Raw genomic sequence first — 72,089 nt, 5'->3', positions numbered from 1 at the left:
CTTCCAGCTCCTCAAGCGAGGGCACAGCTTCCAGAGCAAATCCATTCTGACTAGGGGAGCAGAAATCATAGATATTTCTAATGAGGCCTTTACTGAATGGATGAACTCTGTCAGGGACTCCCCTGCAAGTGAGAACCAACGTTTCACTTCTGCCATTATCTCAAGTAAAAGAAAATATATAGACCACAAACAGGAAACTGAGTTGCTCCTATAATTCGATACCTTAAGTAGAATATCCGCTTCCTTCTGGCAACTTCATAAGTGGTTTGATTTGTAAGAGCAATGTACCTGCAGAAGAAATCAGGCCGACATGCATTATACACAAAGTGTTATTGATTTGAGGTTCTTAAGCTATATACCATGCTGTACAAAAGTAAAATAACTGTAAGCTTCTAGCTTTTAAGATGTGTAAGTTTGATGCCCTGAAAGATAACGGTTATCCAGGACAAAGCAGAATCGTGCATGGTAGTTTTCTTGCTTCCTTCTAAATTCTAAAGCCCCACATTTTTCCTTTTTGCTTCTCTTCTTTTGTTTTTAGCCTTTTTTGTCTTTTGATTTTATTTCCCTCTGTGTTGTCACTTTTACTCCTACAATGAAAATTTGGTAGAGCTTGATGCTTTCTTTTAAATGGAAAAAGGAAAATGATTATGCAAAAATTAGCCTACTGCAATGATATTTCAGAAATGTTTCATTAAACTTTAAATTCGCATCTTTTTCATTTTTTTCTGACAAAGGATTGGCAGCCCTTCTCAGCCTATCGATTCAAGGAAAATATTTAAAATGGAGCTGTATTTGACATTTTATTTCGACAATTAAAAGCCCTTTTACTGCCAGACACACCAAACATGGAGAAAGCTTACGAATGGAACAGCCACAATAGCAGTAGGAATATGAGGATAAAGATCAATACTGCCAACATAATTACACCAACAAAATCCTTCCACCTGTCATGGTGATGAAAATAATGGTCAGCCAAGATAGCAGGAAAGCCAACGGCCAAATTGAAAGCATAAAATTCACAACATATGAATAACTGTGAAGATTTCAAAGAGAATAACATGTCATACCAGGCCTTGTCAATAGATAACCGCAGTGATTCAATGTAGAGAGCAACAGTCCAGATACAAAGGACTGTTTCTTCAAATATGTACCACCTAGGAAAGGTTTGTTATAGAGCCGTAATAACAAAAGGCTCAACAATAGTGCCATAGCACAGTGCAAGGAACAACAATATGACCATTTCAATGTGTAGTCACAATAAGTTAGTAGTTACATTATGTCCACAGATCAGTAGATAGCACAGCACATCGACCAAAATCTTCTGACAAGGTTCACATGCCACAGGGTTTCACATTCTTAAGGGATCACACACAAAAAAGGGAGAAATTGAAAAATATCACAAGAAGTAGGGGTGTGGATTATCTAATACACCAGCTAGCAACTTCTGATACTTCCCATCCTAGAAATTTGACTCGTACTACTGAATAGAATAGCTCACTCAACAAAGTTAAGGCTATATCATGTTTCGTTTTACTTCATGGAAACTAGAATATTACTCCCTTCAGTCATAACTATTGTCACTGTGCAAAACATGCAGTCAAATTTTATAAACTTTGACATTATATTTTCAGGTATTTAAAAAAAATCATGCAGAAATAATATAAGCAGAGTATTAGTAAAAAAAAACGTTCATAATGTTACACTGTCTTTTATGAATATACTGTGTGAATTGTGATAAAGAAATAAGATGTCAAAGTTGCATCGTGGAGGTCATGAAAATTCAAAAACATACAAAAATGTGACCGGATATAGTGTTATCTGTCTATTGGTATAAATACTCCAGAGCATTGGTTTGATTGATATGTACTTCCAATCTCAAAAGTTACATTGTAGGCAATATTAGGGAATACAATAGGCTCCTCAGAATGTTTATGTGCCCCCATGCCCCCAATCAAACCAGTAAGCATACATGCAGATTTCTACAGAATGTATGGTAGTGTATATAACATGCACAAAGCACCCCACGACTGATGTGCAAGACAAAAAATATACAACAAACAATATACATACAAAACTCACCAAAAACGGCAATGGTTCTTTTTGCCAATGCATGTTCCAAGCCATATGCAATGATGATCGAACTGGAGGACACATTTATCACAGTCATGACAGTGCCTGGTACGAGGTGGCTGCAAAAGGATGTTGGTAGCAAAATTATAACTTTGACCATTAGCAGCAACATAACATGGAAAAATAGTTCAAACAAGCATGACACAATGACATTTGGGAAGAAGAATTCTGAACAAATAAGACGGCAGATGTTCACTCTGTAAAAATAGTTCAAATAAGTGTCCATGCCCACCACATTGCTAATCAGTTGGGAATAGGTAAAACCTCAATGAAGTGTCAGGTTTAAGAAATCCTTAAGTACAATGGTCTTAGGGATCATAGACGGATATTTGACTGGAATAAACTGATAAAGAAACAACTATTCAAGCAAGGATGCGAAGAGCAAAGTGTTAATAGAAATCTTCGACTCTATCAACAAATATAACCAAACCTCCACAATTTCATTTCCTCGCAAACATTTTCTGAATAGACTTGGTAAATTTTGAAGCAAGGTTGAAAGGAACTCATACTATTCTGTAATTTTTGTCAGGCATATTCGGCCATACCTAAAAAATAAACGCCTCATGTAACCAACTCACTTCGTGCAAAGCACGACTACACTAATAACCATTTGCATGTCAAAACTATAGAATCTTTAACACTTCAAATTTTAGGATAAAGAATACCTGAATGATCCTGCAATAAGTGCAAGTCCAATCCCTGAAAGACAATGAAACGATATAGACATATAACTGTGAGCAAATACAACAAAGAGAAGATGAAAAATACCATAAAAATACGTCACTTCTCAGGACATTGTTGCCTCAAAAAGAAAAAAGAAAAAATCCTAATAACCATAGCTGCACCTGCTGCTTGACCCTAGAGGATATAGATCCATAACCAGCTGCGGCCATGAAGATGTAGCAGTCATCACGCTAAGTTTCTGTAGTTGAGCACGGCTCGTCGGGGAATTTATGCTTGCATTTCTTGAACTGGATTGCCTTTTCTTAATCATCAAAAGAGAGCAGAAGAAAGCATAAATATCAATGCATACCTCCCACATGTTTTCCCACTGCCAAAGAGATCAAATTACCCGGTGCAATGCTATGGAGCTAAAGACATTACTTTGAAAGAGCGGCAGTATTGACGAAGGTTGCATGCATCGTGGAATCAGCTCTCATCATGTCGATAACATACCTAATAACACAGGAGCCCCCAATGAACAGATTCAAAAACTTTCCAGACTCAATGCACAATGCCATGAGAACTAATTCAAAAAGGCAATGCCAATTACCCTGGAGATGAGCCAGCTGTGTAAAAGTACTGCACTAGTGTGAGCAGAACAAGCATTCCATACACCCCAATATACCTGGAATCAAAAGTGATCTGTAAGATGAAACAACATAGAAACCCTCACCTCTAAAGAAGAGTAGATAGATCAACTACACATTTGGTCAGAACTCAGGAATCAGAACATGACTCGCAGACATGACAAAGGAGCGGTACATACTGCATACTGCACAGTGATGGAAAACTACTGTTCCTGAACAATCAGGCGGGAATGTTTAGCATAAATGACATTACGAGAGTCCCACGAGATGCAATTATTCAATCGAGATGCTTCTCAGAAGGGCATCGTTTCCTCGGCAAGTAGATTTACGTGAGTTCAGCTACATCAATGATCAGATTCGGAGGCATTTGCTTGCGCAAGCACCCAAAAAACTATTTTATCCTCGAATCAGAAAAAAAAAATAGAATCTACTAGAAGTAAAACGTTGCTGCAACTTAAGAGCTAGAACCAAGCTTCTCCACACCAAGTATAACCGCAAGACACTCTAAATCGGAGTCGAGCAGAGCAAACATGGAAATTGCAGAAGAAATCAGGTGGGAATCGTACCAAGGCTCCTCGTGGATTCGCCTGTCGACGGTCGGATCGAGGATGAAGACGGCGCCGACGAACACCACGTGCATCAGGAACACCATGACCCTCAAGCCCAGCGACGACCTCCTCGCTGCGGAGAAGAAGCCCCCAAACGTCACATCAAATACCCTCGTGAACAAAACCACGAACCGAATCGAGCCTAATAGCTGAATTTTCAACCAACAAAAATGACCCAGCCCTAGCTGAATGAAATCCAGGCGGCGTACTTCGATCGGAGAGGCGGGTGCCGGGCTCGGCAGCTGAGGAGGACGCCATTGACGCTGTCTCCGTCGCCGTCGCATCCGACGGTGGGGTTGATTAAGTAGAAGGAGCGGGGAAGGTTACCGCCGCCGCGACTCTGGTGCGTCGGAGACGACGATTTCGGTAGAAGAAGCGGGGGATCCGTCCCGGCGGGGCCTACCTGGCAGCCAGAGCATGATCGCCATATTGTGGTGGATGGGCGGGCCCATCTGTAAGTAATGTAGGACAAGAGGTGGCCGTGGGAGGTCCAAAACCTCTTGGATTCTGGACTTTATCTATGGGTGCGAGTTCATAGGAGAATAATTTACGGGCTAAGTGGAAAGCGTGTTTGGAAGTTCAGTTGATCGGTTTATGTGATCCGACTCATGTTGTTTTCACATGGAATTTATGCCCCCACCTATACAATTGGGAAACTCCTCCTTGTCTCGCAACTCGCTCGTTCGTTCGACTCACCGCTGATGTCTTTGTCGCCACTGTTACCACCTCTGTGGTTGGTCCTCTCCACCTCAGTCTCTGCTACCACCGCCATCGTCACCACCTCCGTTGTCACCCTCTCTCCACCTCATCACCGATGGTGGGATCGAGCAGCATATTGGTGGAGATGGTGGCAAGATCGATGGAGATGGCAGCCGGGTTAGCGAGATTGAGCACCAGATCGACAGAGATGGCGGCGAATTCGGTGAGATCGAGCTCCAATTTGGCTCTCCGTCTCGCCGGTCGGTTGGCGTCGTACACGAGTGAACGCAGCACGACAATGACACCTTCCTAAGCCTGGTAGCTAAGCTCGTCTCGCTCTCTTGGTTGTCTTTGCACTGATGATGCCGCGATGGGAACTGATTTGCCTTGTTGATTGTGTTTTTTTGGTTGTAAAAGGAGACGACAGACTGCTAGAGTCGCTGCTTCTCGGCAACGACCAGAGCAACCAGAAGCAGGGGATGCGGCAGCTTCATTTCGCCAAGCAACAGGCGTCGCAGCTGGTGTTTCTTTCAATTTCTAAATAACACCATAGGTATGCCTGTCAATTTTTGAATAATTTGATTGCCTACTTTACTTCTAGTATAACCTATGATTTATGACCATCAACACTTACTTTCTGTAAGAATTTTATTTGACAGCTATTCCTCAACGACTACTCAATGTTTACATAATCTCTTTTAACCAAGTCTGTTAATTTGTACAAGCTAGTTAATAATGAGAACGAGGAGTGAACTGATATTGAAGGTATCTATTCAATTCCTGTCCAATATTGCTGAATGCCCTCATTTGAAACTGGGAAAAAACAATAGTTAAATAGCTAAATCCTAAGAATAGATTCAGATTTTAAGCTCATTGTACAATAATAGTCCATGTGCTGCCACCTTCTCCTATAAACAATTGTATATACGGCACCAACATCGATTAAAGCTGCTTTATTGTTAGATGCAAAGTACCAACACAAGTTTACACATGATTTTTGGCTATTTGTGTAATCATGTACTACACCCACTTTGTGTGTACTTCTTGCAGAGATCTTTGTCTTACTTATTCCCTTGTGATTTCAGCTGTCGAGAAGTTGCGACACCCATATCATACATATGTGATATGCTGATGTGTGATATGCCATAATGTTACTTGAAGAATCTATGATGAACTAACGTCTGAACTGCCTATGAACAAGACTTCGAATAATATGTGATGTGTGGATAACATATATTTGCTTGCCTGGATGTAAGAGATTATATTTTAATTAACTATGTTGGTGGAGAAACCTAATCTGATAGTTGTGCAGATTTTAGCTACCATTTTCTTGAATTTTTATGGATGGAGAGAATCATAATTTAAATTTATGGATGATCTTGTTATGTTGGTGAAGGTTTCTGAATTTTTAGTGATCTTGCACTGAACTTCTCATGTTGCGGAATTTTTCTTTGTTTCCATCGTTTTTTTCTGATTTATTCGAGCCTTTTTTTCGTTCCTCGGTATTTTATCCCCCTGGCTTCTAAACAGGGGCAAGGAATAAACCCAGGGAAATGAGGGGTTTCTAAAGTGCACTCAAAATCCCCCTCAAGGGGTTTCCTTCCATGGGTACCCTCCCCCTTGCACCCAAACAAGCACTTATGGATGACATTCAGACCTATAAGTTTGGATTTTCGTAGGTTCTGTATTCGGCGGGTGCGGGTTTAGATGCTAAATTTCATCTATGGGTTTGAAAGATTGGGTACCTAAACCGTGGCGGGTCGGATGCGCTTTTCTACCTACGTCCATGGGTATCCATGGGTCACCCGAATAGGCCACATGTCAGGCCCGTGTCTCGACCTCGCGCAGCCTAGCCGGTTAGGCCACGGCCTAGCCTACACTCCACTACTCCCCTACCCCACTACTGTCACTTGGGCACAACACACTCGCACCCTCGCCCAGCCTCCCTACTGAGCGCCGTCATGCACTGTCACCCCCTTCGTGCCCCCACTCCGCCTCCCTAGCTCCCCGCCGTGCCCCTGCTTGTCCTCCTCAGCTCCCCATCGTCTTCCCGATGATTGGCAGGCCCATAGCCCCCTCCATGCCCACTCCACGGCTCCCTACCACCGTCCTGCCCGGCCTCCCTGATGCTCGATAGCTCCCCTACTACACCTCCCTAGTTTTCCGTGGCCGCCCCACACGGCCGTCCCACGCTACCTCCCCGACGCTCAGCGAGGCTCCTCGACCTGACGGGCACTCGGCAATTACAGGTTCAGGTCCCATTTTTCACTAGTTTGTCATTTTGGGTATGGGTTGTGTTGAGACTGTTGGGTTTCGGGTCAGATGTGGTTTTGCTCCACTTGGCCTCGACTTGACCCGTTGCCATCCCTAACTGGATTTGTTGCACTCTGTGCACCTATGCCGTCTGATCATCTTGACCATACTAGACCTAGCCAAATGGGCGGCACGACACGGCCCAGGCCCGAGCCTGTTTACACCCAGCCCGGTTAGGCTCGTTAGCTAAGTCTTTAGTCCAAGCACGGCTCACTTAAGGCTGGGTCATGTCGTGCCAGCCCGTGGCACGATAGGGTCACTGGCCTTTTTTTGGGCTGTTAAGCCCATTAGCCCGTTAATACATAAAAAATAGAAAAAAATAAAAATCATAAAAACTCAAGAAAAATTAGAAAAAAAATATTGAAAAAATTAAACGAGCTGTGACGTGGCTCTAGCCTAAGCACATGCCATATCTTCATATCGTGCTTGGGCTGTGCCTATAGTACTAGTCCACATGCTAGCTCATTAGGCACGGCTCATTTGGATAGCTCTAGACCATACAAATCTCTCTATTATATAAAACATGAGTTGGTTTTGTATCATCTCTTCTCTTACTCTTTTCACATCTAATAAAAACACATAAAATTTGAATAATTTATCTACTGTTACCTTCTATCATCCTTTAGCCTCCCCATCTTGTTACCTGCAATGGATTGGGACCCCTTTACTAATGAAAATATATGAAGAATTTATGTATTCATTAGGTGACACTCTTATGGCACATACACATCTTTGTATTTCAAGTTTGTTCTTGATATTATCGCATCCAATGTTTATATTTTCATTATATCACACGGGCAATTACGCATGTACCTTAGGTAGTATTTGGTTGGTTGAACAAAGTTGAATGAGATGTGATCGTTCTTGATGGACGAGTACAACTAGGTTGTTTGGTTTGATGTATGGGATAGTACGATAATGTGTTTGGTTGGATGTATTGGATGATACGAGAACATGTTTAGTTGCTTAAAGTCATGTATTATATCCATGTATAACTTAATTATTTTATAGAAATAATAATTTATATATTTGTTATTATCAACAAACTATGTTAATTGGTACTAATCATTATTAATTCTAATTAATTATAACTTAAGTTGTCAATAATCATCACTAAATACCCATAATAATAATTAGTTATGATTAATAACATCTAATTGCAACTAATGTTTAACTAAAAATCCTTAATAACCACTGATAGTCACTAATCATCACTCACTGCAAGTGAGAGTTGCCAACTAGAGCAATGCTCCAGCTCGTGGAGCCCCCAAAGCCCCGACAACAGGAGTAGGGCGAGGAGGGAACCACTCAGCTGGACAGTCACGAAACTATGGACATGGTCGCGTCAACTACATCGATGCACAGGAAGCGCCGGAAGCACTAGAAGTCATACTCGGTGAGGTGCCTATCAACTCAACCCTTGCAATATTCTTACTTGATTCTGGAGCTTTGCATTCGTTTATTTCTTAAAAGTTTACTGCACTTCATAAGTTGCCAATTGTGGTTCTTAAGAATCCTAAGCTGATTCAATCCCCTGCGAGAAGTATCTTGTGTCGTCTAGGATGCTCCCGTATTAAACTTTGTTTAAGTGGGGTAGAGTTCCTAACAAACCTAGTTATTTTGAATTCAAATGGAATAGATGTCATACTGAGAATTGATTGGTTAACTGAGCACGAAGATAATATAGCTTGTGTTAGCAGAAGGGTTACCTTAGTCAACCACAAATGAGTCATAGTAGAGTTTGAGCCTAAGGGGCCTAAATTTGACCCAATGGTGTGCAACTTGACTACCTAGTCAATAGAGGATGTGCCAGTAATATGTGAATACCTAGATGTATTCCCAGAGAAATTACTTGATATGCCACCAGACCGTGACATAGAGTTCATTATTGATTTTCTACTCGAAACAGCCTCAATTGTCAAGAGACATTATAGGATGGCAGTCAAAGAACTGGAGTTATCGAAGGAGCATATCAGAGAATTATAAGCAAGTGGTTTCATTAGACCTAGTTCTTCACCCTAGAAATTACCAGTTCTGTTTATGGAGAAGAAAGATGGGAGTCAAAGTACCCACTACCCCGGATTGATGATCTGTTCGATTAGTTAAGAGAAGCCAAGTAGTTTTCTAAGATAGATTTGAGATCAGGTTATTACCAGTTAAAGATCAGGAAGAGTGATATCCAAAAGACTGCCTTTGTAACAAGGTATGGATTGTATGAGTTCACATTCGTGTCATTTGGACTAACAAATACCCTGGCAAACTTCATGAATTTGATGAATAAGGTGGTCATGGAAGAACTGGACAATTTCATGATAGTGTTTATTGATGATATTCTCGTCTACTCAAGGACTGCAAAAGAGCATGAACAACATTTGAGAGTGGTTATGGAAAGGCTAAGGGCACATCAGCTCTACACCAAATTTACCAAGTGTGAGTTCCAGCTACAAGAAGTGGCATTTCTTGGACATGTCCTCACGGTAGAAGGAGTATCGTTGGACCCTTCGAAAGTTGAAGCAGTGGTTGAATGGATTCAGCCAATCAATATCTTAGAAATCAGAAGTTTTCTTCGATTGGTGGGTTATTACCGCAACTTTATAGAGGGATTTTCGAAGTTGGCCAAGCCAATAACCAAGCTTCTCCAGAAAGACGCCAAGTTTGAATAGGATGAAGCCTGTAAGAAGAGTTTCCAAGAACTTAAAAAGAGACTGATTGTCTCCCTAGTGTTAAAATTGTCAGATATTCAGAAAGACATTGTGGTCTATTGTGAAGCCTCACGCAAAGGTTGAGGTTGTGTATTGATGCAAGAAGGCAAAGTTGTAGCTTATGCATCCAAGCAACTGAAGCCATATTGTCCCGTCCCAAACACTAATCACATGATTAAGCATTCATAATCACCATGGCATTATGTTTATGCGTATTCATTTGATAACTTGAGTTTAAACATGTTTCAAAAGTACTTGGAGATAGTTTTGAGCCCTTTTGGAAAACCCTAAATACCTTGGGGTCAAGAAAAGAAACAAAGTGTTGGGAAATTGCTTCTCGCAGTCTGACCGGGACTACCCGCGGTCTGACTGCCGGTGGCAGCCACGTAGGCTTGCCACGTGGATTTCTCACAGTCTGACCAGGACTTCTGCAGTCTGACTGCCAGAGCGCAGAGGCTTGACTTAAGTGAATCGATCACTCTCTCTTGCTCTCTCTCTCTCTCTCTCATACTCACTCCCTCACTCTGTTCCCCATTCCACCATAGAGAGAGAAGGAGACATCCACCTCAACGTCCACGACAACCAGAGATCGACGGAGGGAACCTCCCCAAGCTTTTGGAGTACTTCCTTGAGCTCCTCCCCTCTTTTCCCTCGCCGGAGGCACGTTCATCCAACCTCAAGCCCGCTTGCCACCCTGGAGCCCGATCTCCAAATCGAAGCTTCTCCAGAGTGGATTGATCTGCTAGGAAGCTACCATACACTAAGGTGAGGCATCCCCTATTGTTTCCCCATTGTTTTCAAATCACTTTAGAAGGACACCACTAGTCCCAGAGAGCATTTTGGTACACTTCGTAGTTGAAGATTTCTCCAGAGTCCTCGTCGGTGACCCCGCAATGATGTTGCCGACAAGGTCTAGCGGTCTAACCACCGATAGGACCGGTTTGACCGCCAGTTAGGACTAAAAGGTCTGGACCGAACTCCACATAAGAGTCAGACTGCTAGATAAGGCCGATCTAACTATTGGCCGGTGGTCTGACCGCTTCCATGCCTTCGGTCTGACCACCAAGGCCCAAGACTCTCTGCATGCTCACGGTCTGACCACCACCCCAACGTAGGTCTAACAGCCAGTGGTTCACATCTCTATGCACTTAGGTTACCTTATTTAAGGTTCAAACCATTTTCAACCCGAGTCTTTTGTCAATCTTTTGCAAATGTTTTCGAAACATGATACTTTATTGTTATCCAAGAAAACATCATTCACATATTTTTCCATCGTTTGTTTGTTTACACAATGCATTCTTGATTCGTTTAGAGAGCGTTACGCTGACGATCCAAATGAGGGCGAAGCCAATCTACCGAAGTTCTGTGAGTGTTGCGCCGGGAGTATCATGCAACCGCCGGAGCAGCAAGGCAAGCATCTAAGCATACTCAACCTACTACTTTGGATCTCGTATTTTATAACTTGATAAATTATGTTTTATGTATGTTTGCATTAGTAGTGAGTCTATTATTGGGTTTCGATGGGTAGAACCTATGTTGATGAATTGCATTACATCTACCTTGAGTTATTGATTATCCATATCATTGTAGCCTTGATAACATTATTGATGTCTAACATAAGAGTTATTCGAAATGCTTAGCAATACATATGTCTCTAGTAGAAATCGAGCGATGATGCAATCATTGTTCGCGAGCTTAGGGTTTACTTATTGTTTATAAACACAATGACAATGCAGTGGGTTGTATGAGAGGTGAGGATGAGACAAGATGTGGGCGGTGCTAGGGGTATCTTCTGCACTAGTGGAGTTCATCAGCGTAGTTCAGAAGAGGAGCCCAGATGCCATAGACTGCATGCATCGTTTAAGCACCGTCTATCAGTGTAGTTGACTTTAGTACTTTCTGTACTTACTACATATCACATATGAGAACGTAAGCCGAATACCTTTATAATTGTGACCTTTTGGCTTGCGAGTCGATGGTGTTGTGGGCATAATAGGCTTGTAGGGGTATCCAATTTGCTCCATAAGTAGTTTTAGATGATCCCTGCACCTATGAGCGCATGATCAAATGGTTGAGGTTTATTGGGAAAGGTTGACACGAGTACCCCCTTACGTGGGCCTCTATGGACATGTGAGCTAAATGGTCATCGAGTCGTGTAGGTAAAAAAGTACCCCCTGCAGAGTGTAAAAACAATTTGAATTATCGCGCTCTCGGTCATGAGCATGCTTCTGTCCATTTACATCGGTCGTAGAGTTTCCAAATACGCAGATATGTGATATGGAATGGTGTGCTGGGAATGGTTGGAAATATTTATTGATTACATGATATGGTTCCAGTTTTATTTATGTTCAAGTTGTTGTTTACAGGGTAGAAAGGTGCTTTTGGTTAAGTATAGAAGCTCACATGTGTATGTCAAGTTGCATTTTGCTTATAAAATTTACTTAACCATGCGGTTAATTCCTTGCTAATACCTCAATGCATTCTCCTTGGAGTCAGGCTATTATATGTACCCATTATGGATTAAGTTTTACGAGTACCTTTGTACTCACGCTGCTCTTTCAGGTTCCACCAGAGAGGAGGAGCTCATGTTTGGCTACTTCATACCGGCCGATGTAGGTGATGGGAATGGGAATGAGTAGTGCAAACTACTCGTGTGGCGTGCTTTTGGGTAGAGCCTAAGGGCATATGACTTCACTTAGCTTTTGGTGTTGATAGGTGTTACTTTTCCGCTACATAGTTTCTCTAATATTTTGTTGTAAATTGTTGTAAATGGTTGAATGCTTAAGAATTTGTAATAGAATTTAATTACTCACTCTTTTTTAAACTTTGTTGTGATGCTATATGTTGGAAAGATATGTGTTTCGATCTTGGGTACAAAACACGTGCCAAGACTACCAGGATGGTATTCCGGTTAATCATCGTGGTCGCGATTAAGAAAATGATCATCCTGGTGACTAATTAGGATACTATTTGGATGGTTCCTCACATGTATGAAGAAAATTACTCAACCTTTGACCTGGAGTTTGCAGCAGTTGTGCATGCACTTAAGATATAGAGGCACTATTTTCTTGGAAATAAGTGCGAGATCTATACGGATCACAAGAGTCTAAAGTATCTTTTTACCCAGTTATAGTTGAACCTGAGGCAACGAAGATGATTAGAGCTAATAAAGGATTATAATACGAGTATCCAGTATCACCCAGGCAAAGCTAATGTTATGAATGACGTCTTGAGCAGGAAGGCTTACTGTAGTAATCTACAAGTGCAGGAATTAAGGCCAGAACTTCTTGCATGAATGCAATATTTGAATATGCACATAACACAAGGGCAAATTCACACTCTAGTGGTACATCCAACACTAGAGGATAAAATTCGTGAGGCCTAGTTAGAAGATGAGGAGATTCTAGAAGTCAAGAAGAATCTCGGGTTAGATAAGGTACTAAGGTTCATGATAGATCCACAAGGAACTATATGGTACAATGATCGATTATGTGTGCCAGATTAGGAAAACCTTAGAGAAATGATCATGGATGAAGCTCATAACTCCCTTCTATTCTATTCATCCCAGGTGTACCAAGATGTTCACAGATCTGAGGGTCAAATACTAGTGGACATGAATGAAGGTCGACATAGCAGGGTTCGTTGCTCAGTGTAACATATGTCAAAGCAGAGTATCAAAGACCAACAGGATTATTGCAACTGTTACATGTCCTAACATGAAAATGAGATGAAATTGGTATGTATTTCATAGTCAGGTTACCCAGAACTCAGAAGGGTAACAACTCCATATGGGTCATAGTAGATTGCTTGACTAAAGTGGCTCACTTCCTACCTGTCAAGACGACCTATAGTGGAGACAAGTTAGCATACTTGTATGTTGACAATATTCTGAGGTTATACAGGGTCCCAAGCAGGATCGTGTCCAATCAAAGTTCACATCAAGGTTCTAGAAGAAATTGCATACTGCCCTAGGAACTAAATTGGACTTTAGTTCTGCTTACCACCCACAGATTGATGGTCAAACTGAAAGAGTAAACCGGATCTTAAAAGATCTTCTGAGTGCTTATGTGATAACCTATGGAAAAGACTGGGAGAAAAGTCTATCATTTGCAAAGTACTCTTACAACAATAGCTTCCAAACTAGTTTAAAGATGTCGTCTTTTGAGGTATTGTATGGAAGGAAATGTAGAACACCTCTACTGCAGTTAGAAGTAGGAGAGCATATGCTCTTCAGACTTGCGTTAATAAAAAATGTAGAATATCAAGTTACTAAGATCATAGCGAATCTAAGAGCAGCCCAGAGTAGACAGAAAGGTTATGCAGATAACCGAATAAGAGACCTGAGCTTCGAAATAGGAGACTACGTTTACCTCAAGGTGTCCCTAATAAGAGGCGCTTGAAGATTTCAAGTACACGGAAAATTAGTGCCTAGATATGTGGGACCTGATGAAATACGAAAAAGAAATGAAGCAATGGTGTATAGGTTAGCACTTCTGGAAGAGATATCCGATGTACACAGTGTGTTCCATGTATCATAATTAAAGAAATGTTTAAGAGTTCTAGAGAAACAGGTTCCCCTGAAATCATAGATCTATAGCAAGATCTTCAGTATAAGAAGAGACCCATCCGGATCTTAGATGTGTCAACTTGTCAAATCAGAAAAACAACAGTCAGGTTCTGCTGAGTACAATGGAGTAATCACACAGAAGCAGAAGCTATGTGGGAGCGTGAAGAGGATCTGATGAAAGAGTTTTCTCACCTTTTCGATGAGCTTTCCGAATCTCGAGGTCAAGATTCTGTTTAAGTGTGGTAGGTTTGTAACACCCTAAGTTTTAGCATACTAATTATAGCAAATTTCACTCCAAATTAAAATATTTTTGTGATTAAATAAACCAACTAAAATCAAGTACAAGTACATATTCAAATATATTGAATTGACTAGGTATTCCAAAATGCACCAGAATTATTTCCAAAATAATCCCTGCATTGAATTAGTGCATATGCATTGGTTTATTGATTTTATGGTTTTTTGAGAGGAGTTTTGAAATTGAATGTCTCTCAATTTCAAAACTATTCTTATATTCTATTTGGCTCAAGTCCAAATTGAATTCAAATCTTTTGATTCAAATCATCTTCAAAGTCTCAAGATCTAAATCCAAATCACAATTCAAATGCCCCATTTGAATTCGTGCCAAGACCTAACTCAAATCCAAATTAAAAAAAAAAACTCTCTTTTTAATTCATCCCAAAACCCTTTCTCCTTTTCTTTTTCCTTTTCCCTTTTCTTCTCATTGGGTTGAATTCCCTTCTCCTTCTCCCTCGCATAGCCTAGCTTGTCTGGCCATCTTCCCCCTCTCCTTCCTCTGCATTTGGCCAGCTCGTGCGTGTTGTTGGCCCAGCCTCCCTGCGTGCATAGCCCAGCTCGCATGTGTCACCTTCCTCCCCCTCTAGCGTGACACCGCACCTCGCTATCCCATGCCACCACGATGGCCAGCACGGGCCACTTGCCCTATCTCGCCCATTCCACCACACTCTCCTGCTCTTTCTCCCCCTCTTCACTCTCTCTCTCTCTTTATCTCTCTCTCTCTCTCTCTCTCTCTCTCTCTCTCTCTCTCTCTCTCTCTCTCTCTCTCTCTCTCTCCCCACAGCCCAAAAGCCTGACATCGTAAGACTTACGCATTCGCGCGTGCGTGTGGATGGTTCAGTATGCCCATGCCGCAAAAGTTAAGGTGGGCGCTACCTCGCCACCTCACTATCGCGCTGCTCGTCAACGACCGCACGATGACACGAGTCTAGCACCACCTCAAGCCGAGCCGTAAGGCTATTGGGCAACCGGCCTCTCTCATTCCCCCCTTTTCCCATTTCATTGTCGTCTCTCCACTCCTCTCCACTATAGCACCACCATCGCCGAACTGTCCCCACATGCTGCCGAGCAGCACCAGGAGTCTGTCGTTGTCCCCGTACCCCTACCCGTCCACCAGGAGCTCGACGGGAGGCCGCCCATTCCGAAGCTGAGCTATTCCGCTACCACTACATAGTCACTCCGTCGGCCGCCATCTAGCTCCTCACCATTTGTGAGTGCGGTGAGCACCCCATTCCCCTAGCGCCCCCTCCAAGGTAGCATGTCACCGCCCTAGTGCCTTCCTATCATGTGGTCACGTGTAGCCCATAAGTTTTGCTCCTTCGTCATGCAAAGGCTCGCCGACGGCATGCCTGTGCCTCTATGTGTTGTCCGGCCATTGTGTCGTGAAGTCCAGGGAAGCTAGGCCCCTTTTTCCTTGCAGGTTGTCCCCTCCCAGTGCAGGGGAGGTGCTACCCAATTTTCTTGCACTGTCGTCATCTCCTCCCATCGCCATCTGGTGCTGGCTCGGTCTTGGCCCGTTGTCAATGAGAACCTAGCTGAGTTCCCCATCGCACGTAGATAACCAGCATTAGCTTCTCGCTGTGGGATTCCGGCGAGAGAAGGGTTCCAGAGAGCTCGCTGGCACAGCTCCGCGCACTCCCCTTTGCCGTCCTGCGTGTCTGCGTGCCCACATGCGCGTGAGGATTGGCCGCAGGCTATGGCTTGGCCTGTTTGAGTGGGTTGTTGCTCAGCCCACGCGCCGTTGGCCTGCCAGGCCAGTCCAGCCGCCACGGGCCTCGCCCTAGTGGGCCGGCCTAGCTTCAACAGCCTGCAAACCAACCGGCCCAACCTGAGTGGGCCCAGTACTATGCAATCCAAGCCCGGACCAGGCCTAATTTGAGCCCATTCGGCCCAAGTACTGTTCATGTGTGCCCAAGTTACTATTTATGTGAGTCATACTCATAAATAGTGTCATTTCATATTTGTCCTAATTTAATTTTAGATTAAATCTTTCAGAAGTCATTAAATTCTAGATCTACCCATCTATCACAGTGTATTATCCATTAGGACTCATTTGGTTTTCTATTTGGTGTCATTGATTCTTCTCTAGTATAGCTCGGTTATGATCATTGTTGCAATTGCAGAACTCCCAGAGTTTTGCAAGCACTGCACAGGGAGCATCATGAGCGAGGAAGATTCTAATTACGACCAAGGTTTAGAAGAGAACTTTGGAGAAGGTAAGTCCTATTTTTCTTAAATAATCTACATGATCAATTAAAACTGGACTTATTATCGCATGTACTATGTATTGCGTTTTTACAAACTACTACTAGTAGTTAATCCTATCAAATACTTGTCATGCCTTAAATGTATCATCCAGAATACATATCACCCTAGAATTATCTATTATTATCTATATTAACGATGGACGACACCTTGATATCTAGCATGCTTAGGGTGAAATACGTCACCTCGAAGACATCGCTTTGAAATGCATCTTTTCGGAGATGACGATTTACTGTTATCAATGTTAACTCATATACCATGAATCCTTGATGGTTGTGAATTTCATGATGGTTATGAAATCCTTGATGTCGTGTGGGATATGGTGGGAAATGTGTAAAAATGGGGTGAAAACTGCTTTGGTGAGGATAGGTGGAGTAGTACTCTGGACAATGATGCTCCTAGAGGCTTGAGTTATCTCTGTTGTATTCATTGCCAGAAGATATCTACCCTGGCCACTTAAGAACTGAGTCATTTCACTGTCATACTTAAGCAACCCCCATGCAATCACACATCCTAAATGGGCAGGACTTGACTTTTCTTCACCGGACTAGGTTGGGCATAATAATAGGAGGCTGAGAGCAGCGAGAGGCCAAGTGTTCATCTGCCCCTCTATCTGAATATTTCAAGAGATGGCATAGCCAAGGACTTTGGGAATTGGGGTGTCTCGTAGAAAAGCTCAGCAGGAAAGGTGATTGAAGTGTCTCAGTATGATTCGCTTCTCCGCTTGCAATGGTAGGAGGCTGAGCATATAGTACAGTGTAAAACCTCTGCAGACTGTAAAACTATTCGAATAGCCGTGTCCACGGTCATGAACATACAAAGGCAGAACCTTTTTTATTTGACTCCAGGTGCGTGTATCTTGATGAGTGAGTGTGTGAACTAGATGTTCATGTGATGAGATTACTGGCTCAATCCATCAGGAGCTGTATGATACTAAAGGTATACCAGATGTGATGATATGGACTGCGGAGCGAGGTGTAGCCCCTCTCAGGACCGAAAACCCCCAGATATAGCTTGTTACTTTTTTGAACTATTTAAACTATTTTGAAGTTAACAATAGAGAATACAATTGAATACTCGCATAAACTACTTTACGCTTAAAACTAAACTGTAAAGCCTTATTCTTGAATTACCCTTTATGCATCTATTGACACTTTGAAGTGGTATAGGGCTTGCTGAGTACATTCCATACTCACTCTTGCTGTCATTCAGATGAAGATACCGAAGCCAACTTTGTCGGAGGTTAAGGCGAGGATGAAGAGTAGTCTTAGAAGTCGCGTTCGCACCCTAGTTACTAGTGGCTTTGGGTCGTCGTTTCCGCTATGCTTTTTGGTTGGTCGTGGCCAGGTCTGTATTATTATAGTATGGTTTGTAAGCCTTCTATACTCTAAACTTTAATATGTATGTACGGAATTTGACTATAATACTACAACTATTATATTGTGCATATCAGTTACTTGATCCAGAGACTGATACAGGAGGCATAAGAGATCATATGTTTAGAAGTCTTACACTTGTAGGTTGACAGAATGGATAATTTTAACAAGTTGGCAGTGAGATTTCACTACAATTGAGAGCTTTCAATGATGGAAATGTAGTGCGGTATCATGGAGGTTCAGAGGGTATATCGACAGAGATAAAATGTCATTGCCATAGATAAGAGGACATCTAGAAGACCACTACAAGGACATTGATGTTGTCCTTTTGAGTTGGTTGTTCCCTGGCATGGAGTTGTCAAATGGACTAAGAGTGCTTTATGATGACAAGGCATGCCAGACAATGACAGATTTCATCACCAATGGTGGTGTAGTTGACATTTATGTGTAGTCAGTGGAACCTGATGCCGATGCTAATAGAGAAGACAATTGCAGTGATTGGGAGAATGAGATGGAGGATGGTGAGGCTTTAGGAAGATAGATTGTTGAGCAACCACTAATATCACCAGAACAAACACAGAGGGATATAGCATTTCTCAAGTCATTCTATTCATCTCCATCTTGTTTAAAAGGCAAGAGTGTTATGTTTATAGACACTTGCAGAACCTCTCTGACATCTGCTGTTTAAGAAGTTGATAATGGCAGCAGTGATAGTAACTATCTTCTAGGAGATAATGACACTTCTGAGGAAGATAAAGAAGCTTTGGAGAACTTGACAAAGTATACGGAGTTCAAGAGGAAGTTCAAGGAGGGAGAATACATAATACATGTGGATCCTCAAGGTGTTGAAGCAATCACAAAAAAGGCCTTCGAGCAAATACAACTAGATGAACTAACGGATGTCTTACATGAGTGAAATGACACTTCATATTTTTCATCTAGTGAAGAAGAAGATAGTTATGATGAACAAGGTAGTGATGGTGAACTGGTGAGAAGGGAGTCGAAGTATCTAAGGTATGACAAGAAGGCATCTATTTCTACTTCCAAACTGAGCATGACTTTTAGAGGAAATGAGCAGTTTATAAAGGCAATGAGGAAGTATGGTCTAGTTGAAAGGAAGGTCATCATATTTGTTAAGAATGACCTAAAGAGGATGAGGGCCAAATGTGACTGGGCAAATTGCCCATGGTCCATCCTGTTATCAGATACAAGTAGAACTAAAGAATGACAGTTCAGTACTTTTAAGATGAGTACAATTGTCCACCAAGGAGGGATAATTCATTAGTGACAGCAAGAAGGATTGCAGAAAAGTTTGAGATGTCCATCATGGCCAATCCAGCTTTGAAGATTGAGCATATGAAGCAAACAGTGCAAGAGGGGATGCATGCTAATGTTAGCATATCAAAGTGCAAGAGAACCAAGTCCATTGTCATGCACAAGTTGTTGGACTCCATGAAAGGGTAGTATGCAAGGTTGTTTGATTACTAAGAAGAGTTGTTGAGGAGCAATCTAGGCAACACTGTGATTATTAAGCTCTATCCAGACATCACAAAGGATGTATTTCAAATAATATACATCTGTCTTGATGCCTTCAAAAAAAGTTCTCTTGCAGGATGTAGGAAAGTATTTGGACTAGATGGATATTTCTTAAAGGGTCATACCATTGGAGAATTGATTTGTACCTTGGGCAAAGATGGGAATAACCAAATGTACCCAATAGCTTGGTTGTTGTTGAGAAGGAAACCAATGATTCTTGGGATTGGTTCTATGATATTCTATTTAGAGACTTGCAACTAGGTGATGGTGAAGGATGGGTTATCATCTCAGACGAACACAAGGGTCTAATCAATGCTATAGAGAAATAGGTGCCACAAGTTGAGCATAGGATGTGTGCTAGACACATTTATGCAAATTAGATAAAGAAGTTCAAGGACAAGAAGTTGCAGAAGAAGTTATAGAAATGTGCAAAATCTCCATGTATTAATCTCTTCAATTATCTAAGGAAAAGTTGGCTGAAGACACACCTGCAAGGGCAGAGGCAATCATGAGAACTAATCCAAAGCATTGGAATAGAGCATGGTTCAGACTTAGACAAATTGTAACTTAGTTGACAACATGTGTGAGAGTTTCAACCACTCCATTGTTGAGTCAAGGTTCCTCCCTATCATTAGTGTGCTAGAGTGGACAAGAAGAAAAGTGATGATAAGGATCCAAGACAACTTGAGTAAGGCAGAGAAGTGGAGAGGAATAGTATGCCCTAATATCTTTAAGAAGCTAAAAGAATACATCAATGAGTCTGTTTTCTGCTATGCGGTGTACAATAGAACTGATGCTTTTGAGGTGACTCATAGGAAGCATAGATTTACTGTGGATTTTAGCACAAATACATGTTTTGTAGGTATTGGCAGTTGTCTGCTCTGCCTTGCCCACATGCCATTGCATGCATTCATTTGAGAACCAACAAACTTGATGACTATATTGCTCATTGCAACTCAATTGAAGAGCACAAAATGACTTATGAGTTCTGCTTACAACCAGTATAGGGAATGCATTTTTGGCTCACATATAACAGGTCTAGACCAAGGGCTCCTAAGAACCTGAAAATGTCAGGGAGGCCAAAGACTTACATAACTAGGGAGCCTCAAGAGAAGCCCAAACCTACTACTAAGATGTCCAAAGTTGGCATAGTCATAAGATGCAGGAAGTGCAAAGGGATATGACACAACAAGTCCACTTGTGAGAAGAGAAGTGGAAAGAATCAAAACACACTAGCTGCAAGTGTTGAAAAATCTGCTGCCCAAGAACAAAATATTTTGGTAATTACACTACATTAGTACATCCCTTTCATGTTGTCTAACTATCTTCATTAACAATAGGAATTCCTTAACAATACGTTGCTCTCTTAGGTTTCATTCCCTACTTCATAGCAAAATTGTTCTAACCAAAGTAAGAGGAGCTCCAGGGATCAAAGAGACACCAACCCATCAAGTAAGAGAATGTGCTATGGATTAGGGATCTTGTACTTAGAGAGGACTGGCGTAACAATTCAGAATGTAAGTATCAATACAGAATGTAAGTACTGGCACAAGAATCTATCAGTTTATGAGTTTCCATACATCCTGTTATGCAGCATGGAAAGCCAAATCAGAGGATAGTCATGACTACTACAAGGGCCAGAGTCTGCACAAACCAAGGTGGAATTGCTTCTATTAGTCTAGAGGCCAATGTGTCAGCCAGAGCAAGTTCAAGGGTGAACATTTATGTCACCTCTGGTTCTGCATCTCCTCAAGTCCATGCCCAGGAACCCAGCAAGAAACTAAGGCCAAGCCTGCCATCTTCTAGTACACCACGATCTAGTTCACTTGCTTTTATCTGTGTAATGTGCCCAATGTGACTTATCATATCCAAATGCCAAACTTTAGCTTATCTATCCAACAATAACTGAGTGCTTGTAATGTATTGAATTAGCATTCTATGGATTTATATGCTTATGTAACAAAATTGAGTGCTTACTTTCATGTTGATTGACATTCTGTGGACAAATTATGGTAATTTCAGTTTAGAAGATAGGGAGTAATTGGTTAGTTTCCTCATAGAATTTTGGCTTTATCACCAAAGTGTTACAATGTTGATAGTGAGAATTTTGTCTGGTTCAATATTATCACCAAAGTGTTGATAGTGAGATATATTCCTACCAGAACTGATAGCAAATTATCGATTCACAAATTGAACTCAGATAATATCCACTAAACATTCATTATTGATAGCAAATTACATTGATTCAAGCTGTTAGCACAACAAACAACACCACAATACATCATACAAGTGCATATATCAGAATTTTCCTTTGCCTCTCTAGCCTACTAATCATATCAACAATCTCAGTGCTAGGTTCAAATTCTTGCTTCATACAGCTTAGCAATATAGCAACCTCTTCTCTATGCCCCATCTTTCACTCCTGGACCTCTCCATTTGCAGCTGAAACAACACCTTTAACTTCATTGTTCTCCCTCGTCAAATCGAGAACCACATCATGCAAATCGACCAAAATTGTCTGAGAAATGGTGTGCTCTTCGAGTCAAACCACTCCTAGTACTGGCAACCCCCAACATGAGCAATGGTCATGAATCTAAACTCAGGACAACACAAAAACCATACAAAACTCAAGGAGTGAATCAGAAATCCAAACTTACTCGACGACGAGTGCATGTCATGTACTTCCTCGCTGGATTATCGTCGCTGCATGATAGCCACCGAGCAGTTTTCTTCCCACAAGCATAGAACATGGCTAACTTGTAGTCCAAGGGTCTTTCTCGTTAAGGTATCGACGGCTGGGACCTCACAATCGAGCTTCCCATTGACCGATCACCCCTAGAGCTCGTCGATCTGGTCATGGTGCCCACAGATCTGGAGGGCGGCGGTAGAATCAAAGAGCTAGGGCATGGCGTGGCGCCGATAATGGTGTGCGATGGCAGGATTACACAAGCGATGAGGGAAGAAAGGCAGCGCCCTAGAGGAAGAGAGATCGAAAGGGGATTGAATACTGGATTGACTTAGCCCTCCTATGTCTCCGATGGTTGACTCAGCGCTCCTATGTCACGTCAAGTCCCGGTCAGCAACAAAACCACTCAAAACAGTGCGAGGGACGAGCTCAAAACTGGTTAGCTACTTGGATGACTTAAGATTTCTGGTTTATGAGATGAGGGATGATTTTAAACCAACTTGATAGTTAAGGGACCAAAAATAAACTTTTTTATTATTGTATCGAATGAGTAGACTATCTATTAACTTGTAAGAAGCATTTTCTCTTTCTTCATTTATTATCTTCTCTGTGTAGGTTCTCTTCTTCATCTATTATCTTCCCTGTATAGGAAAAAATCTGATATTGAACATACTCGCAGCTAGCTAAGGATTTTTATTTAAATAATACTATTTTCTTGGAAATTACAAAATAATACCCAAAATAACAAAATTTCACAAATAATACACATTAGCGCTACGAAATCGCGAAAACCTATTTTCGCTGAATGTACGAAAATAGGAAAAAAAATATTTTCGCACTACGGAAACACAAAAAATATATTTTCACAGAATGAAAATGCGAAAAAATAATTTTTTGTGCCACATAAATGTGAACACATATTTTTGCAATTTGAACATGTGAAAATTAATTTATATTTTTTAATGTGTGAAAAGAATATTTAGTGCCCATGCAAGTAGTTATTTTGTTGTAGTGCACAATTATTTTCACGTGATTGGTTTGTCATTTTATTTGTTTAAATGACAAAGTCATAGGCCGAGCATTAAAAAAACACTAAATATTTTTTACATGTATTACAAATAACTCTTCACCACTCGCCTCTTTCTCTCCTTGTTGGCCGACTTCCAGAGGAGACGCGCGCGTTCGGCTAGAGAGGAAGGATTTTTTTATTCATATATTTTGAACGCATGGAATTAATTGCCCAAAGTTGTTTGATATTTATTAGTTATAGATTAGTACACAACATGAAGGATACGACTCGAGTTAGATGAATCACTGCACTTCAATAATTGACCTGTAGGCCCATATGAAAATGGCAAAGCAATTGCGTGAAAAATATTTGTGCACCACAATAAAATAACAACTTGCATGGGTATTAAATATTTTTCCATGCATTAAAAAAAATTAAAATTAAAGCATGTTCAATCTGCGAAAAGAATTTCGTTATGTGAAAATATATTTTCACATTTATGTGCGTGAAAAATTATTTTTTTCCTATTTTTATTATGTGAAAATATTTTTTGTGTTTCTATAGTGTGAAAATATATTTTCGCACTTTCATTCTTTTATTTTTTTCCTATTTTCATAGTTTCATTTAGCGAAAATAGGTTTTTGCGAATTTGCTGCGCGAATGTGTATTATTTATGAAATTTTGTTATTTTAGGTATTATTTTTGTAATTTCTATGAAAAATAGTATTATTTTAAAAATGCACTAGCTAAAATCCTGTTTGTTTTAACTAAAGATTATAGATTATAATTCACAGTCTGCAAGCTAAAATAAATAGATCTTTATTACAATCTAGCTCCTAAATTGTAGCAATCTAATAATTGAGGTTTCACCGGTTTCTACATATTATAGAATCTAATTTTTTTACTATTCAGCTTTTTGCGATATAAAATCTATGAACAAACCTGGCTACGAACTACCCAACGCTCAGACTACGAACAACCCAACCATAGGTCTCGCTTCTATCCCATATGTGTGTGTTAAGAAACCGCTACTATGGGGTATAGTTCAGCGATCTTTCTGGATCAATTGTAAAAGGAGACACAAGCGTAGAGGAAAAGCTATCTATTCTTTATTCATCTGTGTTTACAATGAGAGGTGTTGTCCCGTATATATAGTGTCAAAAACCCCTAAGAGATAGAATCGAATCTTTCAAGAGATCGAGACGGGCCCACATTCGGTTGTGAAACTCCAGGTTTCCTAATACTCCCCTTAGACACTTCTCGTGAAATGCATATGTCTCATCAAAACTCCCCAAAAATCCAATGAGAAAAATTGGGAGAAAGAGTACATAGCTCGCGATATAGTTACACGAATTGCCTCGTTAAAAACCTTAACATGAGAAACTTCAAGAAAACTCATTTAAAGGAAAAAAGAGTACAATCCACCAAAAAATGCTTTATATAATCTTCATGATTAACTTTGGACACTTAATCTTCTTGACTAAGATTTAATTCTTAATATCGGTATTATGTGAAAATTCTCCCCCTGAAATATGCAACTCTCTAAGCCTCATTATACCAATGCCACGAACGCATCTTTCAAAACTAGATGCAGTGAGAGATTTAGTGAATAAATTTGCAAGATTTTCACATGACTTGGTATGCATTACCTTTATTTCATTAATTTTATGCAATTCAAGAGCATAAAAGAACTTAGGGTTGATATGTTTCGTTAAGTTGCTTTTCACATATCCCGACTGCACTTGTGCAACACATGCAACATTATCTTCATAGATAATGGTAGGGGTGTTAGTAGTATTCAAACCACATGACTGCTGGACATGATTGATAACTCTTCTAAGCCATGCGTATTCCCGTGCGGCTTCATATAAAGCTATTATTTCTGAGTGGTCCATCGAAGTAGATACAAGACTTTGCTTCAACGATTTTCAGGATATTGCAGTTCCACCACATATGAAAACATAGCCAGTCTGTGATTTCGTTGTATGCGGATCTGACAGGTACCCAGCATCTGCATATCCAACCAGACTTAGATCCTGATTCTTTCTGTAAAACAGGCTTAGATCTTTGCTACCTTGCAAGTAGTGCAGAATATCCTTCAAGCCCTTCCAGTGCTTTTTAGTGGGCTCTGCACTGTATCATGTAGGTAAGTTTACTGCAAACGCTATATCTGGCCTAGTGCAATTAGCCAGATACATCAGCGCACCTATTGTATTTAAGTATGGGAATTCCGGTCCCAATACTTCCTCCCTCTCTTCTCTAGGTCTATAGGGATCTTGATCTGCTTGTAATGACCTTCCGACCATGGGGGTTTTAGCAGGAAATAATTTTTTAAAACCAAACCGCTCTAACACCTTCTGAGTGTAGTTTGACTGATGTACAGAGATTCTATCTGCCACATGCTCTAGCTGCAGGCCCAAACAAAATTTGGTTCTACCCAAATATTTCATTTCAAATTCAGATTTTAAGTAGTAACTTGCTTCTTCTATATCTTCTTTTGTACCAATGATATTTAGATCATCTACATATACTGATATTATGCAAAATCCATTCTGGACCTTCTTATGAATACATAGGGACAATCCGTGCTATTTGTGTAGCCTCGTTTTCCAAGAAATTTACTCAAATGATTGTACCACATTCTACCTAACTATTTCAACCCATACATCGACTTCTTCAATTGTACCCTATAAAGGTGTCTATTTCCTCTATCCTGATTCGGCAATAGTATTCATTCATGTACCTTCATATAAATGATCGAATTTAGGCTCCCATAAAGATATGCGGTCACAACATCCATCAATTTCATTTTTAACTCCAGGTTGACTGCCATTGAAATTAAATATCTAAAGGTAATGCCACCCATCACCGGGGAATAAGTTTCTTCATAATCAACGCCTGGTCGTTGAGTGAAACCTTGTGCCACTAGTTGTGCTTTGTACCTCACAATTTCATTCCTTTCATTCCTCTTACGAACAAAAACCCACTTATATCCGACTGGTTTAATGTGGGGAGGTGTGCGATATACTGGCCCGAAAACCTCTCTTTTGTTCAGGGATAACAATTCAGCTGTTATTGCCTTCTGCCAGTCTTCTTAATTTGACCTCATTCTACATTCAGCGAGCGATGCAGGCTCAGGGTCATGATCTATGACTGTGGCAATTTTATTTGCGAAGTATGTGTCAACTATTGTGGTTGTTCTATTCCAGGATTCCCTGAATTCACATAGTTTATTGCTATTTCATCATGGGTTGCACTTTCAGGTGCTTCTTCATCTTACTCTTCATAATTTCTTACTATTAGAGTAAGGTACTTTAGTTTACCAACGTCAATTTTAACGCGCGCATTTTCGCTGGTTCCTTCCTGCGTGGGAAGATTTAAATCTGGTATACCTACTTCCTGAGATTCCATACCATCGCCAAGTCTCAACTGGCTCCCCTTCTTTTTACTTTGGGGCACTTTTGCGATCGGTTGTGGTAAGCTCTCATTTCCCACCTTCGTCGAACATCTCCGGCTATTTGGGACTTGAGAAACCGAATTTTTTATCCTTTTATTATTTTTCGGAGCTCCTAGGACAAGATGAGGGGCACCTTCTTTTGGTACTTCCACCCTCTCCGGTGCATTGCGTGCAGGCACATGTGACTTAGTCACGCTCTTTAAATCACAAAAATGATCAGGCAGATTGATTTGCTAATTTCTGCAAATCGATAATTTTCTGTACTTCACCATTTGCTTCACTAGTGCGAGGATCATGTGCCGCAATTCCTTCAGCCTGCCATATAATTTCCCGATATTTTTCATCCAAGGGTATATTTCCTCCTCCAAATGACGAAAAATTATTTTCATAAAAAATGCAGTTAGCGAAGCAGGCCATATGCAAATTTCCAGTTGTTGGTTCTAAATATCAGATTATGGATGCAGTCTCATAACCGATATATATTCCAAATTTTCGCAAAGGTCTCATAGTGGTTCGCTGTGGCGGCGGTATTGGCATATAAACCATACATCCAAATTTGCGTAAATGGGAAATCTTTGGAATTACCCCTTGCATCAGTTGCATATGTGACTGGATGTTGTAGGAGGATGGTCTATAATTAGTGAGAGCTGTCGCATGTAAGACTGTGTGTCCCCAACATGTAGCAGGCAAATTACAGTGCTGCAACAAAGGTCTAGCAATGAACTTTATTCTCTTTATCAGCGCTTCCGCTAGTCCATTCTGAGTGTGGACATACGGTACAGAATATTCAACTTTAATTCACATACCAGTGCAATAATCATCGAACGCTTTAGAAGTAAATTCACCAGCACTGTCCATTCTGATGGATTTCACGCGATGATCCGGAAAATTATTCCTGATTTGTATGATCTGCGAGATCAACTTTGCAAAGGCATGGTTGCGGGTAGATAATAGACATACATGTGACCACTTCGAGGATGCGTCTATTAATACCATAAAGTACCGAAACGGGCCAGAAAGCGGCTGAATAGGACCACAAATATCCCTCTGTATTCGGTCCAGGAATGCAGGGATTTCATCTTGTACCTTCAAGGCAGACGGTCTTATTATTAATTTTCCAGTTGCGCATGCAGGGCATACAAAATCTTCATAATTTGGAAAATTCTTCACATTTATGCCATGACCTTGTGAGTTAGTAATTATGTTTCTCATCATTCTAAGACCAGGGTGACCTAACCTATCATGCCACAGGGAGAATAATTCTGCACTTCGAAACAAAGTCTTCAAGATAGTGAACACTTCAAGTGCCCTAATGCGAGTGTAGTATAAGCCACTGCTCATGGAGAGAAGTTTTTCTAGTATTCTCACTTCGCTATCACGCTTAGTGATGTGTAGGTACTCCCTACCATCTTCTTCACCAGTTTCTACATGGAAACCGTTAGCGCGAATGTCTTTAAAACTTAAGAGATTTCTTATAGATTCAGGGTATAACAATGCTTCCTCAATGTGCAAAGTAGTTCCCATAGGTAGTATGACTGTGACTCTTTCAGAACCTACTATGCATTTATCACTTCTGTTGACAGTTATCACCTTTTCAGAGCTATTTCTAATAGACTAAAAATACATCTTTTCTCTTAAGATGGTGTTTGTGGTTCCACTATCCACAATACACACTTTCTCCATGCGTTCGCCACACATATTCTATAAATAAAATATTTAATCATTCACATGAAGTAGCAACAAGACTAAATGTTTTATTAGCTATCGAAAAATAATATTGTTTGCAACTAAGATTTCTCTTCCAGAGCTTACATTTATTCAATCCTCCTAAATTCAGCAACTAATTGAATGGCTAATGACTCTAATTCTAGATAGAGTCTGCGAAAAATCAGGCCACTTCTACTTCAATGGCTTTCTTTTTCGCTTCATTATTTATGGCACCTTCTATGTCAATGGAGGAGGGCAAAGTAGAGGTCTTCGCATCCTTCACCGGGAGATCTTTTACAGTCATTGTGGGAGCGTCATCAATTTCCATGTGAGATGCATCCCTTTCAACTTCAACTGCTTTATCCTCTTCCATCCCCACTGCAATGGTGAGGTATGCTTCTGGCTGCTCTTTCTTCTTCTTCCAGAATGCTTCCACAACATGCTTTGGTGCTTTGCAGATTCGGGACCAATGGCCTCAAACACCACACTTATAGCATGTCTGGTTCTGCTCACCATATGGCTTGACTTTTTTCTTTGTCTTACCATTATAATCACCAGGCTTGACTTTGCCTGCCACCACTTTCTTTCCTCCCTTCACCTGCTTCATATTGCGGTTCTTGCGCGCTTTGAAAGAGATGTGATTGACTTCTAGACCACTGCTCTTCCCTTGCGGCTGGGATAAAAAGTTCTTGTTTATGACTTCGTCATGAATTTCATGGAGTTGCAACACATCAATCAATTCAGAATACTTCTTGTAATTTGATTGATGATGATTGCGTGCGGATTCTGTCGTATTTGGGTGGAAAGTGGAGAGAGTCTTCTCAATTTTCTCCTCTTCTATGATCTCTTTCCCACAGAGACACAGTAGTGTGCAAATGCGGTGCAGCGCGGAGTTGTACTCTCTGCATACTTATAGTCACAGAAACAGAGCCAGACCCATTCTTGCTCTACGAGAGGCTTGATGGTGTACTTAAGACGCTCAAAACGCTCCTGCAGTGCGTCCCATAGTGCCTTAGCACTGGTCATTGCCATGTACTCATCCTTCAAAGTGGGAGAGAGATGATGGCGGAGAAAATGAAGTGCCTGATCATTCTCATCCTCCGTGGGAACAATTGTACTACTTGTTCCCAGGCCAATTGCAGCGCGGAGCCTTTTTGCTCCCAGTACAATCCGAACATCCGATGCCCAAGTGAGATAGTTGCGGCCATCAGCGCTCAGCTCAGCGAACTTCTTGTTCGTGATGCCAGCCATCTACATATTTAAATGATGCAAGTATTACTACTAGTAAAGTTGCTTCATGTTGCTAAATTGAATTGCTGTAATTTTTTCGATATTTTCTATGCTATTATGTGAATTTTACTGAATTTAACCGCATTACAGGCAATTTAAACAGCAAAATAACATAGAAATAAATACTGCATAATGGTTAAAACATATGCAAAATTCAAATTCTAGAGATACTTTCATGTAGGAAAAGTATTTTCAGAATTCTCCATAAAGCCTGAGGGTTTATACGCAAAATTCCAAAATTTGCGTAATTTTCAGAAACCACAGGATCTAATATGCAAAATCAGAGCCTCTAGATAATTTTCAAAATAACCAGGGGCCTAAACGCAAAATTCAAGGATTGCGCTTAAATGTTGGAAAATCTGGTGGGCTAACTGCAAGTTTTTCTTCTTCTTTTTTTTTCTTTTATTTCCCCGAGGTTTTTTTCACCATGGGTCGGCCCTCTTATATCTGGGCCAGCCTGGCCCATCCGGCCCACGCGCATCCTCTAAATAGAGGTGCGGCTAGGGTTTCCAACCCTAGCCGCCATTTCTTCCGAAGCCCTGTCGGAGAAGGCGACGCCGTGCGGGTTGATCGGCACGCCGGCTGGGCGACAGCTTGTCAGGTGGCGCCGGACGTGAGGCGTCGGCGGCTTCTGGCCGGGCAAGAGCAGGCGCGTGGGAGGAGGCGGTGTGCGGCAGCCGGCACGGCGCGCGGCAACGCTCGTGCGGGAGCGGTAGAGCTGGCGGCGGCGGTGCTCGGCGACGCTCGTGCAGGAGCGGCGGCCCGGTTCGGGCGGCGCTCGTGCGGGAGTGGCGGAGCCGGCGGTGGCGCGTCCAGGCGGAACTCGTGCGGGGGTTAGAGCGGCGGAGCCGGCAGCGGTGGCGGCGGCGGCGCTCGTGCGGGGGCGGGAGCGGCGGAGCCGGCGGTGGCGGAGCCGGCCGTGACGGTGCAGCAGCGAGCACCGACGGGAAAAGCCGCCGGCTTCTATGCCGGTGTGCATCCTCCCCTCCTTTTTTTCTTTCAATTTGTAGCGGTGGCCTTCGAGCCACCGCATACCATGCTTGGCTGCGACGTGTTCCATTGTTTCCGATCTGTGCAGAGACGGCGACATGGAGGAGGTGGCCGGTGCGACGAGGTCGCCGGCTTCATGCCGGCGAGGTGCCATGCAACCCCCCCCCCCTTCCCTTTTCTTTGTTTTCTGATCTTTGCAAGGGGGTTGGCTGCCGGTTTGCCGGCCGGTGGAGCATGACAGTGGCTGCGGGCCCCATCATTACGATGTGATAGATCTGTTTTGCTACTGTTCATTGTTACGAGCTACTGTTCATGCGTATGAGGTGATGCTATTGTGCATTGCATATATATGCTACTATTCATACATACTCGGTACTATTCACACATACGATGTACGCTACTGTTTATGCAAGATTTCAGATCTATTTTGATGCAAAAGACATTAGCTACGAGGATACGTACCGAATTGATCGTACCTTTCAATTCTTGCAAACGATTCGTGCCTCGTAGGGCATATAGGCTAGGCCAAAAACCTGCTCGCTTGACGACGATGTTGATGCAGTGCAGATCGATCGTAGGCAGATTCGTTCCGCTAGCTTGATCTCCGGCAGAGCTTCGTACTGATAACGTGTTAAAAAACCGCTGATACCGGGTGTAGTCCAGCGATCTCCCTAGATCAATTGTAAAAGGAGACACAAGCGTAGAAAAAAAGCTGTCTATTCTTTATTCATCTGTGTTAATTAGATCTAAAACTCATAACACTACCTTTTTATCAGACGTTCACTATCGATCCATCCTCACTTCCGCATACATCGGCCTACAGCCTACGCACGAACACACCTAGTCACCCATCAATCCAATTACCCTTCGCTCCTTCACAATCTTACATACCTAACCTAAAAATTCTGGATCCACCACTGTATTCTATTGTAGTGACAGGGCGCCAAAAATAAAACAGATTGCAACACCATCTGATGCACTGTAGCTTCCTCTTATGAGCACGACGGCGCACGAGTTCCAGTGTTTCACCCGCGACTTCGCAACGCATGCTGTGAGCACGCGCCTCGGCGCCCATACTCCGATCTGGCTTCGCGGGGCGAACTGGGCGACATGATTTCAGCAACATGCGAAAGCTATGCAGCTCTGGCCTTGCCGGCGGGGCACTGATTGGTTCCATTGGTGCCCCATGCTTTGCGGTCTGCCGCGCCGCGACCGGTTTTAGTTTCAGCTCGGCGCGGGGCAAATCACGAGCTTTTGTCGCGCTGGCCCGGCCCCGTGGCCGGTGAGATTTTCATGAACTTGCCTGCTCCGAAGCTTGGCCGAATTGATTTGGCGCTCGATCCGTGCATGAACACAAGGTTTAGCTTCGTAAGTTTGGTTCTCAAAGAAGCGTCAGTACACCCTACATGGAGAATCAGAGTACAGTAATACTACAGGGTTGATACACCCTGCATGGATGCATGCAAGCACTGTTCACCTTCGATACTAACTCAGGCAGGATCCGTTGCACCATTGATCAACGGCTCTGAAGCAGGATATGTCATGGGCTCCCTGAGTCTCGCTGTTTTTTCTATTTGAATCAACTCCACCGGATGACAGGTAGCGAATCCGGGATCACGTACGAAGGCGGCAAAAGGCACTGTTTAGGTGTACGTGGCACAGGAAGATAGCCTAAAGTATCCTGACACCAAGGGACGCAGATCAGACTTGCGCTGTGCAGGCATGTGGCGGGAATCAAGTGCGCGCCTCGGCATGCCGCGGCGCTGAATCGATTCCTGGAGCTCGTGTCTGCTTCGCGGTACAACGCGGGTGCAAAAGCCGGAGGCCTTGCCTCCCAGGTGCTCCTCGTATGTGGACCGCTTTCCAGGCAGGATCCAATGCCTTGACTAGTTTATGGGCGTGATCCGAGTCCCGGCGACGAGGCCGGCTCACTTAGATCAATCCTCCTATGAGTACGATCCTCGATTCGCCGACTTGTGCCGTGGCAAAACCAGCTCAGACTCCAGCAGATTGATCTAGCGAAAGTCCTAATCGCGTGCTAATCTTGCGGTGTCAAACTTTTTTTCTTGCACTGATCGATTGCTGCGGCATCTTAATGCATCGAAAGTCAATAATTGAGCTAAGCTAAGATGGTACACGGCGTGGCCCCAAGCTTGCCCAAAGAGTTTCGCAGGATAGGTCGGGAAAAGAAATCAAAAGACCGGCATGCCACCGACATTTTCCCCAATAAAGCTCATCAAAGCGAAAGGAGGAGGAAAAGGGAAGGACCGGAAGTTAGAAATCATGGACTCCGGGGTTGCCTAATTAATTGGTCTGATCGGGTGGCTTACCCCGTGGGGCCAAATTCACTCACGAGCCCCACCGGCTATGTTCGGTTCTGCATCTGCCCGACGGGCCAGTGGGCCCCACCTGTCCGACCCCACATGTCAACGTCGAAGTCTCTAGACACCTCGCGTCGTCTGAGTCATGCACCCCAGCGCAAGCGAAATCACTCTCGTCTGGTGCCAAGTCGCGTCGCTACCTCCGTTTTCTCCTAAGTTATTTTTTTTCATATATACTTCTCTTTTTCTCTCATATCTAATCAATAATATATAAGTCATCAATCTATCACATGTATTAAATTAAAACTCCATTTTTCAGTACTTTAATATAAACACTCTAGTAAAATATTATATTAAAAATCTAAAACGACATCTATTTAAAAATAGAATTAAATTATTAAAATGATATATATTTAAAAACAGAGTTAGTTAGCTAGATTTAAGAGCACATATATCTGTGACAAAGAGATGACAGCACCCGGTGGAAAAATGTTAACGCTTCCGTCCATGATCTCAAAAAGTCCGACGAATCCAAATGGGACCAAAAGAAAACTCTTACTACGTTACTGTACATTATTTTGATTAAAGTACTTTAATGAAATAGACTGACCAGCGAAATCTGCAGAGGAGCCAGGAGATAACGCCAAGCGGGCGTGGAGCAGAGCGCCACGCCGACCAATCCGATCGCGCGAGCCGCCCACCCTTTGGTCGATGCGCGTCACCACTGGCCTGCCCTCATGGCACCGACCTCTCCCGATGCGTTCACCCGGCATTCGCGTCGAGGGCATCGCCACGTCGCAACGGGCCGCCCCACGCGCGGATGCAACACGCGTCGCGCTGCTGCTGGCCCCGGCCCTGCACGTCATGTCCCCTGTCTCCGTTAGGGCAGCTCCATCTGAGCAAACTTTCGGTTGCCTTTGGCCTAGCTCTCGAGTTCGCTGTATAAAAGGGGGCCTCCGGCCTCTACACCTTCCTCATCCGAAAGCCAAAGCGAAAGTCACAAGTCAAGAGAGAGTACTAACTTCCTGATATCTGCTGTTTTCTTTCGTTCAAAGCCTTTAGTTTCGTCCATCATGGAGGATGAGAGGAACACCCAGTACCACCAGGGTGGTGAGGCCCAGGAGAAGGCCGCGGATCAGGTGGAGGTGAAGGACAGGGGACTCTTCGACACCCTTCTTGGCAGGAAGAAGCCCGAGGATCAGGAGAAGAAGCAGGAGGAGCTGGTGACCGGCATGGAGAAGGTCACGGTGGCCGAGCCTGAGAAGCCCGAGGTCAAGAAGGAGGAGCACGAGGCCGGCGAGAAGAAGGAGAGCCTCCTCGCCAAGCTGCACCGCACCAGCTCCAGCTCCAGCTCGGTAAGTTGTGAAACATGATCTGCCTAGCTCCTGTGATCAGTACGTACGTTTGTTATAATATGATGACATGATTAATCGCTATGAGTGCTGATTCGTAAGTGTATCGTTCGTACAGTCGAGCGACGAGGAAGAGGAGGTGATCGATGAGAACGGTGAGGTGGTCAAGAGGAAGAAGAAGGGCCTCAAGGAGAAGATCCAGGAGAGGCTGCCCGGTCACAAGGACCATGACCAGGAGGGCGAGCACAAGACGACCGTACCGGCCCCGGCGCCCGCGCCCGTAGAGACTCACGTTTACAAGGAGGACGATGACCACAAGGCGTACAAACCAGCCCCGGCGCCCGCGCCCGCGGCAACGCACGTTCACCAGCATGACAACGCCGTCGTCGTCCAGAAGATCGAGGATGACGTCAAGACAGAAGAGGAAAAGAAAGGTCTCTTGGACAAGATCAAGGAGAGGCTGCCCGGCGGCCACAAGAAGCCGGAAGATGCTGCGGCACCGGCTGCTCATGCGCCGTCACCGCACACCGAGGACGTGAGCAGCCCGGATGGCAAGGAGAAGAAGGGTTTACTGGGCAAGATCATGGACAAGATACCTGGCTACAACAAGGGTGCACCAGAGGAAGATCACAAGGCCGCCGCTGCAGGCGAGCATAAGACCAGCTCTTAAGATCGCAGCGTGTCCTGACCGGGCCGGGCCTTGATTCTAAGTGTTTGGTGGTTCTGCTTTTGCTCTAGTATGTTTGTGTCAAGATGGATTGCGCTGTCAAGGTCTGTGTGTGAAGCCCCGTCAGTACTGCTGTACGTGTTTGCATCGATGCGAGCTTTAGTTTGGTTCTGAGTCAGGTTCTGGATATTGGGGTTTGTTTAATTATGAGCAGTTGCGTATTGTTATTCGGCTTGGCTACCTGCGCATTATGCCTTTATAATAATATTGGTTTCTGCCCAGCATATATTAATGTTGCATTGTATTCCTTGTGAATTATCTTGGATGTAGCATTGTTGAAACATTTTTCTTCCCAGATCATCTTATTTCACTAGCTGATGCACTGGTATCTTCAATATACTGACAGTGTAACCTATGGTTTTTCTTTTTTCTTTTTGTTTTTTGAGAGGCCAAACCTATGTTAGCTGAAATAATGTATCCATTCTTATGGGCTTCTTGATGGGCCATATTAGATCATAGGTTTCTTAATGTGACATGTTAGCTTATTTATTGGGCCGAATAGCTTGTTATGGGCCAAACTGTTATGAACGGGTGCTCCAAGCCTTCCAACTGGAGTTTGGCCCAGATCGTTCACAAGTGACGATGCCAGCAAAAGCAAACAAATGGAGCTACAGAGTTGTTGTTAAGACAACAACACACGAGAACAACTCTTCAGTCTGATGCATGCACTGAACCGACAAAGGTTGGTTCGAGCGTGCAAGATGCAAGTGGTTGCACGCGCTTCAGCATGCACGAAGAAAAGAACAAGAAAAAAAATGGACCTGGTGGCTAGCTCCAGCACGGTGATGGGCCCCTCCCTCGTTGCTAAATCAGCCCAGTAATGGAATCGGGATCCTCTCACATCAAGGTATCGAAGTCACGGTGATTTCAGCCGGTCGTCACGCTACATTATTTTCTGTAAATAGTAAATCTACACTTATGAACAGTGCTCAACTGTAAAGTATTGTACCAGCTCTAGCATGTTACTGTATATCTCCGATTTCATCAGGACAGTAATGTGCCAACTGCTAAGTAATGGTGGAGCTAGCAGAGCCGGTTGCGATTGGGGTGGGGCATAACGCCACCGTCGGAGAATGGCGGCGGTCGGAGAGCGTGGAGGCTGGTGAAGGCGATCGGGAAGGCTGGTGAAGGCGACCAGCGGTCAAGCCTGTCTTGATGGATCGTGCGAGTACGAGGCTGCGAGCTCCTTGATCCCTAATTCCGTGAGTCCACTAGGGAGTCACATCGGCCGACGAAGTCAATAATGGAAGCTGTCAATGGCTCGAGCGGTCAAGCTTCGATGTGTCGTGCCAGTGCAATGCTGTGAGCTCTATGATCCTAATCCCCAATTTCGTGACGACGTGATGTCAGAATGTGAGATGTGCATTCGTGTGAGATTAGGCTTGCTGCCGTTCACTTGTGACCTATATTTGCTTCTACATGGCTGCATCCTATGGACTAATTTCTTATGCAGATTGTAAGCTGAATTAACTGTCAGCTAAACTAATTGTGAACTGCCTCTTCGCTCTTTAGAAATTATTGCATGGTAAAAGAGGGTTGATGACCAAGTTAGCCGATGCCTGGTTCCACCCCTGCTGTCATGTCTAGGGCAGCCGATCGAGTTCATGTTCATTGTCATCACCTCGCCAGGTTCACCCTAGGTCACGCCCTCTGGTCGGCGGTGCTCGGTCGAGCTCCCGTACCATCCGACCTGCGCGCCCAAGCGCCACACCCTCAACATTTAACAGTTGCTTGGTATAGACGCCCTCGCTTCACAGAGAAACGGAATGGGCCTGGTGGCGGCATGGCTTGTTGCATCCTCAGTCCTCACCAGCTTTTGGAAGCGTTACTGGCGGTAGTTTTGATGTGTTTGACACATTCACTCGAGAGTAAGAAATTGGGTAAATTTCGTATATATTTTAATAAAATTATTAAAATTATAAATTCAAACAATAACTTTACAAAACTACAAATTTAGTGTCAATTTTATCGTAAAATTATATATACTTTGACAAAACTATCATAAAACTACAGATTTAATGCCGACTTTATTGCAAAATTACAAATATTTTGGCAAATTTATCGTAAAACTACAGATTTAAGCAACAATTTTGTAAAACTATATATTTATCACCGATTTTATCACAAAACTACATATTCTAGTTGAGATGTTCCCAGCTCCGTTATCATGACGATCGGACCCCACTTGCAGTCTCACAGCAGCTACCAGCTTATGAAACGAACCGTTCGGGAACTTAGGAAACTACATATACTTTGACGAAATTATTGTAAATCACAAAATTATAGATTTAAGCAACAGTTTCATAAAACTACAAATCTAACACCGATCTTATCGTAGAACTATAGATTCTATCATAGATCTATTAACCTGACGAATTGATCCCACTTGCAGTCACATGAACTCCTGGACAATCCATATCATGAGCTTGCAGCTGATGTGAGACTGCAAGCGGGTATGGTTGTCATGGTAATAGAGCTGGGAACAACTCATCTATAATATGTAGTTTTGCGATAAAATCGACGTTAAATCTGTAGTTTTGTAAATTTATTATTTACATCTGTAGTTTTGCGATAATTTTATCAAAGTATATGTAATTTTGCGATAAAATCGATACTAAATCTGTAATTTTACAAAATTATTGCTTAAATATGTAGTTTTGCTATAATTTTATTAAAATATGTGTAATTTTACGATAAGATTAATATTAAATCTGTAATTTTAGGAAACTATTACTTAAATTAATAGTTTTACAATAATTATATGGAAGTCTCTGTAGTTTTATACGAAATTTACTCTAAGAAAAAAGATGGGCATGGAATCTCCATTGATCGACCTGTATCGGAATGATTACAGCTAGAACGTGTGCTGGTGTTCTTGTAGTGCATGATCGACGGATCGAGTGCCTCGGACTGCACACGCGGGAAAGAGCAGAAAGGTGGGGCATAAGCTAATGCACAGTTGGACACTACAATTATGTCTCATTGTAGTGGAGAAAAAGGGTACTGTAAAATAGTGAAGGGGAACAGAGGCCTTTCTATTTTTCTGAACACTCGTCGTGGTGCCAACTCAGTCTCAACATCACCAACGCCGGTCCGTCGCGAACACCCGATCACTTTTTTTTCCTGGAATGTGAACACACCGAAAAATTGTCACCCCCAAAGTTGGGTTTTGATGGAATTTTGCCACGGAAACCATTGTAGAGTACCAGTACGTGCTCCCAAACGACAGCGTCTGGGAGAAGATCCGGTACTAGCTGTGGTGAGTAAAGATGATGTTGCAACCTGGACAGCGATACCCGGTAAACGGGTAAAAGGTGTTAGCTCAGGCATCGAATTTTTTTTAGCCTATTTAATATTAATATTTTAGTAATAGTCCGTCGGGATCTATATTTTTATAAATTAGTCTATTTTATTACGCCACAGGTTTTGATGTGACAAGGAGCCTGACGTGATTAAGGTGCCACGTCGGCGGGGGCCGGCCCCGTGCCACGTGGGTGTGCCAACGTGGCAGCCCTGAGTCGCGCCAGGGCGCATGGCGCGACAGAGCGTCATACAGGCGCGGCCGGCTGTCCCCTGTGTCACGCCACACGCGCTGGTGCGACTGGAGTCACGCCAACCTCTTTGGCGTGACACAGACGTATACAGGCCGGGCACTGGCCCTTCTCTCCCGCACGCAGCCGTTTCTTCCTCAAGCAGCGAGGACTCCAAAACCCCGCTGGTGCCCCCTCTCTACATTCCCACCGATTTCGGACCCGATTCGAAAGGGATTTGAGGGGAAAGAGTCGAAGGAAGGTATCTCGTCCAATCCCTTCAAGTATTTTTGGTTATTTCGGTTTGCATTGCTAGTTTTTGGGTTGTTAGGGTTTAGAATTTGATTCGGTTGATCTACGAAATTTCAACGTTTCGGTCTAGATCGGTAGTCATATATCGTGCTATGTACGTATACTAACGCATATGTATCGTGTGAAATTTGTTGCATGCAATCGGTTGAGCGTAGGAAATTGAAATACATATAGCTATACTAAATGTATATGAGCAATGCATGTTTTTGCATTGCAGAGATGGATTTTAGTTGAATTGAAATGTATAATGAGTATGTTCTGTATTCATGCAGTTTTCCGGTATGACTTCGAATTTATGGTGTAAGCAAAAGTGGGCACATATCGGTAAGAAGTATCCCGATGTCAGTTACAAAGATGCCCCCGTTCCCCCCGCCCTCCCTGTCCCGACTTGTGACTGTGGTAAGCGAGTCGTGGTTCTTCAGCCGCTACACGAAGATAATGCTGGTCGGGCTTACTACTTGTGCCCGGATTATCGTATGAGTGTATTTTTGTTAAGGATTAGGGTAGAAGCAATTGGCATTACTTTTGCAGACATGACGTTTTAATAATTTGTAGGAGTGGGAGATGTGCTACTTCTTCCAATGGATTGATGAGCCCGAAATGTATGACCAGAGGATTCTGAAGGTGAAACGGTTTAGTCAGTATCCGAAGCCATATGACAAGTTTGTTCGTTGGGTTCCCCCTCCACTAAATCTGCAAAAATTGACGGATAAAGAGAAGTGGTAATTGAGGAGTACATGTGTTGCGGATCCTCCGTTATGCAATTGCGGAAAGCGAAGCGTACTTTGTGAACCTTCTAGGGGGTCCCCTTACTTCCGCTGCGGAGGGATGACAAGGGTAAGAATTGGGCATGAGTGCTTGTTTACAATTTTAATGCGGAAGAGTTATGTATCATGTAACATGTATCATGAATTGTAATGCAGCGCCATGGTGTTACTTGTGGCTTTCGGGATCCATTGTACGGTCCTGATGGTCAATGGAAAGATGAGGAAAAAGATGAAGTGAAGGGGAAAAGGATGATAGAACCATGTGCCCCAAGAAAGTGCCCTTGTGGTGTGAATGCGAAACACGGGATAGTGCCATCCGAACTTGGAGTGGGGTACTACTGCGGACATGTGGTCGGCAATGATATGGTTGGTTCATGCGTAGTATATATATTCAATGTTGCGCTATCGTATTGTTAATTGTTGTGCATATGTATTTTCTTAAACAGAGAACGCGGAAATGTTCATAGGAGGAGTACCTCGATAAAGGTGCGGTTGATCATGAGATTGCATGGCGGAGTAAGCGTCCTCTAAACGTGCTGTCAAGCTATTTGGAGCATCGGAAGAAGGAAACTCGTGATTACTACCGTGCTTTGTACCCCCATGAGAAGTACTACCATGGAGGGTCAAGATGTTTGGGCTACGAAGGTGGAAATAGAGACAATGAAGGCGCTTGTTGGTAATTTGCCCGTGGTTATCCTGGACGACGATGACGACGAGGTGTTATATGATGGGCCAGACGATTAGACCTAGCAGCATAAAGGTAGATGAATGAATTATCTTATATGAACTATTTGTGAACGTGATATGTAATCATCGTCGATGAGCAATGAATATCTGTAATTTGGACCTAATTTTAATATGCCAACAAATTTGCTCCTTTCGGGGTCACATGTTTTAATGGATTTTGTAGCATTAGTATCCACAATATTGTCATAATGTTGCAATAATGTGTAGATTAATTCACAAATGGGAATACAAATTTTGTATCGTAGGAGTGGCATCCATTAAACATATATGTTGCCCTGCGCCTTATTTCTCTCTGTAAGTCAGTCACGCCAAGGTCCCTGGCATGACTAGGAGCCTTGTCACGCCAGGCCTTTACAATTTGCAGGACCCCCCCGGATCGTAGGGGGGGAACGTGCCCGGCGTGACTTAGTACTGTGTCACGGCAAGCCCTCTGGAGTGACAAACAGGGTGTCACGCCAAGCTCTCTGGCGTGACTAACTACGTTGTCACGCCATCGATTTGGAAAATCCAGCATCACCACAGTCCTGACGAGTCACGCCAAGACCCCTGGCGTGACTCATCATGCAGTCGCGCCAACACCTTTGAAAATGCATAACACGACCGTCTTCGGGGTGGGAGGGAGGACCTCGGTGTGACTCACTCTTCTGTCACGCCGAGGTACCTGGCGTGACCAAGCACTGAGTCACGTCGAGGTTCCTGGCGTGACCAAGCACTGAGTCACGCCGAGGTTCCTGTCGTGACCAAGCACTGAGTCACGCCATTGTGCTCGGCGTGACAAACTGGACAGGAGGTAGATGACAATGTTTCTGAAATATGTGATGATGCTATTGAAGAAATACTTAGTATATAACAGCTAAGTAGTAACTAATATGTGGAAATTAACTATCACCAAAACAAAAGAATTGCTATAACGGGTTCTCCCACCTATCTTACCAATTTCATATACTTTTGTCCAAGTTGAATTCAAGAAAAGAGATATGCCACATGCCTTGACATTTCTCCATTCTCATGATCGACCATGTACGAACCATTGTGTACAAACCACGGCACAAATACGAGGCATGTAGCTAATTGCAAAATCAGAGACTAGTTATTGAATGCGAATTGATAAATTCGGAGGTTAACATTATGCGAAGTGGCAATGTGGGAACAGTACATTTTCTCCTTACAAACCAACACACACAACTCGCCGAGCCTACAATGTCATCGGTCACATCCCGGGGGTGTAGGGCTTCTTCCTCCTCCTTTCGCGGGCCGTGTTGGACGGAAGGACATTGCCACTCGCAATGTCTATCCTGTCTCGGCGACGTCGTGGGGGCTGTGTAGGCTGGGTCACTAGAGGGGCGCCTGTGAGCTGTGAGGTCCCCATCACATCCGCGCCGTACGATGGGTCTCCATCGTCCGAGCTCTATTCCTCGCTCTCTGAGGTTTCCTCCCGTGGGGCCTTGCCTCGTGCAGCCGTCCCAACGGAAGTAGAGGCGGCTCCAATCATACTGCGTGACTGCGTCCGAGCCACACTAATGCTGTGCGTGCGAGTCCGGGTACCGTAATGCACCGGCGTCTGCTGCTGTGTTGAAGCACCCGTGTGGCCAGCAGATGGCTCCGAAGAAGGCCCACCATGTGCAAGCTCCACATCCGGGGTCGTCATGCAGCTCATCTTGTAAGTAAGGCGGCGAAAGCTCCTACGAACCCTCTGCAAACAATTAGGTCAAATTTTCTAAGTGCTTGAACAAGTAGGAGAAAATTTGCACAATTAAAAATTCTACAACTATTACCTCTACAAAAGTGCGAAGTTGGCCAACCTCTTCCGCTGAACCCAGAGGGACAAGCAAAGCTTGCCCAGCCTCATTAGCAAGGCGTCCGAGCTGCTGTCCCTGCAACGCTGACGCAGTCCGTAAAGTACGGTAGAAACCATAAATGAATACAATGTTGGTATGGCAAATTACAAATACCATGTAGTTGTGAAGCGGAGCACGCTTGGGCTGACGGCTATGTCCAGTGATCTGGTCATACTCATCTACAAGGTCGTCCTCGTCATCGGAGTCCGGCAAATCCTCCGCTCCAATTGCAACTCGTGGTGGCTTGATTCCCAACCTGGAGGAGTCATGCAGCCACCTCAAGTACTCGCGGTACGGACCCGAGCGGTGGGCGGCTTCACCCTGTACGATTTTCTGCGCCCGGTTGCTCCACTGCACCAAGTAGTTGTGGTGCACGTCTCGCCAATCTCGAGTGCCCCGTTGTTTCCTCCTGTCAATTCTGCAAGATGGCAAAATCAGAAACACATATAACCACACATAAAAGATCCCTTGAACCATGCAAGACGTATTAGTACTCACTTGTGCAAAGCCACGGACGTGGGTGTCGTGTCTGGAGGCGTCCGCTGTAACCACCCGAACTGTCTCATCACACGGTTCGGACTGTGCATCTCAACAATGTAAAAGCAAATAAGCGGGAGAACGGACCGCCAATACTCCATGTCCCGTGTGCACAATGGGCTTAGACCCATGGAAAGGATCTCGTGCCGGTCATATGGCTCCCATGTCACCTGAAAATTAACGAAAATGTCAATTGACACATGCAAGTGTGTGAAATAAGTAATTCATAACCAATTGCACTCACGTGGCTTTGCATGATGCAGTCTAGCTCGTTGGTGTAGAAGAGGTACCGCCTGCCTGCGTTTCCAGTCACGGCCCGGACGTTCCTCCAAAGGAAAGCAACGGTCGGGAGCGAGCCCTCATCCTCGAACTGCCAAACCTACAGTTCAAACGCATCATATGACATTTCAAAATATCCACAAACAATACGAATTGAAACAAAACTAAAAATACGTACCCCGGGGGAGAATCGATCGGGTCTACCAACCGGCAGGCGCTCCCACATCCACACCTGCAGGAGGTACGCGCATCCGCCAAGGTTGGCATGGTCCCCACTATGCCTGCAAGCATCACATAATTGCCGGTACAGCCATGCGAGCGTGGCCGATCCCCAACTGTAAAGGCCGACGTTCTCCCATTCCTCTCCTAGTAGCGGCAAGTACATCCACGATACTGTGTTTCCACTCCCGTCCGGGAACAAGTAGCCTCCAACAAGATGCCACAACCACGCGCGAGCGTACCTCTCGACGACGTGCTCCGCTACATCGTCAGGACATTCCGTGAAATTCTGAGCCAGCTAGGCGGAGCTGACGCCAGAAGGTTTCTTGTCCTTCGCGTCTTGCGCAGGCTCTGGTGGCCTACTGCCAACAATCAGCTCTACCATGTCTCTCCACCCTACGGGTTGCACATTCCCACATACAGGCTGCCCGTCCACTGGAAGCCCGAGTATCATGGACACATCCTGGAGAGTGACCGTGAGATCCCCGCAAGGGAGGTGGAAGGTGTGTGTCTCGGGCCTCCAACGGTCGACTAGCGCAATCAGAGCTGCGTTGTCAAACATCGGCAACCCCGTCGTGACCAACCGAGCCAACGGTAGGAATCCTGCACGCCCAATGTATAGGGCGTACCTCTCATCCCACCTGAGAGGGCTGTGAGTGCGAATCCGAAGTGGTGATATCACCTGAAAGGATCATTGTAATTTGAAAATGTTAGTGACACCTGCATCTTACGTAGCACTTAGATGTAACAAGTAAGGATAAATCATACCTCGCCGTCGTCAACCATCAGGTGCGCTCGGTGCTCCCTGTCGTAAAACGTCTCAAGGAGTGGGTAGTCGGGGTGCACCATCGCCCTGCAATGTAAGTAATGAGAGGGTTGTTAGAGAATAGGGAAAAAAATTAATTTATGGCAAGTATAAAACATTATAAATAGAACAACTGAACGATAGCGAGTAGTTCACCTCTACCTGTCTGCGATCTACTTCCCCGCTACTAGAATTCCCCTTTTTCCTACGATTTGGCTTATTCTTCAGGCCCACCTTGTGTTGTTCCATCCTGTGCCTCAACCGGTGGCATATAGAGCAACGAATTTTAATAGGTGCCTCATCAAAGTCTCCTGCTCCATACATGTCTTCACCGTAACCTTTACTGCTATCATCCATCTCATTCCAAAGATGTTTCCTCTTCCTCCTCCCTGCCTTTTGTTTCAATAGACCACAATCGGGCACATATTCGTCGTCATTGTACTCAGGCCACTGTGAAGCATCAAGTAAAGGCTCGAAGGTGGACTCCCAAGTCTTTAGAGCCATCCTTTTAGAGTACACTGGGGTCAAGTAGTCGGAACTTGTATGGTCAACTCTTCTCATCCGGTATGCTGTGATAACATGAGAGCACGGGATATGCAGCAATTGTGGGGTCCTACATGTGCACTGCATTGTAGTTAAGTCGACTCTGTAGATTCTGCCGCCGGAGCCCTCACCCCCCACGCAGGTCCGAAAAGTGAATCTCACGCTGTAAACATAGCTCCTTGGATCAAAGAGTTGAGCCTCCTGTGTAGCTGATATCTCCCCTTGTGACGTGAGGTGCTTAGCAATGGCTTTTCCCCACACCTCACCATCATCAATACCTGCGCGTGCTTTCTTCCACCGATCGACAAAGTAGTAGTTGCATTTGTGAAAGGTCTACTCAACGATGGCAGAAACCGGCATTGTACGGATGCCTTTAAGGACATTGTTGAATACCTCCAAGATATTTGTTGTCATGATTCCGTACCTACAGCCACCTGCATCAAACGTCTGCGCCCATTTGGACTTATTAGCTATTTCGCTCTTCAACCACTCTATCGCAGGCTCGTTCAATATCTTCTCCAATTCTACTAGCTTCTTTTCAAACTGTCTCTCCTCTTTAACCTTGCAAAGTACTTTCAGTTGGGTAAGTACCTCCTTGCTCTTCTGCCTTCTCCAAATGTTCGCAGCAAAATGACGCATGCACCACCGGTGCACGAGAGGAGGGTAACCTTCCATGTGTTCCCTTGCTGCATTAAGGAGACCCTGGTGCCGATCCGATATCATACAGACTTGGCGCCCCGCGCCAATTACGTGACAGCGAACCAGGCACAAAAACCAAGACCAGCTATAGTTCCGCTCTCCCTCTGTCAGCGCAAATCCTAGGGGGATCAACTGATCCTCTGCATCGATGCCAACAGCAATTATCAGTGCACCCTTGTACTTTCCCGTCAAGAATGTGGCGTCGACACTTATCACGGGCCGGCAATGTTTGAAGGCCTCCACGCATTGATGAAAGCACCAAAACACACGCTGCATGACCGGTTTAATGACACCACCATCGCTGGCCACCATGCCACCAGTTGAAATGAACCACTTCGTCCTGGGATTAACATGTGAAATTGCATTCAAGATCCTAGGGACCCTCGCGTATGCCTCCTTCCAATCTCCCCATAGTAATGCCATGGTATGTTGCTTCGCTCTCCATGCCTTACTGTACAATACCCGGTAATTTGTGAACCCAACTATAGACTCAATTAGAGAGGTCACAGTCGTGTCCAGGTCCGCCCTAACGATTGGGGCGATGCGTCGACCAAGATAAGTAGCTGTGCACTGGGAGTGCACTTGTTCCGGCCTCACAGACCCGCAAGTGTGAGGCTGTTTTACATTTATGACCTTCCATCGTTGGCTGTCACCTGGGATACGACGGACCCATACACCCCATCCACAACCTTTCTGGCATTTTAAAGTGTACCTCTCCTTCGCATTTGAACGAACCACGTCGTACAGCCGGTGGTGCCGAACTGAGTAGTCCCTGAACCAGAACTTCACTTCATCAAAACTATCAAATAACATCCCCTTCTTAACCAACTCCTTCTCACTATCTTGTTCCTCCTCCGTCGACATTAAGCCATTATCACATAGAGCGTTCTTCGTCAACAAAATGTCCTCGTAACCAGGCACCTCGGGCACGTCCACATGTACCGCCTTGAGTGTCCTTACCTCCTGCTCCGTGTAAATTCCGTCCCACCAAGCTGCCTCCTCATCCTCTCCCGCTTCTTCTCCCACCTCAACACCCCCGTGTCGTTGCCTAACATGTTCCACTTCTTCTGCCTTATCATCTTCGACATCATCCTCACTGTCCAAGGAAAATGTTTCAGTTTCCTCGATATTTTCCTGAGCCTCCTCATCCTCAAAATAACCATCATCGAAATCATTACATACAACAGCCAGATCAAATTTATTTGAACCACCGGCATGTACCTCCCTTAACAGATACCCGAGTTAACTCTGCAACTGTACCATCCGCGAGTACAGCAGTACCGGCACCCTCTGCGATAATACGTGGAATTTCCTGGGTCAAATGCTCAATAGGCTCCACTTCCTGGCTACTATTGCCTGGTACATCTTGAACCGATGGCATCGAGCTTTCTCCGACATCAACATCAACTACCAACTCCGCGCAACAGACTTGAGAACCATTCCAACATTCCTTATACAGCTTCCAATCATTTTCTGACGTCAACTCCATAACAACATAGTGAGCCCTACCACCCCTGCCGACATCCAACCTTCCCCGTACGGTAACATAACTTCCATCCACATCAACATTCAAAACTACCCTAACCCGAGCAACAATTTCATCGAAGCAAGGAGGGTTCCCAAATTTCAACACTTCCTCCCTCATCTTATCGATCTCCCCATTTGTACTAACCGTGCCACCATAAAATATACGCACAATGCGTTTCATCTACACAAACCATCCAAATATTACACGTGTATCATCGCTATAACACATTAAAAACCTACACATTAAATATTTCAATTCGACTAAATTACATCTCTACAATGCAAAACCTCCTCCGCTAGTGTAGGAATGCAAAACCTCCTCCGCTAGTGTAGGAATGCAAAAACATGCATTGTTCATATACATTTAGTATAGCTATATGTATTTCAATTTCCTACGCTCAACCGATTGCATGCAACAAATTTCACACGATACATATGCGTTAGTATACGTACATAGCACGATATATGACCACTGATCTAGACCGAAACGTTGAAATTTCGTAGATCAACCGAATCAAGTTCTAAACCCCAACAATCCAAAAACTAGCAATGCAAACCGAAATAACCAAAAAAAACTTGGAGGGATAGGAGGAGATACCTTCCTAGGACTCTTTTCCCTTAAATCCCCTTTGAATCGAGCCCAAATCGGTGGAGAATGGAGTGGAGGAGGGCGTGGGCGGCGCTAGAAGGCTCTTCTGCTCGCGGCTGCTTGAGGAAGAAACGGCTGCGTGCGGGAGAGAAGGGCCAGCGCCCGGCCTGTATATTCCTGTGTCACGCCAAAGAGGTTGGCGTGACTCCAGTCGCGCCAGCGCGCTTGGACACAGGGGACAGCCGGCCACGCCTGTATGGCGCTCTGTCACGCCATAGTGGCTAGCACGACTGGAGTCGCGCCATGCGCCCTGGTGCGACTCAGGGCTGCCACGTCGGCACGCCCACATGGCACGGGGCCGGCCGCCCGCTAATGTGGCACTTGGCATGACCAAGTCGTGAGTCACATCAAAGCCTATAACGTGATAAAAGGGATTAATTTCTGAAAATATAGATCCCGACGGACTATTAATAAAATATTAATATTAAATAGGCTAAAAAAATGAGTCAGGCATCAGATCATCTGAAAGTGAAACACAGATTACCCTCTCGTCTCAAATCTCAAAAGAAAAAGGTCGCTCTGTCCCCTGCTGTCGTTTTATTTCTGTTTTCGAAAGGGAAAAAGGTCATACGTATACATGCATGGGATCTTCTTTTCTGCCCGCCAAGCAAAAAAGCTGCATCTGACATGCTAGCTATAGCTATCTTCAGATGTAAGGAATGGTAAGAACAATATGAAAAGAACTACACGTAAAGATAGAATTATTGGATGCTGTGCACAAAGGAAAACAGATAAATAAAACGTAGAAGAATGTGCTACAATCTTGCGTGTCTGATATTAGGTTCTAGTTCTTCCCACTGAAACATCTGATAATGTTTCCCGCAAAAAAAAAAAATCTGATAATGCACTTATGCTCACATCAAAAGTAATTAATCTCTGTACCTGTTGATTCCGCTTGGCTTTTCTATCCTTCAAGGTTTGTAAGCGTGTCGCGGCTATCATGAATGTACAAATGCATCAATGACATTGGTTGGTGGAATATATTCCGACTGACAGTGTGATTGTTCCAAGTAATCGATTCTAGTTAAGCTAAGTTACCTCCGGTTAGGTCTTGGGATTCTCTGAAAAACAAGCCTCAGTACTACATTTGGAAAGGAACATTATTTCATTAGACTATTTCTAACTATATTCTTTATATTTCGTTTTCTTTTCGATTCCTCTCCATATTCTTATTCTTTTTATTTTCTCTCATTTCTAACCGTTTACCTTTGAAGGGATTCGTGAAGTGAAATGAGAGAGAATCCTGTTTTGAAGGGAATGATCTTGAGAATCCTGTTCTGAAGAGAATGACTTTGGGAATCCTTTTGTGACGGAAACCGTGAAAGAAAACCGTTGAAACGCTGAAGAGAACGAAAATCTCTTCGTGAAAAAATTATGATCACTAACAGAAATCCCTTGAAGATGGTCTTCTAGTATGATAATTCTATAGGACCACGGCATTTGGCGGAACGAAGATCACGGTAGGGATTTGATCAAGTTTAGTTGGAAAAAGTTGCATACTGAGGGCCTGTTTGGCACAGTTTTAGATCCGAGATCCATACTGGATCTGGAGTTTGTATAATAAAATAAAGTGATTTCAATATTTATTTTTTTAATTTTTTTAATCAAATACCCCCAATCAATCCATAGTTTCACGTCTGAATTTCTTCAGCTTCAAAAAATCAAAGATCTGAATCACTGCCGAACACCCGCTGAGAGATCTGCCTTTCCACACGGTACTTCTCTTCTGCTTCCACTTTCTCCAACTCAGTAGCAGTACAGAACAAGATTCACAAGTACACGTAGGAGATCCTCAACTCGATCTCATTTAAGACGCGTTTGGAACGCTTGCCCGGCTTGCCTTGTCTGGCTGGATAAGGTTTCGTGCGTTTGGATGGCACGCTCGCTGTCTTGATACTTGAGCTCACCACGCCGCTGGCAAGACTAACCTTGACGAGCGGGCAAGCGAATCAAATTGACCCTTACTTTCTAGTCACAACTCTGTACGACGGCGTCGATACGGCGGACCCATGGACCCCGGAGGCACTCGGAGTCGGCGACGGGAGCCAGGTCAGGCCCCTCTTTACCGAAGCCAACTTTGTACCACTAGCGGTAGTGCCATGCCACTGCCACGCCCTACCGGTCTTAAAGCGAGTCACTAAGGCTTGCCGCCTCCCTTTAAAGCGCCAAGCCGTGCCGGTCTCTGTCCTTTCCCAAAGCCAAACAGCGAGGGAGCCACCCCCACCCCACCCCCACCCCACGCAATAATCAATAGCTGCACTACGCCGAGCAGCTAGCCATCACCGTCCGGCGGCCATGGCCACCATGCCAGTGCGAGTGCTGCATGTTCTGCTTGCTGTAGCGGCCGCTTGCGCCGCGGCGCCGGCGGCATCGGCGGCAGCAGGGAATAATAAGGTGCCGGCGATCTACGTGTTCGGCGACTCCACGGCGGACGTCGGCAACAACAACTACCTTCCGGGAAGCGCCGTGCCGCGGGCCAACTTCCCGCACAACGGCGTCGACTTCCCCACGTCGCGGCCAACCGGCAGGTTCAGCAATGGCTACAACGGCATCGACTTCTTGGGTAACCACTTAATTACAACGTGTCTAGTTCATTTGTGATTGCAGCTTGACCTTATTGCCAAGCTTTTCGAGTTGTGTCGAGATGAATTTCGTGTCAGCAGCATAGCTGCATGCATGCACGCATGCTACACTACCATGCTCCTTTTCATTGCCATGTTTTTCTTATGATCGAATTTGGCGCCAAAGGTTTTTGATGCTGCTAGAGTTGCAGTGAAGCCGTTACGCTTTTCCGGGTTTTCGGACAAGCGCTTTGTTTGATTTTTATTGTTGACAACTGATAGCACAGAAAGCATACACCTTCAAGTATTGTGCCGTGAGGGTTTCAGTTAAAAGAGGTTCAGCGTCAGGTAGAGATAGTCTCTAGCCTCTACTTGTTTCCTTGATTCAAAGACGCCGAAAGAATATGTATTTTATCAGAAATCGGATTGTTTGTCCTGCTAGGAATTGAACATTTGAGCCTAATTCAGCGGTAAAAGTGAAGGCCACAAATAACCTGGGCTATTTTTTTACCTCTACCGCATAACGCCAAATGTAAACTGCAGTTGCAGTCTTTCAGAGATGTGACCTATGCGCAATCAATTGCAGCCTCCCCAACGCGGCGCAGTGGTGCAGACGTCGGGTAGTTAGGTTCAGAAAAGCGTGGCAGCGGCAGCGGCAGTGGCAGTGGCAGTGACAGTGTACCGACGTGGTAAAAGAGCCCGACCATTCACATATTACTGCACCACAGCTACGCGCTTGGCGCTTGTCGTTCTTCAGTTAACGCAGCGTGCATGAATGAGCTTGTCTGAGCATACTCTGACTCTCTTGGCGTTGGCGCTTGAACGGGACAGTCACAGTGGAGTAGTGGACACCACTGCACCACTGCACCTCTGCTTTGCTTCCAAAATCTACACGACACATGAGAAACAGTGATCTGGTCCACCCCGTGGCCACCGACTCGCCCCAACATTCTGAGCACTTTCATCACCTTTTCTGAGCACCTCTGAGCAATTGACTCTAAATTGACGCTCAAGTGCTCCGAAATCTGATATTGTCGAATCTTTTAGTTACATATGAGTGTGAGCATATTTTTGTACAGTTTTTCTTTGGAAAAAAGTCTTCAAGTACAGGAATGAATGTTTCCAAATTGATAGATTGTTCAAGTTCTGAACAAAAGTACTGCAGCAGTAGCATTTGGCTGCAAACTTGTTCATCTGGTGATAAACAGTTTTTTAATCTTTACCAGCTCTTAACATGGGATTCAAGCGCAGCCCCCCGCCGTTCCTCGCCGTGGCTAACAAAACTAACAAGCAAATCCTCAGAGGTCTCCTTGGAGTGAACTTTGCCTCTGCAGGTTCAGGCATCCTTGACACAACTGTACGACATATGCGACCGAAACCATTGCAATCTGTTAGTTTTTACATTCCTGCATGAGCACTCACTAGAGCACATAAACGGCGATCACCGTTCATGGTTTCGTGCAGGGGAACTTCATCATTCCGATGAGCAAGCAGGTCGAGCAATTCGCCACCGTGCAGTGCAACATCTCCGCGCGCATCAGCAAAGGAGCAGCCGACAGCGTGCTGTCGCGGTCCCTGTTCCTCATCAGCACCGGCGGCAACGACCTCTTCGCCTTCTTCTCGCGGAACAGCACGCCTTCGGACACCGACAAGCAGCTGTTCGTCGCCAACCTCGTCTCGCTGTGCCAGAATCATGTCAAGGTAGGTCGCCTGCCTCTTGCCAAACCGTGCTTTGTGCCACGACCGCCGAAAATCTCACCGAAACGGGACGTGTGCGGCAGGCTCTGTACGTGCTCGGGGCGAGGAAGTTCGCCGTGATCGACGTCCCGCCGATCGGGTGCTGCCCCTACCCTCGGAGCCTGCACCCTCTCGGAGCTTGCATCGACGCCCTCAACGAGCTGGCGCGTGGGTTCAACAAGGGCGTCAAGGCCGCCATGCACGACCTCAGCGTGAGCCTGCAGGGGTTCAAGTACTCCATCGGGAGCTCCCATGCCGTCGTGCAGAGCATCATGAAGCATCCTCAAAGGCTCGGTAAGTGCCTGAATAGATATTGCTTTAAGACTATCGTTATGGATCGATGAAAATGCTCGGCACAGCGCGGTTCAGGCTTCAGAAGCTTGACGATCGTCTGACGAAATGGTTGTGCAGGATTCAAGGAGGTCACGACCGCGTGCTGCGGGTCGGGCAGGTTCAACGGGGGGTCCGAGTGCACGCCCAACGCCACGTTGTGCGACAACCGGCACGAGTACCTCTTCTGGGACCTGCTGCACCCGACGCACGCCACCTCCAAGCTCGCCGCCGCGGCCATCTACAACGGCTCGCTTCACTTCGCCTCGCCGATAAATTTCAGGCAGCTAGTGGAAGACCAGTACTAGTATGGCCATCACCGTGTACCGTGTTATGTATGTTATCGATTTCCCGGGTCCGTGTGGTGATACTGGTGTGTATGATATACGTAGTGGTGTTCATCTCTTGCTTGTGCTTTAGGACGTGGTAGTGGTGTAGTTTCGACTCGGGTAAAATATCATCTCTCCAGTAGTGTCTTGTGTGCTCGTCATCTGAACAACTGAACGAATTGAGAGCAGGGCATGGAAGCGACTATCGACGAAAGCTGGTTAATATAACTATATATATACACACGCCTTTCCTAATTTTCATATCCTTGAAATCACACGAGAGTTCAGGCGACGTTCAAATTCCACTAGCGAGGAGAGGTTAGTGTTCGGGGCTTCTGTTGTCGAGCTTTTCTAGCGAGGATTTGTGCCCTACGGTTTTAGAGGGAGGTTGGCGGGTGGCAAGCTGGTCCGGTGGAGAAGGACGGTACGGAGGCGGAGTGACGAGGCAACGGTGGGTCAGTGTCAAGGTGGTGGGTCAGTGTTAAGATAGGAGAGCTCTAAAATATAGTGGTTAGTGCGGCGGGGGTGGCAGGCAAGAAGAAGGTATGCATGCGGTGCAGGGAGCGAGCGCATTGGAGGTTGAAAAAATTATTGGCTTGATTGGAGGTTGAAGAAAGGCTATGAGCTGCCGCATGAGAAAAGAGAAGATAACAGGCAGTTAAAATCAGCAACTCCCATATATATTGCTGATGTTAGTAACTCATATTGCTTCATTGAGGCAGCAATGTAGCATCTGCATGCCTTGACTCCCTCGCACAGCGTACCGCGCGACCCTATCTAGTTTTACCTTTATTTCCCGTTGAACTAAATAAACTAGCCAGAGGTCTGCGCAAATTGCGCAATTAGACTTAGTATTTGATATTTGAACTCACAAATTGTATTTACGTCGAATATTTATGGACCAAGTATTTTGATATTTAACTAAAAAGTTTTTTAAGATTTTTCCAACTCATTTACAACTTACTATTGGATTGCTCAATACTTAAGTTCCTCACTCATTTATAAATAAAAAGATTTTTAAAACATGGTTTTAAGAGAGACGGCATTTAGTGCAACTTCTTTATAACTTTGGATTTATTATAACTTACCATTCCGATGTTTTAGGTAAATTTGCTATCAAGTTTCAGATATTAAGGGCATGTTTCTTTTTTATTGTGATTCTAACAATTCAGATTTTGATTCTCACAATCTAAAATCTGGATCGTTAGAATCTAAATTGTATAATCTAAAATAAACAACACCAAATTTTATATTGTTAGAATTTGAATTATATAATCTCTCATGTCTCTCCCCTCCCATACAAACATACTCTCCACTTTCCTCTCATCAGCGTCCCAAGCAATACACCACCTCATCCGTGCCCCAACCTCCTCTCATCATCTGCCCACAGCGGGACTAGAGTGGGGGATGGCACTAGCGCGTGGGGAGCTGGTGCAGGAGCTGTGAGTTGGGGGTCGGCTCGGTGGCAAAGGTGAGGAGGAGGAAGTCCGCGATGTTGGTGTCGGCGAACGTGATGTCGGAGTTGGAGACGTGGAACACTGGGTTGCTGGCTAGGCAGGGCATCACTGGAACATAATGGCGGTCGTACACCAGGACGAGAGGCGGAGGCAACGCCCGTCCTACCCGTCGGCCGGGGGCGGAGGGATGGGCAGAGTCGCGGCGATGGTGACGGGGACCTCTTGCGCGGTGAAACGGAGGAGACGGAGGCCGGAGGGGGAGCGGTAGTTTGGTAAGCTGTCTCCTGAGGGGGAGTAGGAGGGGGCGGGGCCTGACGTGGTGGAGGAGATGGCATAGCCAGGGTGCGCGGGGTAGAGGGTGCTGAGGCGCAGGTGGAGAGGCAGCGTAGGCCGGTAGTGTGGGGCTACGGGCTTGGGAGGTCATGTGGGAGAAATAAGTGAGGGGAGAAAGAAGTGAGCCGTTATTTTGTAATGGCATGGTGGGTAAATATGTGTCACAATCTGCTAGAAGCAGCCTTTTTCTGAATTGTGAATTATGGCAAATTTGGTCTCGGATTTTGAATTATGGATTGTAGAATCGTTTTGTTTGTTTTAGATTCTGATTTTAGAAGCTAGTATCTACAATCAGAATAAAAAAAACAAATATGCCCTAAATATTGAAAAAAATATAGTGATTACATAACCTGACTCACATAATGCTATGCATTACCTTTGCTTCGACTCGTCCCAAATTTCAACCTATAGCGGCATTACATCAACTCCGCTCAACCATAACCGTTAGAGCTTTATTTTCCTCTTGCACAGTTTAATAAACTCATCAATATCAGATCAAAAACCACAATCTTCTTCATTGGTAAATGGCATATCCATGGAATCAATTCAACAACATTGGTGTTTGCTTGAGGACTCAACTAATTGTTCGATGGCTTGATCTAGATCTTGGGAGAGGGTTGCTTGCATTGCTTTTCTAGGTTTAGGCTCCTATGGACGCGCCAAGCTTGAGGTTGTAGGTGTTGGATGACTCTGATCTTAAAGCTGCTCACTATGGCTCAACTTTTTTGCCTTCTTAATTAGTACCTAGAGTCTGACACCTTGTGTTGGTACACCAAGGGTTCCTTGATCAGTTTCAAAACTACGCAATACTCGCAACATGAAGCTTTTGTTGCAGCACCTGGGGATGTTAGGGTTCGCATAACCCTTGCGTGGCTAGCATCATTACAACTGTCATGATGATACTTCTCAAGAATAATACCAATAATTATGCCCCTTATAATCGTTAAGCATATTAATAAACAATAAGCAACCTCTTTTCCTCCTGATTAAGAGGTTAAGAATCCACTTAAGCCGTCAACGAGTATTCTTTCATCACGAATGGTCACATGATTGTAACTTATGACTTATTGTCTAATGTTCAACATATATTTAAAGTTTTTATAAGTACATAAAAGATTATCTATTTGGCCAAGTACCAAGATTGAACCATGGACATTTTCTTAGGGAACCTTATTTTGTCTAGATACCTACGAAACATTCTATTTTAAGTTAAGTTTTTGTTTCCTTCGAGTTTATCCAATTTAAATCACAAAACTCTCTGCTACCTTCACCGAGCCCCAGTTCAGATCCATATCAGGCCACCTCTCCTTCTACATCTCCACAATCTCTGCTCCTATTAGATTCCACTAGGTGAGCCCAAATATTCTATCCACCACCTGGTCTGTAATCAAGTGACGGTCCTCAATTTTCTTTATATTTCCTACTCCCCAAGTCTTGATGCTAGTAGAGCTTGAAATTGCAGACTATAATTCCATATCATTGAAATCATAGATTGTAATTCCATATTATCAAAATCTTTTGAGCCACATTTTAATAAAACAATAGTAAAAACATTTCTTATGTGATGATCATCGAATACATTATGTGCCAATGTAGTCTTATCGGTTCCACCACTATCAACTATCTCAACAACATGGCCGGTGCTTTGGTTATCAGCCAACATGCTAATCAACTTCAGATTTTCATGTTCAACTATCCAGCTATGTCGCTTCGAATTGATTGGTGGAAGACCTAGCTGAACCCCATGCTCCAAAATTACATGCATTTCCTTATCTAGCTTCTCAATAGTAGTTTTTAGTGTCTTGTATTTAGTCTTACTGACAACCATGGATGATGACCTAAACCAATAGAGAATATGTTCATATCAAAATTTTTTCTTAGCCACCAGCACAAAGGAAAAATAAATTCATTACTAATCCAAACAAACATAGAAATAATTTCAACGATGTGAATAGCTTAGTTCAAATGAAATATAAAGTTATTGGAAACCAAAAAATTAATTGCTTACCCAATTAACCATCATGTGTGATAGATGTAACTTCTAAACAAAAGTAGGGGATTCCTTTCAAGAACGGTGAAGTAAGTATTTTATCTAGCCAAATGAACAATCAAGCATTCCCTGTATTTGGTTTGAGACAAATACCAGACCATCTGGTGTGTACAGTAGTAGAAAACTAGCCATTAGAAACCCACATTAGAAACCCACTCAAATATATTGTGAACACCGAATATTCCGGTGCTAATTTGAACTCCATCACCGAACTATCCGGTTTGTATACTTTAGCTGATCACGCTATATCTTCTATACTATTCATTGTCTGGTGTGTAGATCTTTATGATATATGTCATGCCTGGTTTTTCAAAAGAATAACAAAACGCATTCCATATGTATGCCAGGATCAGTTTCATCATACATGCGGTGATATTATAAGTAATATACAGTTCTATATCAAACAAAATGAGTATATTGAAATAAATATCAGAGTCTACAAGACAGCAGCGGAAGAATAGAAGATAACTCCTATAGATCTTCTGGGCACACCATAGATAATCGATTGGGGGTAACGCGATCTGGAACGCTCCAACTGAGCAGCATTTATTATTGGAAATAGAAAGTGTGAATACATAATATACTCCACAAATGTAGAAAAGCATGACATGGAGCTTAAGTCAAGAAAAAGTTAGACACTGATTTACTACACTAAACAATCTTAACCTATAACTTCATCAACAGACATCCTAATTACTAAGTGTGAAGATACCACTTAAACAAAACAGCTCATCAAATACCATCCGACTACCAAGACTCACCATGTAATTCCATTACCTAGCTACCCAACCATCCAAACCAGAACTCTGATCCCAACTAATCAAGAAGAAGTCTAAGCCGCTCTTTATTGTAAGCACGATTGATCGATCAGTTTTATACTCTGTAGAGTTTGCACAACTTTTTTCATGAGTCGTGATTAACTCTTTTATCGGTACCTATCGGTACCTTACACACTTCCGATGTGTGTGCCAAGAGATCACTACAAGGCATTTACAAAGCTTCCGCCGATCCGTAAGCACCCACTGAGGTTTCACCGCTAATAGTGATTCCATCATTGTAGAACCCCCCCACTTGTTAGAAGCCCCCACTTGTGTCACTCAATCGACCACTAGTGCCCACAGAATCGGAGGGGTGGCCAACTAATTGGTCAGGCTATACCCATATAAGCCTCGTGGTTGTGCGGTATGGTGAAAGTACATCTAGCCCTTATGTGTGGTTTTGGTAATTAATGACAATACCTATGGATTAATAATGATGTTGAGTTTGTTATAGACAATGCATTGAGAGATATGCATGAGCTATAAGTGAATGGAGAGATTGAAAATTGTCAGAGGATTAATTCCTGTCGCAGGGATCCCAGAGACCCCTTTTTAGAGATTCGGCCAGGGGGATGATCCTGAATAAGTTCGTCGGAGAAATAAATGGAAGTGGAAGTAAATGCAACGACCAACAGTGGGGGATAATCAACCTAGTGCAAAGGGAAGTAAATGCACCGGAGTTTAGACAGGTTCGGGCCGCGCAGGGGCGTAATACCCTACTCCTGTGTGGATGTATAACTGTCCTGAGGAAGTCCCTCAAGGATGTTGCTGGTTACAAGAATATTGTGTCTAACTAAGAGCTTGAGGCCCCTTGCTCTTGGGCAGGGACTACGGTTTGGTTCTTGGTGCTTCTGTGCTCGATGCTTGCGGTCTCTTGGATGTCGCGGGTGTATCCTTGGTCGGATTCTCTTCGGTCTATTCTTGGTTGATTGGGGGGTGGTTCGTTCATTCTCTGTTCTCTTCTGTGCGCCGACTCTTTTATACACTCGCCGGCTGCGACATGCCCCGAACGGGAAGGAGGGGGCACAAGTTCCAAGACGCCATGAATGAGAAAGGCGTCATCATTTCCTCTGGGCGAAGTGACCGGGGAGGTGGAAAACGCGGCGCACGCCTGGTCACTTGTCACCATAAATGCCCTGACAACGGGCGCCGTTGAGAGGGCCCACCGGGCAGTCACAGAGCTACCCGGCGTGCCCGCCCCGTCTTGTTCTTCTGCCACGGCAGGCGGCAGGCGGAATACCTTGATCCTGGCGATGTTATCCCGAGACACACCGGATGACACGGGACGGGATGATGAGGACATCACTCCCTCGGATACATACAATGATCCTCCATTGAACTTTCAAGGTCCAATCACAAAAGCTCGCGCACGACAATTAAATTTAGAGGTGAGCTCGTTCCTAAGCAACTCTTTATATAATTTTGAGAATAGATTACTACCTAATGATTATGTGTTGTTTAGAAATCATGGAGAGGACAAGGAAACACATAGAGGAAGGCTTGGAGGCGTGGAGGAGCAGCTAGGACGTCCAACAACAGCAGGAGGTCCAGTCCAACTCGAGTCCGAATCAGCCTCGGCCTCCAGGACCAGAGAGCAATAAAACGGACGCCCAGGACGCATCCGGACTCCGTTTTCGACGATTCACATATGGTTGGAAAGATAATTTCATAAGGAAACCAATGGCGTTGGTTTGAGGTCCAAATTCCTTCTGAGTCAACGGGAAACGTCGAAACAAGTCAGCGTCCAGAATCTGTCCCGGTGCTGCGTCACCGTTTTTGGTCCGTTGGGCCATGTATCGTGTTGGAGTCCATTAGGGACGCGTCTAGGGGTCCTTGGCCGACCCTAATCCTTTATATACAGTAGCCGCCGCCCTAATTAGGGTTGGGTTTTGCTTAGATTATTCTGTCAAGAACAGTTTCGCCGTTTCGTCAGTTTGTGAGACCCCAACTCGTGAGATTAATCATTCATCTGCAATTTGGTTGCATTCTTCCTTGTTCTTGCTTGTGTTCTTCGATTCGCAGGCAAGGATTTTAGCCTTCTTGGCGAGGTCAACCGTGCAACGCCGGTTGATAACCAGAGGAGACGTGGTGCTGCGATTGCGGGGTTTCGGATCGTGTTGTTCGGAAGCCGGATCGACTTGTGTCTCGTTTCCACCAAATTGAGAGTTACCAGAACCTTTCGGAAGATCGGGAACCCTTGTTCATATCACGGGACCCGTGCAATTAATAGCCCCACGCCTCTCTGCCAAAACGTGGCAGGAACTGACACTGCGGCGGGAGCAGTTGGGAATGTCAGACCGCGCACGCTCATTAAACGCGGCCTCAGGCCTCTGACTGATTGACACCTCATCGGCGAGCCCCTCGGGGGCCTTTCCGGGTCGTCGGGGCACCGAGCGCTCGGGGGTACTGTTCACCTCCCCGAGCACTCTCTCCTGAGAATGCTTATCCTTATCCTCGGGGCACCTAGTGCTCGGGGGTACTGTTTACCTCCCCGAGCGCCCTCTCCCGAGCACTCTTGCACGAACCTTCGGGGAACCGAGTGCCCAGGGGCTGCCACATGCAGCCCTGAGCACTCTCTCCCGAGTACTTTCACACTGACCCTCGGGGAACCGTGCGCTCGGGGACTGCTGCGCGCAGCCCCCAAGCACTCTCTCCCGTAACTTAGCTCTTCTGATCGTCGGGGGACTAGGGTGCTCGGGGGTGACCGGGCACCTCCCCGAGCACTTTCTTCCCGGTACTTAGACTCTGCAGGTCATCGGGGAACTGGGGTGCTCGGGGACCAGGGTTTGTGGCCCCGAGCACCTTCTCCCGGAACTTAGACTTTCCTCACCTCGCAGGAGGGACCTCGCGGGATGGTGACACGTGGCGGACGGCTGGCCTGGCCTCGGGACTCAGGGACCCCCGGTTCCTGATACACCGACAAAAATGCATCAAGATAAATGAGCTCTAGGTTATTTCATAGGAGATGCATAAGTGATGAATAATGGATTTCCTGAGAAATGTCATGAGAACAAAAGAAATGCATTGTTGTCAGTGAGCTCCTAGTAATGCTCATAAGGAGAAGGAAAAGCTCAATAAGATTGACAATAAACTTGAAGATTAAGTTATTTGTGGAGATCAAGTAACTAAAGATATGATATTGTCAATAGAGTTTTATAGATTAACCCATGTGCTATGTGCTTGAAAATAAGTGGGGTTAGGTTCTATATGAAGATTGACAATATGTATGAAGCCTAATAAGTTACGTGTGGAGATCAAGTAGCTTAAGTACAAAAATTGTCAATTAGGTTTTATGAACTAACCCATGTGTTTTATACTTGAAAGTGAGATGGGGTTAGGATCCATAAGAAGGCATCAGTTGAATTGAAATCATATATGTCAAGAGTGAAGAACAAGAGTGGACTCCGTATTTGATAAAATGAATTCCTTGAAGATGTTGAATACAAAGTGGTTTTCTATAGCATGACGGTGAAGGGCAAGCAAGACTTAGCTACGATGGATCATCCATGGTGAAGGGCAAGAAAATAGCTTGGCATCGAAGGATCAAGGTGGTGGTAAAGAGCGAGTGGAGGCTTTGCGCCAATGGATCGTGTGAGACCATGGAAAGCTATGAGTGATTCACATAAATCATGTGAAAAATCAAGAAAAGATGGAGTGAAGAATATATGAAAGTTGGCAACCCTCGAGGTTTGAATGAAAGAAGTGGTACTTGAAAGTATTCAAATGCTCAAAGTGGTTCAAATGAGTTTTATATTTTAATTATAAGTATAGGTATGCCGCACTATTAAGAGGGATACAACGTGAGCTAATTGTCATGTCTCAGTGCTCAAGAGTTTCTAACCAAACCCATGTGAGAGTTTCTTTTTAGAAATCCGGAGCGAAAAATGTGGAAGTGATCGAATTAGGTTTCGGAGTGTTCCTAATTTGATCCTATGTGTTTTAGGTCATGAATTCAGTTGGGATGTGTAGCCCTCTGAATAAGCTTTCCATAGAGTCCAAAATCGTCGAAAATCGGACTCCGGGATCAAAAGTTATCACCATTTTTCAGTGGGTAGTTCTGCTGAATCTGGATACTCTGGGTTAACCCAGATATTCCGGGTTGTCCAGAGTCTCCGGGTGAGGTTCCGGGGAGAGGTCTCGATTTGGACCTTTTTAGTTGACCCGGATATTCCAGGTGAGGTTCCGAGTCTGGGTGCTCGATTTTGCCTTCTTTAGCTTACCCGGATACTCCGGGTTGACCCGGAGACTCCGGGTCAGTTAAAAAAAGTGATGTAACGACTAGTTTTTTGAGGTGGGCTATTTATACCCCGTCACCCTCATTGTGGGGCTGCTGCAAGGGCACGAAAGAAACATATTTTAAAGCCAAAAGAACTCCTTCCCACTCCAATCTAGTGTGAGTTGGATTGTGAGATTGGAAGATTGAGTGTAAGTGAGCTAAATACAATCTTAAGCACTTGAGTTCATCGGCAAGAAGTTCGTGAAGCATTTGTTACTCTTGGAGGTGAAGCCTCCTAGCCGGCTAGGTGTTGCCTGGCGGCTCCCGCGCGTGTGGTTAGCCGCGGGAAAGTTTGTGAAGGTCGATCTCGCCTTCGCAAGGAAAGAGATAAAGCTAGTGAATTGAGGAAAGCGGTTGAAAGAGACCCGCCTCGTTGGAGCTTTCTCAATGGAGACGTAGGATTCATGGTGGTGAATCCGAATTTTGGGAAACAAATATTTGTGTCTCCACTTCGGTTGTTTACATTTGAGTTCTTGCTCAATATTAATGAATTTTGCTTGATCTACTTGTTCATGTGTATTTGATTGTAGGTTCTCCGTGGATCTACTCGAAATCATCACTTGGAACACACGACATCACTTGGTTTGAGATAGAATTCTTTAGGCGTACTTTAAATTCAGTTTCGAGCTCAGTTCTGTACAGAACCCGGAGAATCCGGATTTACCTGAAGGTTTTGGAACTGTACAACCTAGAGACTTCGGGTTGACTCGGAGTATCCGGTGAACAGTGTTTTAGCCTCGTAAATAGTGTTTTCAGCCTTTGTCAATTAGTGTTTTCTTGCATATCTTTTGTCAGAATTGAGTAATTCTTGGTACCCTAGGATTGTAATTTTCACATTTATTTAGGCTGATTGTGCACTAGTTGAGCCTAGCATATCTGTTAGTTTATATTCCGCTGTAAGTTTAGACCAACGGTAAAAGGGGATGAATTTTTAGAAAAACGCCTATTCACCCCCTCTAGGTGATATCATTGTCTTTTCATATAGCTTGCTTATATGTTCAAGAACCAGTTCTTAGGATCCCACACAAGAACAACCATAAACCAACTATGCATCACCGCACATGTGCATACCCGCACCATCATCACACATCCATCCGGTTAGTATCCCTATACCATGTTGCTAAAAATGATTACTATTCTCGGTTCATGTTGTATAACTATTAGTCAAGTTTAACTCATAACCCAACCATGACAGCGACTAGCATATCTATTCTTCATTTCCCATGACTCATTCAATGTCGAAAAGGATAATCATATAAATGCTAGTAAATCCTAATCATAGGTTCCAATTTAGACAAGCATGCATGAAGGATAAACAACTAACATATAAATCATAACATAGGTGCAAGATGTTTAAAAGTACTTGCCTTCAGTGAATGGCAACTCAAAATCTTTGAATTCTTAGTCCTGCAGATTCCCGCACTGCTCTTCAACTAATCGAACAAACACCAGAAAAGCACACAAAGAAAACTACTAAGAACAATACATCAAACAGAGACAACACATCATAAAAATATTATGGTTAGATAGGGTACGGTTTTAGAAGAATTTGGGCGCAAGAACCGCTCAAATCAGAGTTCAGACAGAGGAGAACAGGCTCTCTAACGATTAAATTAGGGTTAAAAGAAAACTAAGATAGAATATTCCTTAAAAATATTCTCGATGAATTTATGACATTATTTGTCGAAGGAAAACCCCAAGTATTGCGATGGCATGATATCAGCAAGGAAATGAATAAAAGACTGGAAACATGCAACGATGTGACGGTGGCGCAGGGAAATATGGGGTTTGTTGGAAAAATATGTGAAAAGATGTCCGAGAATATTAGCATGAGATATCCAATATAATTCTAGATTATTATTTTAACACATCGAATCCATAGTGTATGTGTAACGACATGTGGACCCTACATGTCGAAGCATTCTAATATGGATTTTACTATTAAAACAATACATAGAGATTATACAATCTGATGCGACCAATTTTGAATAGATTGACATGAACAGGTATGAACTAGGAAGAAACTCGCTGAACAAGATTTTGAATAGATAATCTATATTTGAATCGAGAGGACTAAAATAGAATTAACTATAGAAGGTATGTGCTATCATATAAAAATCCTAAACAGGAACATAAAGACAAAAAATAAAGAATATCTAGAGGGGTTATTTGGGATTCTTACTAAGAGAGAGAGAGAGGGAGATCAAAGAATAGAGCAGAGGAGCTCAATGTAGAACGCGAGAAGGCAAGCTTGTTTTTATGGTTGGTCTTAGCAGAGAAGTTCTGAGGTAGCGGCAAAACAACGACGAACGCTCTCAGGTTCGGTGGTGGCCACGCACAAACATAGCGAAGAAGACATGCATGTTCCTGGAGATTGGCTACGATATTAAAGAAACTTTTTGAACAAAAAGTCTTGATATTTCCAAGAAAAGGTAGAACATGTCCAAGAGAAGGTAGAATAGTCTGAAGCTGGCCCAAGTTGGAGATCAAGAGGCGGAGGCTTCGGACGGCAGCGCCAGGATTGGGGCTCATGTTCTAGATATGTCACTGTAGATCCAGGTGTGCCCTCCTATGGTCATGGATAAGATGTGAAGGAACATGACGTGACGTGGTTGTAGCATCAAAAGCGCTACCGGAGCGATAGGAATGTGGACGACACCACCAGTGCACAGACTAGACTCATCCAAACACGGGGCAGCGAGCACAACAACATAGATGTTGGCGTCGTTGTTGCTCCTCTAGATAATCTGCTCAATGGGGTTGTGTATAACGTCTAGGGGCAGTCGATGGCTAAGGGGCTTCGCGTTTGGATGGACGGTGTGCAGGGAACACCAATGCCATCCTGTGGCAACGTACCTGGAAAGATATAGATGGTGGATCGACATGTTACGCAAGGTTATAAGCAAAGGGGTTCATATGGAGTTGTAGAACATGGCAAGTCACACACGATGGTGGTGGTTGAGGCTGCAGAAACTTACCGTTGATGACGAGATCTAAGATCCAATTCGACGGAGGTGCTGGAATGTGGGTTTGCATTCCCGTTATGTTGCTGCTGATTCGGGCAAGCCCTTTGGTGGTCACGAGGAAGCCTGGATGTTATATATGGTGACTCATGTTGTGGAGAAAGATCGCATCAGAAGCATCCAAAACGCCAGCGAGATTGTCGGTTAGTGCCCTGGATGCGGCCAGATGCAAAACAGCGTGGATGGTGATGTAGATCCCGGCATTGTCGACCATCCTCCCAGCAATCGGCTTTGTGGAGTCGTGTATGCAAGCCAGGGGGCACATGCTTTTGAAGAATCAAGGAATTTTGTTGGACATATCACCGGGAACACGGATGCCAATCGGCGGCGACGTGGCTGTCCGCGACGACGAACGGTGCCCGAGAAGGACAGCTGTTGTGGTTATGGTTTGGGGGGAATGGGAAGCGGAATGAAGTGGGGAGAGGAAATGGCCGAAGGTGGAAGACGAAATGAATGGGTGGAAGACAAAATGGATAGCTTAGGTTTTAGGATGATTTCTCCACCGTTCGAACCCCAAATTAGACGTTTTTGGGCTCTATATTGTTGTACTTGAAAAAAACTACAACTTTGCTGTTCATTAGAACTTCTAAAAGTGTCATATTGATTTTCAAAACTGCATTACAAGATAAACTGTTTGAACTCAGAACTATCTGTGCAACTATGATTTCAGGGGCCAAAACTCCTAGCTCCATTATCCAAATTGGGACTTCCATATGTGCCAATCGAAGCTCTTGATTAGTCCTATAACTTTGGTATTGTCAAGATTTGTATTTGAGGCTGTTTTGAACTCTGAAATTCCGTGAGAAGATGAGGCTATGAGATGACGCTGACTGGGCACTACTAGCTGCGCTGACACATAAGCTAAATAGGTGATGTGGCGGCCATGGTAGATGGCAAAGAGAGGAATGGACGGTGTCGTGAGGAGGAAGACGAGTCAAGGGGTGCGTAGCTTGGTCGGGCCAGGTATGGTTCATGAGAGGGGAACAATGATGTTAATACCATTCATGGTGAATTATGTGTGTTTAGTTTTAACGGTTTCTAGCGATTGATGAAGGGGATTGAATGAGGACAACAACATATTCAATTTTGGCAATTAAACGGCATTGGCACACATTAAATTCATCGATTTGGGAGCTCCAAATGAGCAACCATAGAGTCGGAAAGGAGAATTGCGTTGTTCATGTTATCCTCTTGATCTGGAGATGGACGAAAGGACAGAGCAGTTTGGGTCATCTTTGGTAAGGGAAAGAATTACGAGAAATAAAGATAGGGAATTTTGGAGATTTGGGGAAAGGGTGACAAAATATAAAATGAAAAAAAATTGATATAGAGATTTTAGATAATATTGGGAAAATAGAATAAGGATTTATCTAACCTTAAAATTCCTTAACCTTATTTAATATTTTATAAATATATTTTTCATCACACAAAACAAATTCTATTTAAACTCTAATTTTTTAAAAGATTTCAAATTTTAGGAAAAATATTATTCTATTATTTAAAAATGCTCACAACTCAAAATCAGAATTTTAAGGTGTGACAATATCGAAACATCCCATGTGTACGACCACATCAAACTAGCTGTTAAGACTTTCTCCTGAAAAATGCCCGGGTGTGAACATCTTGCTAAAAACCGAACCATTCGGTGTCGTCTTCATTTCTCCTCTAAGCTAAAAAATACTCTAGTGCGTATAACCTTCAGAACACTAGACTATCCGATGAGTTCATCATTTTTCTTCTAAAAATTGCACTTCTCCTGTAAAATATTCCGGTGTTCATACCACTCTAATACCGGACCATCCGGTGTATTATTTTTGAGAAGTTTCTTCTGAGCCAAGAACACGTCGGTGTATACAACAATATAAATATAGGACTATCCGATGAGTACAATTTTATCTAAACTCATTCAATTCAATATTTCTTGAGTTTAGCTTTGATGATTTCTGCATGTATAATATCTCTAAGACTTACTAAAATATATATTTAGTAAATATAGTAGTTATATTAACTATATTATTATTAATCACTAAAATTACGTAGACGCTTAAAAAAACATGTTCGCCACAGCTGCCCGGCATGACTACTCCCTCGGCCTCGGAGACGCCTTCACCATGGTCTCCTTCGTCAAGACCAACCCGTGGACAAACGCCTGGAGCAAGCGATAGACCGACACACTTCTTTTTCGACGCAATGGATCGACACTAGCTTCTTGCATGGAGACGTGCCGATTCATTGGTTGATCATCCATTTTCTGAGTTCTGATCGATCTTTCACGGAGCTGGAGGCGGCGTGCTGCGGGCTGCAGCGGGGGGCTGTTCGGTGTGGCGTTCGCGTGCTACCAGACGGCGCCGTTGTGCCTCGACCGCGATGAGGATCTGTTTTGAGATGCCAACCATCCGACGCAGGCCGTGTCGGGCATCGCTGCGCAGACGCTCGTCGCCGGCCGGCAACTGGGCCTTCGTCAACCCTATCAACGTCAAGGAACTGGCCCTGCTGTTATTCTAGACGATTTTTCTGCAGATTCATTGAAGATGCTTACTTCTTTTACCTTCTACCAATAAGCAGTAGTCACATAGGACTATCGGCTGGGAGCCTGGGATCAGTAATCTGCTAGTCAGAGATGTGCATCAGTGCATGGAGAGCCCGTGTGCTTGAAGCAAACATTTGTTTGTTCTAATCTATTTGAAACTTTGACGACTCTTTTCAGCAAAAATCTAAAAATAGATAACATATAAAACTGTATTTAACAAAATAGACAATATTTGTTAGCGTATTTATAAATTTAGTACGTGTATTCGGTACATCGCGTACCAAAAATCCGATTTCGATATGTGAGACACCAAAAACGTGAGGACCCGATTGTATTCAGTACCTCATATGACAAATACAACCACCCAGTTGTTGTACCGCACTCCTGTGCGGAAAGAAGCTAGAAGCACTCTACGTGTGTGTTTATATTTTCTATTTAACTCTTAATTTTATTTGGGAGTACAAAGTAGGTCAAAAATTCTAAATATTTTCATTAGTAAAAATAGAGCTAACTAGCAACCTTTTTAAATTAGTTTGATCCAAAAATCCTTAGACAATATTTAAATAAAATTCTCCAAATAAGCATACTTTTATAAATTATAGTAATTTTTAATGTATCAAATAAATTCCCAAAAAATCCAAAAAAAATCATTAATATTTTTCTCATGTGATATACTAATTTATAAAAATGTTTCCTACCCTAGGTTACTTGGTGAAAAAGTGAGTTCTTTTGTAATGCTCAATTTATGTTTTTTTAATTATAAACCTAAATCATAAACGAAATCATCATAACATTGCTGGTATCAATCAAGAATAGATAATTTAAATTGGAAACACTACCCCACAAAACCTTGACTTCAAATGTTTGACTTGGTACAAGCATATATAAAATCTTATATTAATGACCTACACAACATAGGATGAATCCATACATGCATGACAATGACATATATAGTTTGACAACAAAACCGAAAGATATGGATCTCACACTCACGCAAACGACAAGTGCATGCTCATGCATTATGGATATGTTTGGCATCTTACCAGTCAAACACAACATAACTACGAACAAATGAGCAGAGGAAAGCATAAGTGGCTGTGACAAAGTATAGGGAAAACGCATGAATTATTAGAGAGAAACATGCAGATTAACCAACATTACAGCTACATCTTCATTTGTCCCTCAACAATTACGGGTCAGTTCATTCGGGGGGAAAAAAAGTTCAGCTTAAAAAATTTGTTGTTCGCGAACCTCACCTTAAAAAAATTTGTAGTAAAAAATAACAATATAATACAGAAATTATTACAAAGAAAGTGACAAAGGTTGGGCCAATGCAGCCCAACAAAAGGAATACCAATGAGAACACGGGAGTAGCAGGCCGTTATGGGCTACGTTTTCGGCTTCGGTAACTAGCATGAAGGAACTAGCCCAAGATCTGTATTAGAGTATTTCAGAGTGTAATTTTTTGCATCTAATCTCTAGGAAAAAGTCTTATCATTTCTGTTTGTTTTACCCCATATTATTTACTAATATTTCTATATCCTAACTTTATTATCATCTTTCTTCTTTCACAATTTGATCTCTCGGTTCACATGTCAGCGCGCAGAGAAAGGATTGCTGCATCCTGCATGCTTCCCCTTCCTTTTCTCTGGAACACACATGCTTCCCTGTCAATCCTAAATCAAAACTTCATTTTGGTTACTCTTTTCGGATGAGATTCGGTTTCTTGGTCAGAATAAATAGAGACATGCATCCACCGGCTGGTCATCCGAAAAGTTGCACCCTGACCCAGAGCCAAACAAGCCATACGGCCGGCGTGACGTGCTGCTCCGCTGCAATTGCATAGCCAAGCAGTAAGCCTGCCAAGAACATCCCAATAGTCCACACGAACCTTTTCGCTTTTTCTCAACGCGCGAGAAAGGTTCCAATCCTGCAGCACTACACACCACAGCAGACGTCTCCAGAGTCTCAACCCGGCCAAGGCCAGTGCAAGTGCGCAACTGTAGTTCGCTGCAGCTGCAGACGAGGAGAGAGATCAAAGCAGCAGGCAGGTAGGGTAAATGGCATAATGGCGCATGCAGCGCTGTGGGGGCTCCGGACCTCCCGGATGGCATTGATCGCGGCCGCTCGGTGCCGCCACAGTACGCTCCACCCTCTCGTGCTCCGGCCGGTTGCCTTGTTTGGGCATGGGATGAGATCCCCCGGCTATCATCAGGAGATCTTTTGGTGTGATATGAACTGACCCAGACCCTTGTGCGGCTGCGCAAGCGTTTCTGTGCTCAGCAGGGCTCGATCTATGGACGCTTGTTGACGAAGGCTGCTGCTGATTTTCTTTTTCGGACAGTTCGCCCAGTTTTGCACACCTTGATAGGTAGGCCCAAATCTTTTGCTCCCCAAATTCTATACTTTCTCTGAGTAGGCATGGGTGACAGACCGCAGTGCTGCAGTGGGAGTTCTAAATGTACGAGTTATACCAGTGGCTTGTTTCACACATGAGAGAGAGAGAGAGAGAGAGAGAGAGAGAGAGAGAGCTTCAATAATCTATACAATGTAGTAGTATATACAGTGAAGACAGGAAGATGTCAGTCTTTCATTATTAGTTGTGCAGCTGTTCAATCTTGGCCGTGTCCATAATGATTTGATTCCCATGGCGCCCTGATCATCACCCTACTCTATAGTCTATGCATGCTTGACCTGAAACAACATCCAAAGATATCCATAGCAGCACATCTCCATGCGTCACCAACACATTTTATATACATAACCTGAGCAACCTGGAATAAGCATGACTGAACTGAAGTGTTAGCGAGATGTATTTTACACTCACCCTAATTTAAGTGACCTGGAATAAGCATGACTGGACTAAAGTCTTGCTGTCGCTAATCTGAGCTTCACACTACTTAAATTATGTTTTTAGCCCGGTCGGACTGTTGGACATCAGCTTATACTTTTGCTAGTAACCCAATGCCAATCTTGTGTACGCAGTTGCTGTCATAAAAAGATAAACTAGTTGATGTGCAAACCCACAAAATGTAACTAAATTGCGGCTCAACCTGTGAAATACAGCACAGCTAACTATATCAGCATTCAACTCAGCTAAAGAAACTGAAAGATAAAAATGGAAATAGGAAAAGTCTTCTGAATTGTTGGGTTCATGAACTTGATCATGGCAATGAGTATATAGACACGACCTTCCGAAACAAACTGAGCTGAATATGGAATAAAGCGGCTGCATAAGGCACCCAGCAGGAAAGGCTATGTAGCACACCAGTACATCAGAAAACACAATTTAGTAAAAGAATAACATGAGCGTCCTTGAGTAGTATATATTCAACGCTTGAAATACTATCGCTTATGCAACAAAACATTAAGCTTAATTCACACAATGGACATAGAATATTGACAATTCAACATCACATGAACATGCTACACTCATGACACTGAAACCTGGTCTAAGACAAGAGAAAATTTACTGATCAAAGAACAAAATTTAATTTAGAATCGACAATTGCCAAAAGTTTTTCGCTTGATTGAGAGAATACAGCGCATTGTTAGAATAAAAAAAAGGCAAACTATATGCTCAAGGGAGTGTCAATTCAGCTTAAGAACACAAGGAACAACCAACAGGAGTGTCAAGCTTCTGACCCACTTATTTCTTTTCACAAAGCAGTTAAATTAATACATAGAAGAAGCAAACATTTTAGCATACTAATTATAATATATTTGATCTTGACATCTTGATGATCAATGTATTAAACATAACTGTCACCACACTATCAAACGTTATCCCAAATGAAAATAACTAAAAGATCCGGTTTGTAACACAAACAACGAAAACTCATAGGCTGGCCAAAAGGAAATACAGTGAAACATCACAATAAAAAATGCTATTGGCAATCGCCTTTTAACATTAAACTCCATCTTAGCTGACATACCCTAGAATCTTATCCCATGCTAGTCAAGTGATAATAAAAGGTGCTATTGGCAATCGCCTCTTAACATGAATACAAGCTACAGAATGGAAGAAGTGTAATGCAAAGAGTGACAGCAAAAACAATGTATGCACGAGATCTTTAATTTTACTGTCGTCCTTAGCCAGAGAGGCATTGAAAGGTTGCATATTAGTCAGTGTTTATGTCAAAAATAGAGGGTACTGATAGTAGAATTAGGAGGTACTGATACTAGAATATTTTTAACACCCAACGAACGTAATAGCCTCATATCAGTATCAGATCATGATCACTTGCTGCTTCCAAGTATATGCTATCGCGAACCATTGTCCATAGACTCCATACAAGGTGACGATCAGATCTGTCTTTCAAAGCTAGATATATTTCCCTTTTCTTGAAATAAGACAGCACAAACAAGGCATGCGTGTGATCATCATTGATTCAACAAGTAAAACCACAATATAACTCGCAGATACATATTCCTAATAAAGAAGTCAAGTTCCAGCGTATTTTTCATGCTGGTAATTATTGGACTGCACTGGGTGAAGCTACAGAACGAGATGGAAGGAGAAGCAGGCTATGAACTGCCATACTACTACTAGTACTATGCATATTTGACTTATAAAAAGGCCCATATAAACAAAATTCACTCGGTCACAGACGGTACAGCTGGGTCTCAGGGAGATCTGCGAGTGAAATCATGAAGCGCATGAAAGATCTACCAGCAACTTGGGCTCATCCATTCACAGAAAAATTTATTGAAACAAGCAAAAACATACTCATCATTACCATCACCGATCACAGGCACAAAACCCTAGCTAAGCTAGAAAGGTCGGAGAGAGAACTCATGTGAAACATATTTTAGTAGTATTATTCCAGTGTATGGTTGTATAAGGGGATT

The 72,089-nt window shown here is 43.7% G+C and overlaps 4 protein-coding genes across 4 annotated transcripts in view; 2 read left to right on the top strand and 2 right to left on the bottom strand.

The window, feature by feature from the left end:
- LOC133919480 (protein S-acyltransferase 10-like) overlaps positions 1-4,466 on the bottom strand; it is a 4,854-nt gene extending 388 nt beyond the window's left edge. The window contains exons 1-11 of the mRNA XM_062363881.1: positions 4,258-4,466; positions 4,007-4,121; positions 3,404-3,478; positions 3,235-3,306; positions 2,976-3,110; positions 2,796-2,829; positions 2,080-2,189; positions 1,068-1,154; positions 861-944; positions 223-288; positions 1-122 (exon numbers count right to left, since the gene is read on the bottom strand). The exon at positions 1-122 is cut by the window's left edge and continues 388 nt beyond it. Of these exons, the coding sequence (XP_062219865.1) occupies positions 1-122; positions 223-288; positions 861-944; positions 1,068-1,154; positions 2,080-2,189; positions 2,796-2,829; positions 2,976-3,110; positions 3,235-3,306; positions 3,404-3,478; positions 4,007-4,121; positions 4,258-4,306 (949 nt within the window). The 5' untranslated portion in view covers positions 4,307-4,466. The remainder of the gene's footprint in view (positions 123-222; positions 289-860; positions 945-1,067; positions 1,155-2,079; positions 2,190-2,795; positions 2,830-2,975; positions 3,111-3,234; positions 3,307-3,403; positions 3,479-4,006; positions 4,122-4,257) is intronic.
- Positions 4,467-30,436: 25,970 nt separating this feature from the next.
- LOC133918033 (uncharacterized) lies at positions 30,437-31,096 on the bottom strand. The gene has a single exon (XM_062361809.1). The coding sequence runs from the start codon at positions 31,094-31,096 to the stop codon at positions 30,437-30,439; it is 660 nt and encodes a 219-aa protein (XP_062217793.1).
- Positions 31,097-34,222: 3,126 nt separating this feature from the next.
- On the top strand, positions 34,223-35,566 carry LOC133919479 (dehydrin COR410-like). Its single transcript, XM_062363879.1, has 2 exons — positions 34,223-34,618; positions 34,734-35,566. Exons 1-2 carry the CDS (start codon positions 34,337-34,339, stop codon positions 35,283-35,285), a joined length of 834 nt encoding a protein of 277 aa, XP_062219863.1. The 5' UTR covers positions 34,223-34,336; the 3' UTR covers positions 35,286-35,566.
- A 14,336-nt stretch (positions 35,567-49,902) lies between these two features.
- LOC133919478 (GDSL esterase/lipase At5g55050-like) lies at positions 49,903-53,093 on the top strand. Its single transcript, XM_062363878.1, has 5 exons — positions 49,903-50,357; positions 51,582-51,712; positions 51,820-52,056; positions 52,137-52,386; positions 52,504-53,093. The coding sequence occupies exons 1-5, from the start codon at positions 50,090-50,092 to the stop codon at positions 52,728-52,730; spliced, it is 1,113 nt and encodes a 370-aa protein (XP_062219862.1). The 5' UTR covers positions 49,903-50,089; the 3' UTR covers positions 52,731-53,093.
- The last annotated feature ends 18,996 nt before the right edge of the window (positions 53,094-72,089 follow it).

The sequence above is a fragment of the Phragmites australis genome, chromosome 5 (assembly GCF_958298935.1).
Source record: "Phragmites australis chromosome 5, lpPhrAust1.1, whole genome shotgun sequence".
In the NCBI taxonomy this organism is placed as follows: domain Eukaryota; kingdom Viridiplantae; phylum Streptophyta; class Magnoliopsida; order Poales; family Poaceae; genus Phragmites; species Phragmites australis.
Note: the sequence above shows the minus strand (reverse complement) of the source record. Positions and strands in the feature narration are given on the sequence as shown.

Coding starts and splice junctions, on each gene's coding strand:
- LOC133919479 (XM_062363879.1), top strand. CDS start 34,337: ATGGAGGATGAGAGGAACACCCAGTACCACCAGGGTGGTGAGGCCCAG. Junction 34,619..34,733: donor CCAGCTCCAGCTCCAGCTCG/GTAAGTTGTGAA, acceptor TCGTTCGTACAG/TCGAGCGACGAGGAAGAGGA.
- LOC133918033 (XM_062361809.1), bottom strand. CDS start 31,096: ATGGCACCTCGCCGGCATGAAGCCGGCGACCTCGTCGCACCGGCCACC.
- LOC133919478 (XM_062363878.1), top strand. CDS start 50,090: ATGGCCACCATGCCAGTGCGAGTGCTGCATGTTCTGCTTGCTGTAGCG. Junction 51,713..51,819: donor CAGGCATCCTTGACACAACT/GTACGACATATG, acceptor GGTTTCGTGCAG/GGGAACTTCATCATTCCGAT. Junction 52,387..52,503: donor GAAGCATCCTCAAAGGCTCG/GTAAGTGCCTGA, acceptor ATGGTTGTGCAG/GATTCAAGGAGGTCACGACC.